The following is a 72089-nucleotide window of genomic DNA, read 5'->3' on the forward strand; positions in this document are numbered from 1 at the left end:
ATACAGACCAAATTCTCACAATCTGTTTCTGTTTAGTTTATAAACTGCGATCGACTCTGGCAGCTTTCGTGCCTTGTGGGACTTGAAGTCCAGAGGGGAGAAGTGATCAGGACTGTTGAAGCTGGGAAGCCGGCGGCCCCTGCAGGTCTGCGCAGTAAGGACTACAACTCCCGACACATACCGCGAGGCCGCGCCGTAATTACCGGCAACCAACCGGATCCGAGCAGGACAAGCCCCAGCCCCAGGCTCGGAGGACTGCCTCCACCAATGGCAGAGCTCCCACCGCAAAGCCTGTGGGTTAGGTTGTGAGGCTCCGGCGGGGGCGGGGAGGAGCCGAGGGGGTTCAGAAAAAGCTCAGCCGCCGGGTGGGTCGGGGCGTTCGGCGCGCCCTTCACTGAAGCGGCGGTGGCCGGGCTGGGCGCCGGGAGTGGGAAGCGACGGCGCGGCTGGAAAATGCCAGTCCATTCCCGAGGGGATAAGAAGGAGACGAACCATCACGATGAGATGGAGGTGGACTACGCCGAAAACGAGGGGAGCAGCTCCGAGGACGAGGACACCGAGAGCTCGTCGGTCTCCGAGGATGGAGATAGCTCAGGTACGCGACCCAGCGGGCTGGGACCCCGAGTCCTCGCGCCAGGCTAGCGACAGGCCGCTCTCCACACGCCGGGCAGCTGCGTCCTGCTGGGAGAGCGGGGAGGGGAGAGAGGGAAGGGGCGGAGACTGGCTCCCAGCTCTTCGTGGCACCCGGACTGTTCGCTGGGCGCTGCCCGGCTCCTGGCGGGTCCCGGTTGGCGGGGCGGGGCGGGGCAGGGCGCGGGCCTGGACTCGCGCAGCTCCCGTACGCTGCGCGGTCCTGCTCGCGGTCCGCCCCGCCCTTGGGACCTCCGGGTAGTGCCCGGGGCTATCCGGAGCGAGGAATGTGCCGCATCTTGTCTGGGAGACCCTGCAAATGCCTCCTCTCCTCAGACCACCGACTTCTTATTTTGCACCTTTGCAACCGTTACTTGTCAACGTGGGTGGGTTGTCGGAGCCGAGGGTAGATTTGTATTGGCTCTTGGCTGGTTTAGAATTTATTAATCTCAGCTTACAAGTCAGCGTGTCAGTCAGCACTTGATATTAGTGCTCTTTCGAGGGGCTGACGTGGGAGCTGGACGGTTTACAGCATCTCTCTGCACTTGTCAAGACTAAGAAGAGCCTAACATCAGGGGTGGTTGGGGACCTTCATATGCTTATAAATTGGCTGATTTTTGGCAACTTTGAAATTCTCCAAATCCTTTTCTTTCCTGCAATCTTTTCTTACTTTGGGCTATTTTAGGTTTGTTTTTTGTTTTTTCGGATTTTTGGGGGGGGGAGGTGGGGTGAGGTAGAGGAGGGCAGGTTAACACCACAAGTGAATTTTTGCAAACTTTTAGTAATGGTTATTTTGAAAAAAATGGAATTTGTGATTACCTGGATTCTTTTCCTTTTATCCATATGATGAAGATGAGACTTATTTCTTTGTCTTGTCTTGATTTTGGCCATGTGAAGCAAGGATCGATGACAGGTTGATGACAGTCTGTCAGCACCCTGACACCCTCTTTTCAGGTTTCCCTTTCAAAGGAAACCTCCATGGAAGTATGTAATTTCAGTCAATAAATCAACCACCCCAAAATAATTATTTCTGAGTGACTTCCTTGTGCAGTACTGGGTTCTACTCATTGTGAGCTATAAATAGTTATAATCTAACTGCAATTAAAGAGCTGTCATAGGTCACCACTTGATTAAATTGCCAAACAAATGCTTAACTATAAACAATACTGTAGGAATTGAGCAGAGGAAACCTTTTCAGTATAGGGTGGTCAGCAAAGGCTAGATGAAGAAGGTGGGGTTAACTAAATTACCTCGAAGAATGGGTAGAATTTGGATTGGAGTGGTAATGTTCAGGTGTTTGTATAGAACAGCGGTCCCCAACCTTTTTGGAACCAGGGACTAGTTTCGTGGAAGATAATTTTTCCACGGACCGGGGAGTGGGGGATGGTTTAGGGATGATTCAAGCGCATTACATTTATTGTGCACTTTATTTCTATTATTATTACATTGTAATATATAATGAAATAATTATGCAACTCACCATAATGCAGAGTCACTGGGAGCCCTGAGCTTGTTTTCCTGCAACTAGATGGTCCCATCTGGGGGTGATGGGAGACAGTGACACCAGAAGTGTGTTGCTTATGTCCAGTCTACTCCGTGATCTCGTTTTGGCTTCTGTCACTGCAGAAAACCCTGCTTCATGAAGATAGGATGTTGGAAATGGAAACAGGCTTTTCAGTGCTTTTGTGGCAATTTCAGGATATTCCGCCTTGACTTTAATCCAGACCGTATGGAGATTTGAAGTTGTCTCAAACATACTTTTAAGGCCACCGTCATTTGCGATCTCAAGCAGTTGATCCTCTTCTAGCATGGACAAAGTCGATTTCACCTGGCTTATTCACAAATGGGTCGCGGATCCATTTCTTCCCAGTTTGGGGGTCTTTTGTGGTTGGGAAGTAATGCTCAACTCTTTAGAAAGCTGAGATAGGTGATCATGCACCAGCTGGGAGAAAGAAGGCCCTGGTTCAGTCTCTTTCAAAATCTCTGCTAATGTTTGAAACATGTCAGAAATCCCATTGTTCACTCGTCGCCCCCATAATTCCAGTTTGGCTCTGAATGCAGCCACTTTATCTGCCGACTTGAACACAGTTGTCGTTCTCCCCTAAAGTGACAGATTGAGTTTGTTGAGCAGGTTGAATATGTCACACAAGTAAGTAAGTTTTGCGACTCATTCTGTGTCACTGAAATGTGCTGCCATTGGTGAATGTTTTTCTAAAAGAAATCTCTGGAGCGGCTCTCATAACTCAAAAACTCTGGCCAGTGATCTACCTTTAGAAAGCCATCTCACTTCTGTGTATAAGAGAAGACGTGTGTCCATCTCCTCGCAGAGCTGCACGAACAGACATGAGTTAAGGGCATGTACTTTAATGTGGTTGATAATTTTAATCACATCCTGCAAAACGTTGTTAAGTTCAGGTGACATTTTTCGGCTAGCCAGCATTTCTCTATGGATGACACAGTGCGTAGACTCACATTCAAAAGCAACCTCTTTGACCCGAGTAGTGAAACCAGAAAGACGTCCAGTCATGGCAGCCGCTCCGTCCATGCGTATACTGGCACAAAATGACCAATTCAGTTTTCCTGTTATGTAATCATTCAAAGACTTGAATAGTGCTGCAGCTGTGGTGTTGGTTGGCAACAAAAGTGCACATAACATACCCTCATGCACATCCTCCTGAAAAATATATCGCACAAAAACAAGCATTGTTGCCCTGTTGTCAATATTGGTAGATTCATCAACCTGGATTGTGTACCACGGTGACTCATTAATCCTCTCTAACAATTGTGCCTTGATATCCTGTGCTATTTCATCAATTCATCTAGTTACGGTGCTAGCCGGAAGAGGAACACATGCCACCTTTTGAACTGCATCCTCTCCTAAAAGTTCACGACAAACGTCCTTAGCAGCAGGCAAGATCAACTCTTCACCAATAGTAAAAGGCTTCTTAGCTTTAGCAATGCGTTTAGCCACTAAGAATGATGCTCTCAGTGCAGGCACATTTGATGAAGTGGTGGCCTTCAGTAATTGCTTCTGTTCTTTGTGTTTACGTTTTTTTCTTTTGAAAAACTCCAAAGGCTTGTCTTTTAATGCAGGGTGCTTGGTGTCCATGTGGCGAAGCAGTTTTGAAGGTTTTATGGCTTCGTTGGATAGCCGGTCGCCACATATTATACAAAGTGGGCTTGGAAAATGTAAATCATCTGTTGCAACGAACCTGTAATTTAAGTAGAACTCTTGGTATTTTTTTTAAACCCAGCTTTCTTTTTGTTGGTAGTCTTAGAGTCTTCTGCTGTCTCATCATTGGGTCTTTCCCCCTTTTCAAAGAAGCTCTCCAGCGATATTTGTTTTTACTCACTTTGGCTAAGGTTAGCTTGTGGGCATACCAAAACTGTGACTGAGACAAGTGCACAGTGCGGGAAAGAGGCACGGACGGAAGTGGTAAATAAAATAATGGGTGGGCCATGCGCGGACTAAAATAAGTGTTGGATTCTGACTTAAAGCCTGCCACAAGATGCAGCTGTACAATTGAAGTACATCAACTCACTTGCCACTATAAAGCCTGCCATCAGATGCAGCTTAATTGTCACTTGCCACTCACTGATAGGGTTTTTTTAAAAAATTTTTAAAATTTTACTTATTTTTTGGCTGTGTTGGGTCTTCGTTGCTGCACGCAGGCTTTCTCTAGTTGTGGCAAGTGGGGGCTATTCTTCATTGCAGTGCACGGGCTTCTTATTGTGGTGGCTTCTCTTGTTGCTGAGCACGGGCTCCAGGCGTGCGGGCTTCAGTAGTTGCAGCACTCAGGCTCAGTAGTTGTGGCATGTGGGCCCTAGAGCATGCGGGCTTCAGTAGTTGTGGCGTGCAGGCTCAGTAGTTGTGGCGCATGGGCTTAGTTGCTCTGCAGCATGTGGGATCTTCCTGGACCAGGGATAGAATCCATGTCCCCTGCATTGACAGGTGGGTTCTTAACCACTGTGCCACCAGGGAAGTCCCACTGACAGGGTTTTGATATGAGTCTGCAAGCAATTGATTTATTATGGTCTCTGTGCAAACTTATCTGCTAATGATAATCCGTATTTGCAGCTGCTCCCCAGTGCTGGCATCACCACCTCAGCTCCACCTCAGATCATCAGGCATTAGATTCTCATAAGGAGCACACAACCTAGATCCCTTGCATGTGCAGTTCACAGTAGGGTTTGTGGTCCTATGAGAATCTAATGCTGCTGCTGATCTGACAGGAGGTGGAGCTCAGGCGGTAATGCGAGTGATGGGGAGGGGTTGTAAATACAGATGAAGTTTTGCTTGCTCACCGCTCACCTCCTGCTGTGGGGACCGGTTCCTAATGTGGTACCAGTCTATGGCCCGGGGGTTGGGGACCCCTGCTATAGAAGGAGGAATATAAGAAAAAGTGCAAAGGCCAGAGCTTAAGGCTTATTCAAAAAAGTGAGAAAACCAGTTTGGTTGGGAGAAGGATTTGAGCTAGAAAAGGAAAAAATACAGATGTGAAAGATTTCAAAAAAAGCAGAAAGTGGGATTGATGACTACAATTTTAAGAGTCAAGGTAAGAAGAAAAACCCAGATACAAGGAGAATGGTGGTAGCATGAACAGAAATAGAAAAGGAAAAGATTTGAGATGAAGGTGGAAGATAGAGTATTACAGACATGTTGTTTTTGAGGTCCTGATGGTATATTTAAGTCAGAGTGCCCAACTGACAGGTAGAAATGTGGCGTTGGGACCTGCCTGGTATGGGAAGCATAATTTGGAAGTCATCTGCCTAGTCATGAAAATAGGTGAGATTTCAAAAGTGAGGAATACAGAGAAAGAACGTCTATACTATATGTGAATACATTTCCTAGATCTGTAAAACATTTTATCTTCAAGTGTTCTTTGTTTTTTTTTTTTTTTAATTTTAATTTTTATGGGAGATAGGATCTCACAAAATGACATCTATTTACTAAAATTCTGCCTCTCTAATTTTTATGTTGACCCTTGTGATTTTTCACTGTTTTTTATTCTATCCCAGAAAGTAATGAACAACTTAATTTGTGAAAAATGTAATAATAATTTGAACTACAAGTCAAATTTTTTAAGTGCAAAGAAATTATTTAAATCAATTTTGCAGTTTTGCATGTTGTGAAAGCATTTCTTTTCTACCATATGTCTTGCATGTTAAACTTCCACAGTTTTATTCTTCTCCAGCCTTGGTACTGGGCCAGTCCTAAGGCTACAGAAAAACTATCCAGAGATATTGGGGAGTGAGTCATCTTGAGGGACCACGTTTTAAATAGGCAAGGAATAAGCTATTAGGAGCCAGAAATAATTTTAATCTGTTTCAGAAAAGTTAAAAAAAAATTGTATGCTTCCTCACTATTCAAAGATAACTGAATATAATTTAACTCTTTCTCATAGTTTGACCTTTATTTGATGATGATCAATATGCACATCATTTTGAGCTTCAATTATTCTGATGTTGTCAACTGTATGTGATGTAAAAATAGAAGATATGAAATATAGGACAGAGCTGGTAACTAACAGTTGCTTTCCTTGAAACGTTTGCTTGTTTTTCTCATTTTCCTCTTTCTCACTGACTGACAGTAATTTGGGGAGAGGGATCAATGGGAATATAAGAGTAGGAGACCAAGATATTCTGTGGTAAACATAATGAGATTAGTCTTCTTTTTTATTTGACTGGCAAATCATCTATGTGAACAGTGCTGAAAGAAGAATTCCGTAAGTGTTTTTGAGCAATATTAACCTTTAAAGGACATAAACATCTTGGTGCTTAAGTTTTCGTGATTTGGTGGAAAACAGACCAAAAGTGGGTTAATTACTTCATAGTCACAGTTTAATGTCAGCCCTTTAAAATGATTTAAAAATGAATAAAAATAAGAAGGTCTAGAGACTGTTATAGTTTTAATTCATCTGTATTTTAGGTTAAAATCTAAAGTGGAAATTATTTTTGGTAAATATGTATTTTAAGGCTGAATATAGGCCTTGCATATCTAACTTCATATTTCAGTTTTTTCTTTTTTTTTTTACCATTTGAGTTAACATTCAGATATATTTGGAACATAAAATTAATTTTATCTTTGATATTTGCCTTTTACTAACAGAAATGGATGATGAAGACTGTGAAAGAAGAAGAATGGAATGTTTAGATGAAATGTCCAATCTTGAAAAACAGTTTACCGATCTCAAGGATCAGTAAGTAGTGACTTCAGAAGGTCATTGTCACCGAATCTCAACCTTGTCACGTGTACACTAGCATGAGAGAAATTATATTCACTCTAGACTATTTTCCTTTTCGTATTTTATGGGACCGACTGATCTGAAAAAGGCTTCGACTGTTGTTTGCCTGCTGAAGACCTCATTAACTAATCAAGGGTTTTGAGGCTGTTTTTTGGGGGGATATAATAAGATTTTTATGTGGGGTTGGTAATGAAAATGTTTTCCTGGGTTGTTGCACCCTTGATTCTAATCTGCTTCATTCATTCCTTTGTTAAATAATTGGATAAAGATAGCATTTTAAAATTGTGAGAATAAGAGAGATATTTCCCAAAGATGGCATAGTGATTTTTGTTTATATCTTAACATTGGGTAATATATACATTATGTGTTTTCACATGCATTATTTAGTTTGCTTCTCTGTAAGGTTGGGAGATAGTCTTATCTCTAATTTACACGTGAGAAGATTGATGCTCAGAGAGGTTAAGTGATTTGTTCATAGTTCTTCAGAAAGTGATAAATTAAGCCAGGCTTTCTGCCTCCTAGTGCAGAAAGTGCTATGGTGTCCCTTCCACTAAGGCACATTACTTTGGAGGAACTGTAGTGGAATAGAAAGAGCATAGGCTCTGAATCCAGGCTTTCTTGACAGATTTCAAAGGTATAATAAGAGATTCTTTATTATCTACTGTAAAGATTGAATGAGCAGTATGTAAAATTCTCAGCCATTTGCCTGGCATGTAGTGTGTGTTTATTAGATACTATTTTTTTCCCCCTCCTTATAATGCCAGAACTCTTATGTAAAGTTGGTAACGCAAGAATGGGCCCCAGTGATTTGAGAGAACAGAATAGATGCAGATGCGGATTAAAAAAAATCTTAAAGGTGAGCTTTCAGTTTGGAACTTGCTGGCAAGGTTATGGGACATGCTACATTTTAGGAATTGTAAATGGAAGTGAGAAACTTCTGAGACTATAGACACCTTAACTTATTCAGAAGCTGGCTCTTCAGTTTATGAATCCTTCGTGATTTTGCTGCTTATTCCTTTTCTCCTACTTCTTCCCTAGAGAGGCCCAAAGAAGAGATGAAAGCCCATTTAATATCTGGAATTGCCAGACTTAAATAAGACAGATTTGGTTACCATATGAATCCTGCTGGATTTATGCCATTTCTGGTCTTAACTTTCATTGGTATTAGAGATGAATATATAGATAACGTTCCATGCTAGTGCAACAAATTAATATAAGCAATCCAAAATAATCCAAGGTTTAAAATTTTGGCTTTAAAAAACATGATATTTTCTTATTCTAAAGATTTATATTATTAATTTGAAATTAAAATAGTTTGGATCCCCAAGAATCCATTATTTGGGCAACATGGAGAGTTCATTCAGTTCATTTGGGATCATTCTGGAAAAGAGGAAGCAAATTTGTATTTTTGTATTTTAGCACAAGTAATCCGTGAATGAATAATTCTTAAACAATTATTTAAGATATACCTATTGAGCTTTTAAAGTGCCTTTTATGGTTATCCAAGAAATGAAAATTGTTGTAAAGCTCTAGTATAATATATTACGTAGGAGAACTTTGCGTCTAGTGAGTAATTTTGTCTAATCTTGTTCACCTTGGGGCAGGCAATTGTCTTGATTTTTACTTTCTCATGGCTCACTATGACCACCAGCCAGTTCCCCCTACCAGCTTTATTCATTTCTGAAAGTGTTAAAAGTAGACCCATTACCACTATTTAATAGGATTCTTTCTCAAGGAATTGGAATCTAGAAATATGTTTTAGAAAAGAAAAATCTTGGCACCAGGTTTATAATTATTTTTTTGTGTTGCCCCATTGCTTGTTTTTTATTTTTATCTTGTCATACTGTGTATCTCTGTAAGCTGTCTCAAATCCTCTTTGGAAGAGGTGGGTAATATAATAAAAATAATAGTAATAGTAAAAAATATCCTGCTTTGCCTGTTCTGCTACTACAGGGCACAGTAGCAGTCCTTTCCTAAGGTAGGAAATCCACAATTTGCAGTTTGTAAAGTGGTGGAAGGTGAGTTCTTCCACTTCCTTAAAAAGATAGAGGAACTTGTGCCATCCAAGTTTCCATTCATTTCAGTGTTCAACATCCAACAAACATTAATTGAGCTTCTATTCTGTGAATAGTGTTGTGGTTGCTGCTGAGGGACTCATGATCCTTGCCTTTGATGAGTTTATACTTGGATTCCAAGGCTGTAGAAATTATACTGATTTTGAGGAATCTACTCTTTTAAAAGTGAGCTAATGGAATATTGTTAATTCACATATCCTCTTCCTTCAAGATGTTCACCTATTCAGGATACCTTATCAATATTTTGTATGAGTTTGATGTTTTTCAGGGACAGTCATCTCTTTTATCAGATTTTTAGCATTTTGCCTAAAGTTGTATTTATAAGTTCAAAAACTATAAGTATCATGTTGTACTTTTCTGACTTTACACATTGTATGTTGAATTTTAGAAAAATTTAACCCAGATGTGATAATGTATTATTTTGACAGTTAATTCAGATAATTTTTCCCTTTTTGTTTAAAAAAAAGAATAGTTATTGTATTAACACTCAAATTTGCTTTATTCCTTTAGAATCATTGTATAAATCTCTATGCTAATTATAATGACCAATAATAGACAATTAATATTAGTTGCCTTAATTGTGTTAGTTTATATTTTCAAGAGGAAAGAGTGGAATTTTATATGAAAGCCAGGTAGCATCATGTTTTCAATAGCCAACTGCTATTTATACTAACACCTACAAGCATAAGCAGTGGTTTCTTTTGGAAGTTACTAGATGCCATCCTTGTGATGTATATGACATATTCTTCACCTATGATGAGTAATAAATGGCCAAAAAAATTTTACAAAATAATCTTAAATTGTTTGTCTGCTTTGAAATTTTAGGATATCCTTGAAATGCCACAAAACCAGGGTTAGAAGTGCCTTTCATAAAGAACGACAATTTAAACATTTTCCTGTTAAAAAAGAGTTAGTTCTGTCCTGCAGGATTATTGCTAAAAATAAACATTGAGTTGTCTCACATACTGTCTTTGATAATCAAGCTAAAGGTATTGGGATGACAGCTGGTAAATTAGGAGTATTTGTATGTGGACTCATAAATAGAGCAACAGGGATTCCTTGCCCCACTTTTCACTTCCCCATCTGTTGAGCAACTCATATTGTTATAGCTTCTTCATTTGCAGTCTAGAAGAACTGAGTATGCCAGATCACAAGTTCTCTAGCCATTGGTTTTACCTTCATCACTCTACTTCCTCTTTGTTCTTTTAAAAATCAAGTAGGCTGAATATTGTAATACTGACTGCTTTTCAGGAAACTTGGAGAGGAGACAGGGAATTATTTATTTTTGACAGCTAGTAATGCCTGTATCTAAATTATTCAAAATGATTTTTTTTTAAACTCAGTGTCTCTTAGAATTGATTTATTCTGCAGTTAAAACAAAAACATCTAGAGTGACCAAAAGTGGTTATTTCAGTTGTATTTTTTGTATTGTAAGTTAACCATTAAAGAGTGATATATCTAAAAAATAGAAAGACATTTCTTTGTGATTATGTGCATAAAGTCAAGTAATGTAACTGCGTTCTTCTCTTCACTTGAGATCAAGGCAAAAATACATTTGGTAGGCTATTAGAATATGAATGATATTAAGAAGAGAATGTATAGAAGTGGTAAATTGTTAGCCTTTGTTGGGCTTTTAAAATTAATATCTTAATTTTTGCTTTGTTAAGACTTTATAAAGAACGATTAAGTCAGGTGGATGCAAAACTACAAGAAGTCATAGCTGGAAAAGCACCAGAATATTTGGAACCACTGGCAACTTTACAAGAAAATATGCAAATTCGTACAAAGGTAGCAGGTAGGAAAGTGAAACATCTTTTCCATATAGTAGAATATGAACTCTTCAATAGACTTAAAAGGTGTTTATCAAGTGAGCGGTTGTTGTTAATGGAAGTACAACTGTATTTACATTGACCAGAGTATTTCACTGTCAGTCAGCCCACAGTTATTTATTAAATGCCTCATGCTTTTCTCTGCTACTGTAGGGGCTTGAAAAAAGAAAAAAAGCCCTCAAATTGCTCACAGTGTTGTTGAGAGGGTACTTCCACATGTGAAACAATTAGAAACCATGATACTTTCATTAAGAGATACTGTTACTATCGCAGTTTAATTTCCTATTAAGGTTCAATTTAAGTCCTCTTAGTATTTTTCATCTGTAAGAGTGATAAGGATTTTTTATTTGTAAAAACATTTTTTAAATGTTTGATCAGGATGTTAAAGAACAGGGAATTAGCCTTCAAACCTACAATTTAGTCATGAGTTTGTTATTTTGATAAGTTTGGTGACTCATTTGTGGCTATGAGTAAATGAAGATGTACTATATTTGTGTGGTTAAATTTCAGTCTTCTGTTTGTAACTGGGATCTGGCCTCAGAATTGTGTCCTACCACGCATAACAAGGGGTATATCTATTTGAAGGTCACTTAATGATTTTTCATAGTCAAACTAAAAACTGAAATTTAATTACTGGAGATGCTGATTGTTTTCTTTTTGAGGGACACTAATTGATCCTCATGTACCTGTTATGTAATACCTAAGGCATTGTTGATAATAGGTTCTTTTTGGACTAAATCCACCTTAAACCAAATTTTATTCTTGAGTGCTTAATATTAAGTATGTAGATGACGTGATGCTTAATCTGCTGTCTTTGCATATTGGCTTAGCACACCCTTAAAAGTAAACATGTCCTTAATTTTCCTGGACATTCTAAAAGCACTAAGTGAGACTTAGTGGATGTTTAGGAAATATTACTTCAGTCAATTATTCACTTTTCTACTAGGCAGCCTCCTTTACTTTTTGATTGTACAAAAAGTAGTGTGTGTGAATGTGTTGCTGATGGCATAGTTCCAGATATCTGTCCCTTGCCTTTTCTATACAAGAAACAGAATTACATTTCTAGGGGCAACTATGGCACAGAGTTAAGCATATACATCTAGACCTCTTTGTTTGCCATTTTTGTGATGGCATGTTTGCATGACCATGGTGCCTATTTTATGCTGTTGTCTTGGTACCTCTAAGTTAAACTCACTTGAGCATCCATTCTCTAGGTAAAGCCCTGTTAGGAGCACGCAAACCTCATATCAGTTTATAAATTTTGTTATATTAGTTTCTACATTTAATCCTCTTGGAAACTTTGGACTCTGAAAATAAATAATAGTTAAAAACTAGTGGTTTTGATGGTTATGGTATCCAGTTGTTACTTTGAGTATATATGATTAAGAAACCAGAGCTTATTGACTCTGTTTCCCTTATGAATCCCAAGAGATTGTTTTTCATAGGTGAAGAGTTTTATTTTCATTTTAATCATTCTCTATCAAACATTTAGGAGTATTCCTTAGAAAAATGGGTAAGAACTAAAAATTGCAGTGTAGTTTTTTTCTAGCACTTAAACTCTTAGTTTTCTAGTCTTCTTTGATATATATTTTAACTGAGCCTTTTATTTTTAGTTTTTAAAGGTAAAGTTAGACTCACTTGCCAATTTCTTCTTGATTCATCTTATAAAATAGTTAGGACAGAATTCGTGTAGGGAAGTGATATTGAAACTCCTTATTGCTAACATAATCAGAGTAATTGTGTTTGGTTGCAGGAATCTATAGAGAGCTCTGCTTAGAATCTGTAAAGAACAAATATGAATGTGAAATTCAAGCTTCTCGCCAGCATTGTGAGGTACTGTTATTTTGCTTAACTTTTAAGCTGATTTCAACTCTTCAACTCTTCTTATGAGTACAGCAGTTAAAATAGTAAATAAACTAAATGAAACAAAATTAAATAGTACTTTAGCTCAGCACTTGTATGTTTTTTGTTTTTTTTTAAATACAGTTGCACTGGAAGCTGTATTGGAAATAGGACACAAAGAAAGGACCATAGGAAAGAGCTAAGTGATATAATTTTAGAAGTTTTTCAACTGTTACCTTAAAAAGACTTTGTAATGATTATGTCATCTGGCATCACTGAAAATAGTATAATTAGTATAATATTCAAGGCTCAAAAGATGTATATCCAGTAGTACAGTTAGAAAGTTGGGCTATATTAATTTCTCAATTTCTAGATCTGTTTCCACATCTTAGGGCAAAATTCTCTATGGGGAAAAAATAAATTCTGTATGTTCCATTTATTTTGAATAACGTTTGAAAACATAGTGCTGATTTTGCAGATAACTTTTCATAAAACCTAGATAAGATCATAAGTATACTAGTGAAAATAAGAGGACGCGTTCTATGATGATTCTTATCTTACTTTAATGTACCATATCTTTATAAATCATTAAAATACTAAGAGTATATAGGTATAAAAATGATGGAGCTTGTTTCATTTTCTTGGTTATAATTGAGGTGAAACATCTTTTGGTGTTTACTGGCTGCTTGGATTTTCTTTCCTAAGAAGTGCCTGTTCATATCTTTTGCCTTTACTTTGGGCTTTTAGTCTTTTCCTCATTGACTGTAGAGGTTCTTTATATATTCTGGATACAAATGGATTGCTGGTTATATGCTTTGCAAATATTTTTACCCAGACAATGGAATATCTTTTCACTTTTTCTGATGACCTTATGAACAAAATTTTACATTTTAATGTAGTTGAATTTATCATCTTTCCTTTATGATAGATGCTTTTTGTGTCTTCCCCACTTTGAGGTAAAATGATGTATTTTCTTTTAAAAGTTGAAATTTTGTTTTTAACAGTTAGATTGCTAAACTGCCTTTAATTAATTTTTATGTGTGGTTAAAGTATGGCTCTAATTTTACTTTTTTGCATATGGATAGGTAATTCTCAACTCTATTATATTCTTCATTATTTTCCACTAATCAGCAATCCCATCTCTTTTTTATAGAAAATATCCACATACGTGCTGGCTTGTTTTTAGCTTTTTTTCCTTTGTTCCATTGGTCTGTTTGGCTCTTTCTGAACCAGTATCACAGTATCATTTTTTACAACTTTCAGTCTAGTAAGTCTTAGTCACTCAATACCCTAATAATTTTATCTTGCTCTTTTCCTTCTTACAGTTGTTATTGTTAATTTTTTTTGTTTTTTAGTAAAAACTTTTTAAAAATTGCTTTTTTATTTTCTGCTGCTGCATAGAAAAGTAATTTTGTATATTGATATTATATCCAATCTTATCTACCTCTCTTAATTTTAATAATTTAATTACAGATTCTTAGATTGTCCATGTAGATAATAATGTCATTTGTGAATAATGGCAACTTTTTTCTTTTTTCTTCTTTTCTGATCTCTCTTTTTTTTTTTTTAATTTTATTTATTTTTGGCTGTGTTGGGTCTTCGTTGTTGCGCGCGGGCTTTCGCTAGTTGCGGCAAGCGGGGGCTACTCTTTGTTGTGGTGTGCGGGCTTCTCATTGTGGTGGCCTCTCTTGTTGTGGAGCACGGGCTATAGGCACGCAGGCTTCAGTAGTTGCAGCACGGTGGGCGCAGTAGTTGTGGCTCTCGGGCTCTAGAGCGCAGGGTCAGTAGTTGTGGCACACGGGCTTAGTTGCTCTGGGTCTGGGATCTTCCCGGACCAGGGATCAAACCCATGTCCCCTGCAATGGCAGGCAGATTCTTAACCACTGCGCCACCAGGGAAGTCCTCTGATCTTTTCTTATTTGTTTTACTTGTCTTAATGGCACTGATAGAACCTCTAGTACATGTTGGAATAGAAGCAGTGAAAGCCGGTCATTATTGTGTTCTTGATTTTAAGGGAATGCTTCTAATGGTTTCCCAATTAGTATGATACTTGCTGTTTGGTTTTTTTTTTTTTTTTAAGTTTTATTTATTTATTTATTTATTTATTTATTTATTTATTTATTTATTTATGGCTGTGTTGGGTCTTCGTTTCTGTGTGAGGGCTTTCTCTAGTTGCGGCAAGCGGGGGCCACTCTTCATCGTGGTGCGCGGGCCTCTCACTATCGCGGCCTCTCTAGTTGCGGAGCACAGGCTCCAGACGCGCAGGCTCAGTAATTGTGGCTCACGGGCCTAGTTGCTCCGCGGCATGTGGGATCTTCCCAGACCAGGGCTCGAACCCGTGTCCCCTGCATTGGCAGGCAGATTCTCAACCACTGCGCCACCAGGGAAGCCCCTTGCTGTTTGGTTTTAATAAATACTCTTTTTATCAAGTTAAGGGAACTTATTTCTTTTTTTCTAAGAATTTTCCATAAATATTGTTAGACTTTATTAAATACTTTGCGTCTGTTGAATTAGTCATATTTTTTGCACTTAAATTATTAATGTGTTTTCTAATGTTAAACTGTCCTTTGATTCCTGGAATGATTATTTTTCTTGTGCATTACCAGATTCATTTTGATGATATTTTGTTTAGAAGCTTCATTTCTATGGTAATAAGTGAGATTTAATTTTTAATTCTTATACTGTCTTTGATTCCAAGATTCATAAAATAAGTTAGGAATATTCCATATTTTTCTCTTCTATAGAAGTATATATTTAACATTACAATCTTCCGTTCCATTAGTGCTTAGTACATCTTGTCTTTATGCTGCATTTTTGAGAACAATCTCATAGTAGGGTTGCAAGAAGGTACAAAAGAACTTTTTTGGTGAACGTGAGAATGAGTTGGCAACATGATGCTCCATAACCCCTGAATACTGTAATGAATATTTCAAAGAAATGAGGGATGTTCTCTTACATAACCACACTAAAATCATCAAAATCAGGAAATGTACATTGATATTGTTACTACCATCTAATCTTCAGACTCCATTTAAGTTTTAGCAGTTTTCCCTATAGCAGTCTTTATAGCAAAGAGATCCAGTTCAGAATCACATGTTATCTTTGTCATTGCATTTAATTGTCCTGTCTTTTCAGTCTCCTTCAATGTGGAACAATACCTCAGTCTTCCCTTGGTTTTTTTAATGATCTTTACATTTTTGAAAATTTCAGGCCAGTTATATTATAGAATGTTCCTCAATTTTGAGTTGGTCTGCTGTTTCTTCATGATTAGAACCAGGTTTTGTATCTTTGGTAGGAGTATCACAGCAATGATGCTGTGTTCTTCTCATTGAATTCTAACAGGCAGTGCACAATTTTGATATGTACCATGATAGGTTATGTACACTCTGATCACTTGGTTTAAGTGATGTCTTCTAGGTTTTTCTAAGTATACTTACTTTTTCTCATTGTGATTAGTAAGTATTTAGTGGAGAAGTACTTTGAAACTGCAAATATCTCATTCCTCATAACACTTTCAATTTATTCATTTATTTATTTATATAAGTATGTGCATTGTTTCCTCACTCTTTTTTTTTTTGTCTGCTTCATCTTTCAGTTACTGAGGGAGGTGAGCAGAATTTCTCTCTGTGATGGTGGATTTGTTAATACCTCCTTGTATTTATTTCTTTTATTTTCTTTTTGATATTAGTTTTCTTTCATTTCCTAAGAAAATTCACATACTATTCTTTTCAATATAGTAAAGTCATTCATAATTTGAAATCTGGAGGCCAAAGGTGCTAATGATGAGATGCCTCACAATGCATGCCCACTGTTTCAGGTTCCTTTGGTCAAAAAGGATTGTACAGTCCCAGAGACACTGAATGCTCATGATTCCAGAGCACCCAGTTGAAACTTATCTCCCATGGAATTTCTTTCATCTTTTTCTTTGTTTTGTTTTATTTTTTTCCTTTTTTCCTCTGTCTTCTGTCCTCCCTTCCTTCTTTCCTTCCTTCTTCCCTTCTTCCTTCCCCCCTTTCTTCCTTCCCAACCCCCAACCCTCTCTCTCTCTTTCTCTCTTTTTTAAATTGGGGTAAGAACACTTAACGTGAGATCTACCTTCTTAACAAATTTTAATGTGTAATATAGTATTGTTAGCTCTAGGCACATTGTTTTACAGCAGATCTCTAGAACTTAACCATCACAGATAACTGAAACTTTATACCCGTTGAACAGCAACTCCCTGTTTCCCCTTCCCCATAGCCCCTGGCAACCACCATTCTACTCTCTGCTTCTATGTGTTTGACTAGTTTATATATCTCATATAATTGGTATCATGCAATCTTTGTCCTTAAGTGACTGGCTTATTTCACTTAGCATAATGTCCTCAAGGTTCATCCATGTTGTAGCATATGGCAGGGTTTCCTTCTTTTTTTTAAAGAATGAATAATACTTCATTGTGTGTATATATCACATTTTCTTTATCCATTCATCCTTCAGTGTACATTTAGGTTGTTTTTCACATTTTGGTTATTGTGAATAATGCTGCAATGAACACAGGAGTGCAAATATCTTTTCAAGACCCTGATTTCAGTTCTTTTAGGTATATACTCAGAAGTAGGATTGCTGGACCATATGGTAGTTATGTTTTTAGTGTTTTGGGGGAACCTCCATACTGTTTTTCACAGTGACCACACCATTTTACATTCCCACGAACTGTGCACAAGGGTTCCAATTTTTCCATATCCTCACGAACACTTATTGTCTTTTGTTTTTTGAATATAGGCATCCTAACAGGTATTCAGTGATATCTCATTGTCATTTTGATTTGCATTTTCTTATGATTAGTAATGTTGAGCATCTTTTCACGTACCTATCAGCCACTTGTATGTTTTTTTTGCAGAAATGTCTACGCAAATCCTTTGCCCATTCTTTAAATCGAGTTCCTTACATATTTTGGATATTAACCCGCTATTAGATACATGATTTGCAAATATTTTCTCCATTCTGTTAGGTTGCTTTTTCACTCTAGTTGTTTCTTTGCTGTGCAGAAGCTTTTTTTTTTTTTTTTTGATATAGTCCCACTTATCTTTTTGTTTTTGTTGTCTTGTTTGTGCTTTTGGTGTCATATCCAATAAATCATTGCCAAGACCAATGTTGTAAAGCTTATCCTTCTTATTTTCTTCTAGTGGTTTTACAGTTTCAGGTCCTACATTTAAATCTTTAATCCATTTTGAGTTGATTTTTGTGTAGGATGTAAGATAAGGGTCAAGTTTTATTCTTTTGCATGTGGTTTTCCAGTTTTCCCAACACCATTTGTTGAAGATCTATCCTTTCCCCATTATGGAGTCTTGGTACCGTTATTGAAGTTCAGTTGACCATGTATGCATGGATTTATTTCACGGCTCTTTATTCTGTTCCATTTGTCTAAATGTTTATGCCAGTACCGTATTTTTTAAATTACAATAGCTTTGTAATATATTTTAAAATTAGGAAATGTGAGGCCTCCAGCTTTGTTCTTCTCTCTCAAGATTGTTTTGGGTCTTTGGGGTCCTTTGTGTTTCCATATGAATTTTAAGATTGTTTTTTCTATTTCTGTAAAAAAAAAAGTCATTGGAATTTTGATAGAGGTTACATTGAATTTGTAAATTGCTTTGGGTAGTATGGACATTTTAACAATATTAAGTCTTAATAACAATATTATATCTTAATAACAATATTAAGTCTTAATAACAATATTAAGTTTTTCAATCCATAAACATGGGCTTTCCACTTATTTGTGTTTTCTTTAATTTCTTTCATCAACATTTTACGTTGTCAGTATACAGGTCTTTCACTTTAGTTTATTCCTAAGTATTCTATTATTTTTGATACTCTTGTAAATGGGATTTTTAATTTTCCATATCTCTTTCATTCTATCAGTTTTTGCTTTATATATATATATATAGAGAGAGAGAGAGAGCCTGTATTAGCAGACTCACATATTTTAGAATTTTTATATTTTTAATAAATGTAACATTTTATCCTTTTTTTTTATACCCTTCTATCTCTGTAACAGTGATTTTTGCCTTAATGTCTATTTTGTCTGATAGTTAAAACAGCTACCCTAGTTTTATTTGGCTTGGAATTTTCCTGATAAAAGGTTTTTTCACCCTTTTTTTTTTTCTTCTCACTTTTTTCTGGCCTTGTATTTTGGGTGTATTACTCGTAAATAGCATAAGCCTTGATTTAAAATAAAATCTCTTTTAACAATCTCTGTCTTTTAACTGATAAATTTAGTCTAATTATATTGATGGTGATTATTTTGATATTTAATTCCAGCCTATTTTGTGTTTTCAGTTTGTTCTGCTTTATCCTTTTTTATTCTTTCCTGATCTTTTTTGGGAGGTATGTGTGATTTATTGAGTTTTAAAATTACATCATAAAGTTATACCCTCTATTTCTATTTTAATGATTACCTCCATACCTTCCATTTCTATATTTTAATGATTACCTTAAATTTTTAGCATGCATACCTACATTAGTAGAATCTAAATATTAATAACTCTGTCCTCCTCCTTAGAACTCCTATAAAGGACCTTAGAACTCTAACTCCAGTTACTCCCTCTCAAATTATAAGGTATAGTTGTTTACTATTTTAGTTCCTTCTTGTTTTTCATACTTTAGATGAGACGTTATTTTGATCTCGTAAATTTAGTTCTTTTTAGGTTTATCCACATTTTACTAGTTTCTTGTTCACTGTTTTCGAGTTGCAACCCTTCCTTGCAGATCTGTTTTCTGCTTCTTGAAGAACATCCTAGGCATTCCTTCACTGAGAGTCTGTTAGTGGTAAGCTCAGTTTTTATTTGTTCAAAAATAGTTTTATTTGTAAAAATTGTGGAAGGACAGTTTAGGGGGTTATAACATTCCAGGATGACAGATATTTCCTGTTAACGTTTTTAGGATCTTACTTTCCATAGTCTGTGCTAGAAGGCTACAGTCATTTGTAGATAACTTTTTTCCTTCCCTTCACTGGCTGCAAAAGCTCTTCTCTTTGCTGTTCTTCAATTTCTCTACTGTGTGTCTCCATAGAGATTATTTTTCTCTCCTGACTTGGATTTGTTGTGCTTTCCGAATCTCAGAATTTGTTCTCTGTTAATTCTGGAAATTTCTCAGCTGTTAACTTTTCTGGTATTGTCTGTCTTCCATTTTCTTTCCTTCTGTCTTCTGGAACTGTGATTAGTCATCTGTAAGGCCTTATTCGGTTTTTCATATTGCAATAATTAATTCATATTTTTATTCAATAAGTCATTATCTGACATTCTTCAGAGCCTAATTCTGTTTTTTTATTTCTGCCAAACCTCACACCTTATTTCCTTATTTCATGATTCTGGAGGTTTTATTGGTAGTAATTCTGTGAGCCCTGGACAGAGGCTGTAGCTCTTCAAATAGTATTTGCTTTTATTTCTGCTGAGTTGTTTCAGCCAGGCATCCTGGTATGCCAGCAGCACATGACTGCCTTTTGGCTTTGGATTTTCTGGAAGATGCAGGGTCTATATTTGAATCCCAAAGATGTAGAAATCAGGCCCAAGATGACATATTTTCAGGGAAAACTTTTTTCCCCACTTATTGCCTAGGCTGAGACAGATTTCCCTCAGGTGAATTTCTTCAGTCGCCCTTTTCACTAAAGATAGTAACCCTTCAGGACCATGCAGGGATCCCAGTTCCCCCCAAGATCTTTCTCTTTTAACCAAATAGCCACTAAAAGTCATGCCTCTCTGTTCAATAACCAGCAAATACACTCAAGGAAACCCCAGCTTTATTTTTTTATTTTTTATCATCTTTATTGGAGTATAATTGCTTTACAATGGTGTGTTAGTTTCTGCTTTATAACAAAGTGAATCAGTTATACATATACATATGTCCCCATATCTCTTCCCTCTTGCGTCTACCTCCCTCCCACCCTCCCTATCCCACCCCTCTAGGTGGTCACAAAGCACCGAGCTAATCTCCCTGTGCTATGCGGCTGCTTTCCGCTAGCTATCTATTTTACGTTTGGTAGTGTATATATGTCCATGCCACTCTCTCACTTTTTCACAGCTTACCCTTCCCCCTCTCCATATCCTCAAGTCCATTCTCTAGTAGGTCTGTGTCTTTATTCCCATCTTACCCCTAGGTTCCCTAGGTTCTTCATGACCTTTTTTTTTTTCTTAGATTCCATATATATGTGTTAGCATACGGTATTTGTTTTTCTCTTTCTGACTTACTTCACTCTGTATGACAGACTCTAGGTCCATCCACCTCACTACAAATAACTCAATTTCTTTTTTTTTTTTATGCCTGAGTAATATTCCATTGTATATATGTGCCACATCTTCTTTATCCATTCATCTGTTGATGGACACTTAGGTTGCTTCCATGTCCTGGCTATTGTAAATAGAGCTGCAATGAACATTTTGGTATATGACTCTTTTTGAATTATGGTTTTCTCAGGGTATATGCCCAGTAGTGGGATTGCTGGGTCATATGGCAGTTCTATTTTTAGTTTTTTAAGGAACCTCCATACTGTTCTCCATAGTGACTGTATCAATTTACATTCCCACCAACAGTGCAAGAGGGTTCCCTTTTCTCCACACCCTCTCCAGAATTTATTGTTTGTAGATTTTTTGATGATGGCCATTCTGACTAGTGTGAGATGATATCTCATTGTAGTTTTGATTTGCATTTCTCTAATGATTAATGATGTTAAGCATTCTTTCATGTGTTTGTTGGCAATCTGTATATCTTCTTTGGAGAAATGTGTATTTAGGTCTTCTGCCCATTTTTAGATTGGGTTGTTTGTTTTTTTGATATTGAGCTGCATGAGCTGCTTGTAAATTTTGGAGATTAATCCTTTGTCAGTTGCTTCATTTGCAAATATTTTCTCCCATTCTGAGGGTTGTCTTTTCATCTTGTTTATGGTTTCCTTTGCTGTGCAAAAGCTTTTAAGTTTCATTAGGTCCCATTTGTTTATTTTTGTTTTTATTTCCATTTCTCTATGACGTGGGTCAGAAAGGATCTTGCTGTGATTTATGTCATAGAGTGTTCTGCCTATGTTTTCCTCTAAGACTTTGATAGTGTCTAGCCTTACATTTAGGTCTTTAATCCATTTTGAGTTTATTTTTGTGTATGGTGTTAGGGAGTGTTCTAATTTCATACTTTTACATGTACCTGTCCAGTTTTCCCAGCACCACTTATTGAAGAGGCTGTCTTTTCTCCATTGCATATTCTTGCCTCCTTTATCAAAGATAAGGTGACCATATGTGCATGGTTTATCTCTGGGCTTTCTATCCTGTTCCATTGTTCTATATTTCTGTTTTTGTGGTAGTACCATATTCTTGATTACTGTAGCTTTGTAGTATAGTCTGAAGTCAGGGAGCCTGATTCCTCCAGCTCCGTTTTTCGTTCTCAAGATTGCTTTGGCTATTCGGGGTCTTTTGTGTTTCCATAGAAATTGTGAATTTTTTTGTTCTAGTTCTGTGAAAAATTCCGGTGTTAGTTTGATAGGGATTGCATTGAATCTGTAGATTGCTTTGGGTAGTGGAGACATTTTCACGATGTTGATTCATCTAATCCAAGAACATGGTATATCTCTCCATCTATTTGTATCATCTTTAATTTCTTTCATCAGTGTCTTATAATTTTCTGCATACAGGTATTTTGTCTCCTTAGGTAGGTTTATTCCTAGATATTTTATTCTTTTTGTTGCAATGGTAAATGGGAGTGTTTTCTTAATTTCACTTTCAGATTTTTCATCATTAGTGTATAGGGATGGAAGAGATTTCTGTGCATTAATTTTGTATCCTGCTACTTTACCAAATTCATTGATTAGCTCTAGTAGTTTTCTGGTAGCATCTTTAGGATTCTGTATGTATAGTATCATGTCATCTGCAAACAGTGACAGCTTTACTTCTTTTCTGATTTGGATTCCTTTTATTTCTTTTTCTTCTCTGATTACTGTGACTAAAACTTCCAAAGCTATGTTGAATAATAGTGATGAGAGTGGGCAGCCTTGTCTTGTTCCTGATCTTAGTGGAAATGGTTTCAGTTTTTCACCATTGAGGACGATGTTGGCTGTGGGTTTGTCATATATGGCCTTTATTATGTTGCGGAAAGTTCCCTCTATGCCTACTTTCTGAGGGTTTTTATCATAAATGGGTGTTGAATTTTGTTGAAAGCTTTCTCTGCATCTGTTAAGATGGTCATATGGTTTTTCTCCTTCAATTTGTTAATATGGTGTATCACATTGATTGATTTGCGTATCTTGAAGAATCCTTGCATTCCTGGGATAAACCCCACTTGATCATGGTGTATGATCCTTTTAATGTGCTGTTGGATTCTGTTTGCTAGTATTTTGTTGAGGATTTTTGCATCTATATTCATCAGTGATATTGGCCTGTAGTTTTCTTTCTTTGTGATGTTTTTGTCTGGTTTTGGTATCAGGGTGATTGTGGCCTCGTAGAATGAGTTTGGGAGTGTTCCTCCCTCTGCTATATTTTGGGAAACCCCAGCTTTAATATCAGGTTAGCATGCTGGTTTCTAGCTCCTTGTTTATATTTGGTCCTTGGGGATAGTCTCTTATTTTCTTAAGGGATTAGCTATACCTTTAAAAAAGAGTTTTTTGGTATTTTATCTAGAATGTCTGTCTAGGTGTGGTGGGAGTTTTATTTTGTTATGTTTTTTGTGGATATCTAGTCTACTATATTGCCATAAATAAAAGTCAATAAGATATCTTCAAGTAATGTTTGTTACTTAGACAATTATATTGATATTCTTTCTCTTCCATCATTTTTCAGCTTTGAAAGTCCTCCCTCCTCCATAGAGATGCTAAATATTTACCTAAATTTCTTGTGGTTTAGTTATGGCTTGCTGTTTTGTATGTTTAATATATAATTAATATTATAATTACTCTGTTTAATTATATAATTAATCTGAAAATACTCACGAGTAGTTCAAGGGCATTTTAGATAGGAAATAAAGGGTGAATGGGAACTTACTTTTAGAGTGTTATGTGTTTTACATTCATTCTCTCATTTTAATACTTATAACAACTTTATAGCATAGGAATTATCTTGAGTTTTATGAATGGGTTAACTAAGGCTCAGAGAGGTTAAATAGTTTGCTTGAGGGTCACACAATTAATAAGCAGCAGAACAGGATTGAAATCCTTTGATCTTTCTAGTCATTCAGTCATTCATGCAGTTTACCATTAAATCTGAACTTGTTGTTCAGGGCTTTGTATCTGCTTGTTCCTTAGTTCTACATTTGACTCATATAGAAATAACCTGAGAGGCAAGGGAAGCAGGAAGAAGGAAGACACACTGACAGTTGTCAGAATAAAAGTTTGATTAGCAGCAGATAGAAAAGAGGGGCGGGGACCAGAGACTAGACAGGTTCACACAGGTATGCACATAGAGAGTGTGCCCAAAACCACAGAGACAATCAGGCAGCAGATGGTTTGTGTCAAATTAAGGGAGAAAATTGTATTTATAGAATACTACGATGTGCCAGGCACTAAGATGGATGGAGATGCTTTATTTAGGTTATCTCATTTAAGCCTCCCCACAGAGCTGCAAATGAGTTTTCAGATGTGACAGCAGGTGGTAGCAAGGTCTCAGCCAGGCCCTTAGGGTTCAGGGTTAGGATTCCAGTTCTTGAGAAGATTGGTGAGAGCTCTTCAGAGCTCTGATTTTTTGGTTGTCTATTCATTTAATTATTTTTTGTTTCTGATTATAACATTAATAACTGTCTATTGAGAAAACTTGAGAAATAAGTCTAAAGAAGAAAATAAAAGCAACCATAATCTACCAAGCAGAGGTAATTACTGTTAATAAGTATGTGTGTTTGTATAATTGTTTTTCACATAGCTAATATGACTCTATGTATACTATTTTGTATCATAACTTTTTTATAAGCAGCATTTCATGAGCATTTCCTTATGGCTCTAAATACTTTGGTTTTTTTGGGGGGGGGTCATTTTGTGTTTTATTTTTTATTTTGAAAAATTAAAAATTTTTCTTCTAGTTTTATTGAGATATAATTGACATATAGCACTGTGTAAGTTTAAAGTGTACAGCATAATGATTTAATTTACATACATCGTGAAATGATCATCATAATAAGTTTAATGGACATTCATCATCTCATATAGATACAAAATTAAAGAAAGAGAAAAAAATATTTTTCCTCGAGATGAGAACTCTTAGGATTTGCTCTCTTAACAGCTTTCATATATAACATACAGCAGTGTTTATTATATTAATCATGTTGTACATCACATCCCTAGTACTTGTTTATCTTATAACTGGAAGTTTGTACCTTTTGATTGTCTTCATCCAATTCCCCCTCCCTAAATACCTTTTAAAAATCAGTTTTTACTGGGTAATGTGTGTACATATTTCTGAAGGCACAGGCTTGTAATGAAAAACAGCAGTCCCTCTGCCATCTCCGTATTTTACATCCCAGCAGCAATTGTCTATCAAAAATCTTTTATCTACTGCTTCTGGAGTTTACCCTCATATTTCTAAATAATATCAGTTTCAGATATTACCTTTTGGTTTCCTATTATGGAAGCTGAGGATTCCATAATAGTTCCCCTCATCTCATTCTTCTAATATTGTTGTGTCACAATTTTTGTTTTACTGTAACTATAAATATTGTTTACTGATCCAGGAGTTACACTTTGGTTAAACTTCCCTTTTTGTATTGCTGTACACTTTAAACTTACACTTTTTTTAACCTTGGGATTAATTGCTTCATTTATTGTTTGTTAGTTTTCTCTTATTTACCATTTCTTCCCAGAGACTCCAGCAGATTTATGAAAACCCCCAGTGCCATTTTCCATGTGATCAAATGCATCAGGTAATCCATGAGACCCATTTCCTTCTGGAGTCCTGCCTCCTGGGAGCAACTTCTCCACCCCTGGACACCTTGTTCACCTGTTCCTTCCTGCTACATCCTTCAGATGCTTTCTAGGCCAGCTGCATCTCTGTCTACAGGGGTATCTCTTTACCATCACCCTGGAAATTCCCTTTACATCTTTCCTGCTAGATCTTGTTTTCTTTTTTCAGTTTCATAGAGTAGCTTCTTGGGAAAAAGTGTACAGAAGTTAGTTGTTTGAGACCTCTTGTATTGGTTATCTATTGCTTTGTAATAAATTACTCCAAAATTTAGTCGCTTAAAACAATAATCAACATTTATTATTTCGCAGTCTCTATTGTCAGGAGTTGGGGAGCAACTTAGCTGGGTGGTTCAGGCTCAGGGAATCACATGAAGTTGCAGTGAAGAGGTCGGCCAGGGAAGCAGTTGTCTGAAGGCTTGAGGGGGGGCTGTAGGATCTGCTTCCCAAGTGACTGACTTCCAAGGCTGGCAAGCTGTTGCTGGTTGTTGGTTGGAAGCCTTAGTCCCATGGGCCTCTCCACAGGCTGACTGAGGGCCCCCATGACCTGGTGACTGGCTTCTCCCAGAGTGAATGGGTCGCAAGAGCAAGACAGAAGTGACAGGATTTTTAATAACTTAGATTTCTGCCACATTCTGTTCATTAGAGATGAGTCACTAAGTCCTACCCACATTCAAAGGGAGAGGAATTAGACTCTACCTTTTGAAGGGAGGCATGTCAAACATTTATTGGACATGTTTTAAAACCCCTACATCTTTCATGTCCAAAAACATCTTAACTCACAATTCAGAGTGTGGAATTCTAGATGGTAAGTAATCATGTTTCCTCAGAATTTTGAAGGCATTTTTCCATTGTCTTCTAGCTTCCAGTATTGCTTATGAGAAGCCTCTTATCATTTTGATTCCTGATCCTTTGTTCATGACCTGTTTTCTTCCTGAATATCTATTTTTCTTTATCCTTGATGCTGTGGAACAGCAAGATGATGTGCCTTGGTGTGTGTCTCTTTTCATTTGTTATGGATACTCAAAGGAACCTTTAAATCAGGAAACTCATATCTTTAGTTCTGGGAAGTTTCTTATATTGTTCTTCTCCATTATTTTCTGTTTTCTCTTTTTGAAACTCTTATTGGTTGGCTGCAGGACCTCCAAGATTGATCTTTGAATTTTCTCTTATTTCATATAATTATTACATATTATATAGATCTTATATATTTTTATTGTACCTCCCTCCCTCCACCCCTCCCTCCCTTCATTTTTTTTTTTTAATTTATTTATTTTTGGCTGCATTGGATCTTCATTGCTGTGTGTGGGCTTTCTCTAGTTGAGGCGAGTGGGGGCTACTCTTCGTTGCAGTGCACGAGCTGCTCACTGCGGTGGCTTATCTTGTTGCGGAGCACGGGCTCTAGGTGCGCAGGCTTCAGTAGTTGTGGCACGTGAGCTCAGTAGTTGTGGCACATGGGCTTAGTTGCTCCACGGCATGTGGGATCTTCCCAGACCAGGGCTTGAACCTGTGTCCCCTGCATTGGCAGGCAGACTCTCAACCACTGCGCCACCAGGGAAGTCCCTACCCCTCCCTGCCTTCATTCTTATTTTATTCTTTTTAAGAGTGTATTCAACTTTCTCATCCACTCCTTTTACTAAATATTTTATTTCTATTATGTATTTAATTTCCAAGAGCACTTATGCCCTCTGATTACTCATTTTTAAATATTTTTTCTAAGTCCTGTTCTTTCCTTATGGGTGTAATCGCTTTCCTCTATGGGTATTAAATGTAGTTGCTTTGAAATTTTTTTCTGTGTCTTGACTTATGTCTGTTTCTTTATACTTCTTTATTGTTTGTTTGTCTCTATGTCTTTCATTTTGATGCTTTTCACAAATAACTCGTCACCTTTGGCCATCATTCATATTTAAGAGTGAGTCAATACAATCTGCCTGTGTGCAGAGTTTGTCAGCTGCTGAGCTGTGGAAGTTTTCTTCTCACTGGTGAGCCTACCATGAAGAGGGCTTTCTCTCTCTAGGGCTTTTCATGTATTTTCCCCCATCCAGACCCTCCTTCATTTCTTTCTAGATTTGGAAGTATAACTCAGACTTTTCAGAATATTCCCCCTTCTCTCATATTCTTTCTTTATGAAGTGCACGCATGTGTGTAGTGTACATAATGCAGGTCCTGGGGTTCTGTCTCAGTTTAGTCACCACGTTCAGAGATTATGGCATGACATTGTGCCCCTTCCTTTGTTTGATAACTACAAGTGTGGTTTGTTGATTTATTTTGTACGTATTTTTGTTTATTTCATTATGTCTTAGGGAAGAGAGAGTTTATGATCTGGGTTCATTTGTAATCTTACTCTAGCAGTTTCTCCCTACTTTTTGAATTCTGAATTTTTGGTGTCTGCAGGGTAGTAGTATGGATGTACAATAATTTATGTAGCCAATACTCTATTATTGGATTTTACTTTGTTCCTAGTTTTAGGCATTACAAGTATTGCTGTTGTGAGCATCCTTTTCCATACAGCATTGGTCGAGGTGGTTATTTCCTTAGGATGGAATCCTCAGTGTAATTACTAGATCAAAGGATACAATCAGTAAAGTCCTCAATACTTGTTTCTAAATTACTTTCCAAATTGTTGAGTTGGTTTATATTCTCAGTATCAGTTGGCATTGTTTATTATACTTGAAAAGAATGAAACAACTTTGCCAAGTGAAAAATAATATCACATCATGCACATTTTAATTTGCAGTTGTGTTTTTCTGTCTCTCTTTTTGGCCGATTTTGGCAGTGAGTATGGATAGTATTTAGATTTTTTCTTACTGATTTATCCATGCTTGTTTAATTCCATCTTATGGTTATTAGGCCTTTGTCATGTTGTAAATATTTTTTTATTGCCTTCCTCTTACTTTTGTTTGCTTTTTAATGTGTTTTTAATTTCTGTGTGCATAGTTTAAAAAAAAATAACTTGTCCTAATTTTTGTGCTTTGAAAGACTTCCTTCACCCCAACATCAAATAAAGAGTCACCATCTTTCCTTTAGTTCTTTTGAAGTTGATTTTTTTTCTTTCTTTCTTTGTTTATTTTTTGGCTGCATCAGGCCTTAGTTGCGGCACACGGGATCTTCATTGAGGCACGTGGAATCTTTTGTTGTGCTGCGCGGGCTCTTCGTTGCAGCGTACGGGCTTCTCTCTTGTTGTGGCGGGTGGGTCTTTTCTCTATAGTTGTGGTGCGTGGGTTCCAGAGTGCGTGGGCTCTGTAGTTTGCGGCAGGCGGGCTCTCTCATCGAGGCATGGGAGCTAAGTCGTTGTGGCCCGTGGGCTTAGTTGCCCCGTGGCATGTGGGATCTCAGTTCCCCGACCAGGGCTTGAACCCGCGTCCCCTGCATTAGAAGACGGATTCTTTACCCTTGGACCACCAGGGAAGTCCCTTTCCTTTAGTTCTTTTGGATTTCATTTCGTAAATTTAACTCTTTAGTCCATTAATTTTTTTGTATAACATGAGGCAAAGAACCTGAGTTTTTCTCTATATAGTTAAACTTATTTTTCTGTTGTCATTTATTGTCATCAGGTTTCCAAATGATTTGAAAAGTCACCTTTTTCATAAAATTTCCCATAACCAATGGGTCTATTTCTTGGCTTTTAAATTCTGTTCTGCTTATCATTTTATTCCAGTGCATCCCACTTTAAAAAAAAATGATTGTAGCTTTTTAATATGGTTTGCTCTCTGGTAATGCTAGTCTTTGAAAATCTCTGAGGACTCCGTTCCAGGTTGGGAACTGTGAGATGCCTAAATCAGGGAACTACCAAAAGGGAGTTGGTTCTGAACCCAGGCTAGGGGGGAGATGAGTACAAACACGGAACCTTGGAGCCACTTTCCTGGGGCTCCCTGGCATTGCCCTGATGAGAAGGAGCATAGGTGTCAGCCTGTGAAAGGGCTCAGTGAGCAGGTTCACTAAGTATAGGTGTGGAGATTGGAGGGTTTTGGGATTTTGAAGCCAAACATGTAATTATAATTAGTAATACTTTAAAAAAGCTAAGTTATCTATTGACTATAGAAGCCTCTACAGGCACCAAAGCAAGGGAGTTTGGATGCCTCTTTCTTTTCTAGGTGTCTTTTAGCTGCTTCATTATGACTTTCCTTCTCAGGGAAAGTTGTTGAGGGGTTGGGGATAAGGGAGAGAAGATCAAAGAAATAACAGTGAGGAAAGATTCAAGGCACTTCTATTTGTATACTTTAAAATATACCTATTATATTTTTAGAGATGCCTTAAAAGCTTCAAACATTTTAGTCCCATTGTGGCTTTTTTTTAAATTGTAAAGAATGATTGGTAGATTTATTTTAGAATTTCTGCTTGGCCTAGGGCAAATTTATCAATGGAAAGCAAAGAGAATGTAGCAGTTAAACTTCCATATTCTTTTTTTTAATGTTAATTTTTATTTTTACTTAAAAGTTTTTTTAAAATTGAAATATTCTTAAAAACAAAAGCTTTATCACTCCTGCTTAGCATTCAGAGTCATCTTTGGTTGGAGAATCCGGCTCTATTTATAGCTGTCACACGATCTTGACTGTGGCCACAGCCTGCTCTCCCTTTTTCTCTGCTACATAACATTTCCCAATTCTTGTAATACAATGTAGATAAGGCTAGAATATCTGTAAGACTTTACCAAAGGCAGAGGGGTAAGTAAAAGGAAGTAAACATAGAGAGTAGCATGTAATGAGGTAATTTTTCATATGAGATCTAGTTTTAGTCTTCTTCAGCTTTGCTTTCTCTGTAGCTCCTGGATTGCTTCAACTTGACAAAAGCCATCTTTTCTCTACCACTCAGGAGAACCTTCAAGCATGTGTAGACTCTAAATTTCAAACCCCAAAGAGAGGACTTCATAACTGACACTGGGAATGCTGAAAATGGGCATGGCTTATGCCATCCACAAGAAATCATAACTAACTGCATTCCAGTGACCTCTACGAGACAGTCATATCTAGCTATATCTGGCCCAATAAGCTAATATCCTTACTAGAGATAAGCGTGTGGTGGGTGGGTGGGAATCTGTCATAGCTTTTTATATAATAAATCTATATATTATACTGATGTGCATTCTATGGCTTTTAAAATAAGGGATACAGTGGGCTAGAACTAGTAGACCTGGATTCTAGTCTGATTTACTAGTGAACAGTCTTGTCTCTTAGCAAGTGACTCAATCTTTCTATAGTTTTGTTGAAAGATTTGGATATAATTAATCTGTAATTTTAGGATTTTGACTATAATTGAATTGTTTAAAATAATTATAAAATTTAGATTTGAATTTTTCTCCTGGTGATATATTAGTCTATTTTAATATGATTCTGCGATATTAACGAGGAATTGTTCTGATGACAAAAAGTGATCCATTTTATAATGATATACTTTATAGGACAAGGTCTCCATTGTGGTACAGGTGAGACCTGCTTATATTTAAAAGGGACCATGGGAGCTTACTATGAGTTTTTTTATAAAGTAAATATTTGCCTCTTTATTTATCACATATAAATTTAGATGTTCTTAAACAATTTAATTGTATATAGTTCTCCCTATATTTAGATTCTATATTTTCTAGTGTTAGTTTATTCATATATTTGACATTTTATCATTAAAATTTTTAAGTTGAAATTAAACAAAAGCGCCCTATGTTAAAATACTTTAAGAGTGAGTTATTTGGTACTCTTAGTTAAGATAGACCGATTTGTTCTTTCTACTTATGTGTGATCTGCTTTTTTTTTTTCAGAGTGAAAAGCTTTTGTTATATGATACAGTGCAGAGTGAACTAGAGGAGAAGATAAGAAGGCTTGAAGAGGACAGGCACAGCATTGATATTACCTCAGGTGAGGGGAATGCTGTGACTGTCATGTTTAAGTGACACTAAACCTTTGGTTTACTGAGGTGTCTTGCCGTATGTAGTCTCCTATACATATGTTATGTAAATGAAGTGTCCTAATGAGAGGGGAAGGGGCAAGACTGCTAAAGAATTTGATATGATTGTGATCGTTGCTTTGATTTGGACTCACACTTCAGAAAGACGTAGAAAATGGAGCACATGAAAGGGAACAAAATAGAAGTGAGACAGGAACTATAGGCATAAGATAGTATACTACAAGAGTAGTAAGAATATTATTATAACATAAGCATAGTATTGGAAGACAGCTATAGTACATGTTCTTTCCTCTAAGCCTTGAAAGATTGTCATGTGGAAGAAGGAATAAAACCCTTTTCTCTTTGGTCCCACACAAACTAGGACAAATGGATGGACTTTCCAGGGAGGCAGATTTTTGTCTCAGAAAAAGGAAATACTTACTACTAATTAGATCAGTCCAAAGTGAAATGGCTTTTTCAGAGGTACTGTGGAAAGGATTTCTACACTGGATGGAAGATTTACTGGGTTATCCTATTGTTCTCGCATATGTATTATTTTACTTGTTACAAATTCTATTTCTCTGGTATGGAGTAGGCAGAGAGGACGAGCTGAGCTCTAATGCCACTGCTGCATTACTTGTAGTTGGGTGACCATGGGTGACAGTTACTTTAGCTTTTCTAAATCAGTCTCCTCCTATAATTGAAGTAATGAGACTATCTGCCTCAGAGGTAGCTTTGAGGATTAGTCGAGACCATTCATGCGATGTATATTTAACAAAGTGCCTGACATATGTTTATCAGTTATTAGTCACTAAGTGCCAAGTTGAATTTTGCTCTAATAAAAGCAGAGGAAAATTCAAAATATATAACTGCTCATGAAATTATATATAGTCATATATATATGTAGAGTGTACACACATATACAGTATATAAACACAGACACCAATGAAATTTTGCGACTATGAAATTATATAGTCTTTTTTTCCTCCTTTGATCTCCAGAAATCAGCTAATACTTAATTTTTATTTACTTGCCAGAGCTGTGGAACGATGAGCTTCAGTCAAGAAAAAAGAGGAAGGACCCTTTCAGTCCTGACAAAAAGAAGCCAGTTGTGGTTTCAGATATCCTTTTTCAAATTTTCTGGGTTTTTTTGTTTTGTTTTGTTTTAATGTACATTTTTGCATTGTGCATATCTTTGTAACTTTTGTTAGTATACATTGTCTTTATTTGCATGATCCTGTAATAAGCAAAAGATGATTTATAAAACCGATTGAAGGCAGAAGGGTATAGTTTAGATTAAGAGGAGTGGGGAAGGAGTAGAAATTTAGTCACGATCCCAACTTTGAAAATTAATATGGCTTTGTAGATCACAAGGGCTTTGATATGAAGCAGCTGTTTAGTATGTAGCATGATTGCTTAATTCTCATGTGTACTTTTTAACATTTTTAATGTCTCTGAAACTGGAGTGTCTTTAAATTAAATTAATATGTGCATTCAATCTTGGCATTCCCTTTGGTACCCTCCCCTCGCTCCTGCCTTTTTCCCCCCGCCTCAAACCAGTGATTAGGTTGATGGTGTATCTTGCTATCAGTGATAACATAGGACTAAGGGAATATGGTTATAACATCTGAAGTACTGGAACATATTTATCCTGGTACTAAGTTTTTTGAAGAATAATTTGAAGTCAGAATTCAGCATGCTGAAGGTTTTTGTCTGGAAGTCATTGTTCCATTCTCTGAGAAACAGAAGTTTGGAAGTATAATTCAAAATGTGAAATTCTTACAGCTAAATTGACCTTGACTTTTCAACGGCCGTATATAGTTTATATGCTACAAGATCTTGATATTCTTGAAGACTGGACAACAATAAGGAAGGTATGATTAAAGAGCAATGGAATACAAGTATATTTTTTATAGTCTACTTTTTAAGATTCTATGATTTTTCACTAATACATCAAAATATTATTGTAAATATGCTTTACTTTGCAACAGTCTCTCTAAGACAGTTAATACTAATACAGATAATAGTGGATTGCAAGAGTTTTAAAAACATAATTTATTTATTTATTTGTTTATATTTATTTTTGGCTGCATTGGGTGCTCGTTGCTGCGCGTGGGCTTTCCCTAGTTATAGCGAGCAGGGGGCTACTCTTTGTTGCGGTGCGCGGGCTTCTCACTGCAGTGGCTTCTCTTGTTCCGGAGCATGGGCTCTAGGCGCACAGGCTTCAGTAGTTGTGGCATGCGGGCTCAGTAGTTGTGGTGCATGGGCTTAGTTGCTCCGCGGCATGTGGGATCTTCCCGGACCAGGGCTCAAACCTGTGTCCCCTGCATTGGCAGGAGGATTCTTAACCACTGAGCCACCAGGGAAGTCCCTGCAAGAGTATTTTAAGAGATGCATGTCAGCTGTTTGACTGTTTTTTCCTGTGATAATGTAATTAATAATTTATGCAAAAGTGCAGAAAAGCGTTTATTTAGGTTACCCCAAAATAATAATAAATTACCATTCTGTGCCTAGTTCTTAGCCTGATAATGGCTCATGGAAGACCCTCAATAAATATTTGTTGAATAAACGAAAGTGAATATTTGAACCCTCATTATATGTCTTACATCCTGTCTTTAAACATTCAAGCATTATAGGATTTTCTGTGCTTGTTTGAAAGTGGAGACTTGTTTTCTTATTAAATTTTTCTATTTTCAGAAGCTTCTTAGTTGAGAATTTGAGATTATTTCGGATATTGATAACACCTCTAGGAGAAATTGTTATTCTTTTTATATATTCCTATGGTCTTAGACATTACCAATTTATTCAAGCAGCTAAAGATCGTATTTCACTGTGTTTGTCATTGAGCTTATCAGTTGTGTTGTATATATTAAATAGAAACTAAAATATACTTTGCCTATGAACTCAGACATCTTTCTTCTTCTTCTTTTTTTTTTTTTTTTAATTAAGGCAATGGCTACACTGGGTCCACACAGAGTGAAAACAGAACGTAAGTCATTTAGTCTGAGTTCAGAAATCTTCGCTATGGAGACTTTTTAAGTCAGTCCCCTATCACTGGTTTCATTTCATCAGTGAACACTATCCCCAGAATTATGAGGAATTCTTCTGGAGTCTTTGCCTCATGTAAAAGTTTCAAGATTTCTGAATGGAATGTATTTCTTCTTTTAGTGTTTCAACTACATTTCAATTGCTAATAATGGATCAGTAATTTTAAAAGTATGTACTTAGTGTTTTTTATGGGTTCAGTAGTTCTGTAGGGGAGGTTTTAGGAGTCCGTGGATGGCCTTCAGGGAGGCTGTGAATCCTCTGGAATTGTGGGCAAAATTTCTTCTGTGCCTGTGTTTTCTAGGTGAGAGATTAGAGTGCTGGCAGTGCGGTTCATCAAGAAAATTTACACACCACTAAGATTTACACATTCTGATATGCCTTAGTAAAATTTACATCAGATTATACTTTCACAATTTTTTGGAAAGTCTGAAACCACTGCCAAAGTAGTGATGGGCATTATTGTCTAGGATAACTTTCTCTGTTTCTGCCTACTTTCACTATATATGAGATTTCCTAATCCTAAGAACAATGAAGCTAGAATTTTAAATAAAACAAGTTTTAAATACGAAGAGTCATATCCCAACAGATAATCTATAAGAGATCAATTTCTATTTTATATTTAACCCAAGGATTCTTTTAAACTTTATATGATGTCAGGAAATTGTTAGCAATATTGTACTAAACTGCTTCCGTTGGGAATTAAGTGGAAGGGTAACTACCTATATTCTGAACATTTTTGAGTCATGGATTCCTTTAAGAGTCTCACTACACTGTGGAGTGGGTCTCCTCCCCGACCCCTGTTATGTTATCTTTAGCGTGTGTACTATTTGTTTTCTTCATGGCACTTAGCACAATTTGTAATTTTTTATTGATTGTTTACATGTTTACCTGTCTCCTGAGAGAATCGTAAGCTCCACAAAGGTCAGAAACATCTCTCTTCTAGTCGCAGTTCTCAGAAAACATTTGTTGAACGAATGAATGAGTGAATACTTATTGAACACCTTCTATATAGGAGGCACTATTTGAGGTTCTGGGAATACAATGGTGCAACAGATGGACCTCCTGGAACTTCCTTGGGGGGAGGCAGAATAATAATGTATATGTAAATAGATAACTAACAGATACTGACAAATTGTAATAATTGCTATGAAGGAAATATAAAGCTGTGATGAAGATTAACTGAGGAGTGGGTAGAGTGGTTGGGGAAGACCTTTCTGAGGTGGTGACATTTGAATGATGCAGAGGTGTGTATTTCATGGTATGCTTTTGACAGTGTGCTTCTATAAAGAACATTTTTTTTCTCTGCATGAGTTTATCTGGTGAATCTCAAACCATTTCTAGGATTTCAAAATGGAAGTTCTACTTGAGGACATTTGCTTTTTAGAATCAAAGTCCTGGGGAACTTTTGGAATATATATTAAACTTTGCTTTTTTGAAGTGTCAGCTGCAGGGGAGCAAATATGAAAAAATATAATTTTCAGTAGAAATATGACAATTCAGATTTTAAATCTTACTTAAAGTTGGCACTAGTAATTGATAATGTATCTGCTTCTCCTTCTTACACTTGTCTAGTTAATTGATTTATTGTATATTGTTTAGCTTTATTAAATAGCTAAATTAAAAACTTAGTGAATTATAAAAAAATGTAAGAAATGAAATTCTCTTGTTTTTATTAGATTTAGGTTTGTTATCTAAGAAATATTTTTAGTGTTTTTCACATATATGCATGGGTTGGTGTTAATATTTAATGTTCTGCACTTTTCTTCTGACAATGTCTTATTAATATAACAGTTTTTGAACTGATCCCTTTAGCACCTGTGAAACTGGAAAAACACCTGCACAGTGCTAGATCTGAAGAGGGAAGATTGTATTATGATGGTGAATGGTATATACGTGGACAGACAATATGTATTGACAAAAAAGATGAATGTCCTACAAGGTAAAAAGCCTTTATCATTTCAGGGCTACTCAGTATTAGAGTTTACCACATTGTTGTCAGTAAATATTTGCTGCTTCCATAGTGCATTCATAATACATTATTAATTCCCTATGGATTCTTTTTTTCTCTTGACATATGATTTGATTAGCATGTTTACACACCAGTATTAATTTTATACACCAGAGTTACATATTAAGTTCATGGACACAAGCATTAACACAAATGGAAATGTTGGAATTATTTAGCCAGGTAAGAGATCCCATTTATTAATTCTTATAATAGATGACTTGCTATGATCCTAGTATTATGACCTTTAAACCAGACTGTTATGAATTTGACAGTATGCTGCCACAGTGTGGCTCTATTAATCCTTAACTTTTTGGGGTATATTACAGTATTTTAGATTAAAAATTTGCTTCAATTAGAATGGGAAAGGAATTGAAAATTAACAAAAACTTAGAGTAGTGGGAATTAAAGTATAACTTGAAAACTGAAAATTGCATTTTAAAAAACTCAATCTGTCTAGGCTTAAATAAAGTTTATATAATTACTTATAGAGCCTTCTAAGTTTTATCTGGTGTGGCCTTTGGAAAATATTATTGCCCATCGTGGCTTTAATTCCTTTAGTAGTTTAGGATTTAATTCTCAGAGTATTAACCTTCTACAGTAAGAAACTATCTTTTTCTAGGCATCAGTAGTAAATAAAGTGTTTGTGTTTAGTATAGAATACTCATTTCAGGAGCAGTGTGTATAGTAACTTTTCTCATAGAAGCTCATTGAGCTAATTAATTACTAGTTATACATGATACCCATGGATTCTTTGCTTTATCTTATTGCTTTTGAGACATTTAACTACTACTACTTAGCATAAATGTGGTTAAAAAGGAGATTAAATAACATAAAAGAGGATTAAACACATATATTTTTAGAAAGATTTCTATATAAAGATTAGTAGTGTTAAAAAAAATCTGTACAAGTACCATAGATGCTTGACACTGGGAGTTAAGTTTGGTATTTGAAAGATTTCCTACCGCCAAGGCTGATATGAGTTGGAGGTGTAATACTACATAAGGAGTGGTGTTAGCTCCACTTTTTCTTCTTTTGGAGGTAGGGTGGGAATGGAGTTAGGGACAGTGTGCTTTTAATAGTTCTAGTAGTAAGTTTTACCAACTCTATTAAGAAAAGAAAGGAGATTATCTATTAAGTGTTACTGAATGTGATATTTTTGACAGCAGGCCCTGCTGATAGCATTCCGGTAAATGACAATTACATACCTGCATCTCCTCTTATAGTCCAGCTATTTTGGTTTTATAGTTTGTGCTCTAAAATGAGTGGAGAAGGCATATTGTAATTCATTCATTCATATTTTTTTTCTTTTTAGTGCTGTAATTACAACAATTAACCATGATGAAGTTTGGTTTAAGAGGCCTGATGGAAGCAAATCTAAGCTTTACATTTCACAGCTACAGAAAGGAAAATATTCAATTAAACATTCGTAATCATGATTTAAGTGTTATCTAAATCTACCTTATTAGTGTTACCAAGTATGATGTGCCATGGGAATAAAAAAAATGTATTCAGTAACTTAATATTCTCATCGAATCATGAGAGACTGTGTATTTGTAGGTAGTACTCTAAGTAGACCTCATGTTGATATGTTATTAAAAGAGACAGTGATAAAAGTTTAATCATTATCATTACATTTATTAGCCTTTTTGGCCCAGTGACCAATAGGTATATATGGTAGGGGTTTCTTACTAAACTTTTTTCTTTGGTTTTTATGTAAATCTGTCTTACCTTTAGTGAACTATGTTAGCAATGGCTACATTTATCTGCAGTTTTCTTGATTTTCAGTATCTTTGTCACTGATCATGTATTTGTAAATAAGCCCGATAAAATGTTTCCTATAAATGGTTTGTAATAGTACATTTGTGTTAAATCAGAATTGAAATTTAAACATATATACGTGAGTATGTATAGATGGCATCATCAGCTTATTTAGAACTGATGGCCTTACTTTGCAATCTTGTGTTACCCCAAATTAAGCTATTGGGTTTGAAAGCTAAAAGGAGCACTTTTGTAGACTAGCAGCTTTCCTTCTCCTTTTCCTTGATTGTATGGAGGTGACCTATTTTTACAAATTATACTTCATGTTGATTAGTAAAATTAGTGTCAAGTAATAACATGCTTCTACCTGTATTTCTTGTGAACCTTTAGAGGGCAGGTATATATGCCTGGTATTTATGATGCAGTATGTAAGTGGTGTACAGTAACTGACAGTATTGTGGTGCTTGCTGTACATGTCTGATCTTTTGAAGCAGATTTTTAGTAAGCATTTTCCAGTGGTAAAACTAGGTTTGTATCCTAGTTTTATTCCTAGGGCAAAATAGACAGGGATGATCTCCTTGAATCTATTCCCAAATTAATATTTTTATCTTTGGTGTTTCTACACTAAGGCCACTTGGTGCAATTTAGAAAGTATTGGCCTCTCTTCCCCTAGTCACATTCAAAATTAACTTCTAAAACCTCAGGAACAGTACAGGGAATTGAAACCCTCAATATGGCAGCACAATTGGCTGTAGTATATATTAGGGTACAACCACATCAGGTATTCCTGGTGGTCTTGTGCACTTTAACTTCTGTTATACGGAGACTTAAGAGGATGAGGAAGAGATCTACTTATTAACACTTAGGGCAGGAATATCTGCATTTTTCCATTTGTTTTCTCACTATTTTACCTCTGCAAACATCTTCCTGTGCAGATCACTACTTCACAGTTGCCAAATGTTAAAATATTTGACTTCTGAAATTCATTATCAGCAGTTATGTACGTTGTTCTGTTTCTAATTAACCTTAGTAAATGTACATAATGTCATAATCTGATAGTATTTGACAGTACTTATGTATACAATGTTTCATAAGCATTTTTAATAATATTTGGATTTTTAAATTTAGTATATAATAAAAAGATGTGTTTGTGTGTCATTCGTAGTGTCTTGAATGACTTGTGCACTTTTATTATTTATAACCTGTCTACTTCTAAGAAGGATTTAAGACAATTTACATTAATAGATATGGAGTGTTGGGGTGTTGAACAAATGTTTCTACTTCCCTAAACCACAATTCAACCTCTATTGGGGTATATTTAGCTATTTAAGACAGCTAAGTTATATTTAATTTAAATATATGCATATATGTTCTACTTTAATAAAAATGTACTGTGTAAGTTCTGAAATTTTAAGTAGAAAGTCTTTATTTTAAAAACTGACTATGATTTAGTACATTTACTTTCAGAACTTCAATGTTTATATCATATGTAACTATTCCATAATATTGATACTGATTCAGGTAAGTGTATGCTTGTCTATGATTGAAATACTATAAAATATATTTCGTTGTTGGCAGTTTGCCATTTGACTTCTCGTCAGAAATGGTCTAGTTTAGGGGAACTGTTAGAATCTGCAAAATGTGATCTAGCAGCTGCTGGTACTTTGTTTATGATCAGACTCTGTCTTAGTATCAATATATGGACCTTTCCTGTCACAGCTTCCAGGATTTCATGTTTGGTCTATCCCTTCTCGACATTTCCCATTAAAAGAATCTAATCATCACTAATCCAATTCATCACTAATAATTATTAGCAAACACTTATGTACATTCCTCATTCTGTCCCTTCTTCTCACTGGACACTGAGTACTTTTCATTGCGAACTTCTTCACGTAAAAGTTGTTTTGATATGTGTATTGTTACTCAGAACTCAAACACCACTGACAGAACCATGTACAATCTTAAATACTTGATAATTATTTAAAAAGAAGAACAGGGACGTTGGTTATTTCTGATATTGTTTTCGGATCCAGTAAGTCCAGTACACTAAAACTGAACTAAAATGAATTGATAAGGAAAATGGTTGTAGGATGAATGAATACACTAGTTAGGATTTGTGTAGTCTCTTGCCAAGTTGGAATATAAATGATTTTAATTGCTAAATGTAAGGAAATGTAAAATATTTTTCAAAGAACACAAAAGCTCAGAATGGGGTTAGGGAAAATGTATGTTCCTTGTATTGTCTTCATGGATGAACTACAGGAAGTGTGCCTGGTATGTCAGGTGGGATTAATTGAGGCGGTTTCCCTCCTTGGTCACTGTGGCCCAGAGTCTTGCCCCTTACTTCATAGGCCCAGAAACTTAAACTTTATTCCTATGCCCTGTTATGGGCTGAATTGTGTCTCCCCCACACCCCTCCAATTCTTATTTTGAAGCCATCACACCCATTACCTCAGAATGTGACTGTATTTGGAGATGGGGCATTTAAAGAGGTGATTAAGTTAAAATGGGTGTTAGGTTGGGCCCTCATCCAGTCTGACTGATGTCCTTATAAAAGGAAATTTGGACACAGAGAAATTTGGACAGCAGATGTGTGAACACAGAGGAAAGACCATGTGAAGACAGTGAGAAGTCCACCAAACTGCAAGCCAAGGAGAGAGGCTTCAGGAGAAACTGAACCTGCCAACACCTCAATCTTGGACTTTTAACCTCCAGAACTGTGAGAAAATACATTTCTGTTGTTTAAGCCACCCAGTCTGTGGTATTTTGTTATGGCAGCTCTATCAAACTAATAACATGCCTGAGTTGACAGCTCTGGGGGAGTTAGGCCGACCCACTCACAGTGGATTGAAGTGACAGCCGAGTGTCACTTTAATAATTTTCACTGAGAAGGAGACCAGACTCCTCAAGTCAACTACTTGGCATATTTTTTCCTTCTAGGAAAATCTGCGTGAAAGCAAACTTGGAATCAAAAGATGGTTTTGTCGAAACGTGAAGGAGTCACCTGTCCTCTTGTGAGATAGCCCCTTCCTGGTATTGTGCCGGACACATTGTTACAATCTTATTTTTAAAAAAATTTTATTGAAGGATAGTTGATTTACAATGTCATGTTAATTTCTGATGTACAGCAAAGTGATTGTTATACATATATATATTCTTTTCCATTATGGTTTATCACAGGATATTGTATATAGTTCCCTGTACTATACAGTAGGACCTTGTTGTTTATCCATTCTATATATAATAGTTTGCACCTGCTAGTCCCAAACTCTGAACCCATGCTTCTCCAGCCCCACTTCCCCCTTGGCAACCACAAGTCTGTTTTCTGTGTCTGTGAGTCTGTTTCTGGTTTGTAGATATGTTCATTTGTGTCGTATTTTAGATTTCTTTCACGTATAAGTGATATCATATGGTATCTGTCTTTCCCTCTCTGACTTACTTCGCTTAGTATATTAATCTCTAGGTCCATCCACATTGCTACAAATGGCATTATTTCATTCTTTTTTATGGTTAATATTCCATTGTATACATATACCATATCTTCTTTACCCATTCATCTGTCGATGGACATTTAGGTTGTTTCCGTGCCTTGGCTATTGTGAATAGTGCTGCTGTGAACATAGGGGTGCATGTATCTTTTTGAATTATAGTTTTGTCTGGATATATGCCCAGGAGTGGGATTGCTGGATCATGGCAACTCTATTTTTAGTATCTTATTTTTGATTTTATTTTTTCCTGGTGCTCTGCTGACCAGGATCTCGCTGTGCAGGCCTGGTCCACAGCCCCCCTGTAAGTTCTTTCTATATTACGTACTTTGCTACTCTGCCCAGTTTATTGGACCAGTGTGGCCCCTGGCTCATGGGCAGCCAGTGATAATAGTACTTGTAATTCGAATGCCTGCCATGTGCCAGGAACTATGTTTAGTATATAAACAGAAAGTCATTATTTAATATTTTTCATGTTCGAAACAAAATGAACATAAATGTCAGAATTCTGATATGCTTACTTTATAAATTTACCATATATTAGGAATTTCTGGGGTTTTTTTCCGCAAAGTATGCAAGGCAAAAGATTGTGGCAGAACTTATATTTTGAATGTTCTTAAACTTAGTTGATTATCTCAAGTTGCTAATCTTTCTGAAAAATGTATATATGTTATATACGTTATCTATCATCTCTTCTTTCTATCTATCTATCATCTATCTATAACTAGAAAGCAACTATAAGTCTAAAATTTCTTTGCTCTTAACTTGAAGTTAATATATTCCCTTTCAAAGACACAATTTATTAAAGAAGGTCAAGGGGAAAAGTTATGTTAACAGTCTTGAGAGTTCATTTTTCCTTTCCTTTTCCATTTTTCTGTATCTAATAGAAGTTTGAAGTGGGTGAACTTGCCAGGAGACTGTCGCATTCTCTTGAAGAGAGAAGTGCCATAATTCTAGTCCAGAAGCAGACCACATGGTAGCATTTCATCTCTGCTAGTAAAGATTATAATTTATGTTAAACTGCGTAGAAAACCAGATCCTCAGGCAGAGGCTAAATGATACCTGCTATTAGTGGGATGTTGAAAGAAATATACTTCGCTTATTATTGAGCAAATATGAAAATGTTATTGGTAATGGCAAAGATAGTAAAGTGTTTTCACTTCTTTGAAGAAAATTTATGATTTCAGTATATTATGTTTAAGTACATTTATGGGTAATTGCACTTATTAAGGAAAGCCGATTTAAAAAAAACTTCAGGCACTGTTTAAATTATTCATTGGCTACAGCAGTTTTTTTTTTAATTTATTTTTTTTTGGGGGTATAGTTGTTTTGCAATGTTGTGTTAGTTTCTACTGTACAACGAAGTGGAGTTCCCTGTGCTATACAGCAGGTTCTTACTAGTTATCTATTTTATACATAGTAGTGTGTATATGTCCATCCCAATCTCCCAGTTCTTCCCCCCTGACTCCCCCACCACTACAGCAGTTTTTGATTTGAAGCTTACCCTCCATGGTGTTAACCTATACGTATTTTATCAATATACTTATATATGTATAAATAATAACAGTACCCACTACGTCAGGGCCAAATTGGTTTGGGCCTTTCCTACACACCCTTGAGCTGTACCGCCCCTCATGCCCAAGGGTCTGTTGGGAGGTTTCAGGCTTCTTATAGTCAGGGGAGCCCAAGAGTTGTGTCTGCTCGTTCCCCTTCCCCTCCTGTAGAGCTCTCCTCTCCCTCCTCCTGGTGTGGCTGCTCAAGGGAGCTCTTAGCACCAGTCATGGTCATGGCCCAAGTCCACTCTCTGCAAGGCTGCCGAGGTGAAGGGAGACCAAAGAAGGAGAGGATGCTGGCCTGTCCACTGCCTGCAAGATGCCTCCTGTGTCCTCTCCTAGTTCTCTGGTCTTCCTCTTTTTCTCCCTTCACTTTGAGCTTTAAAAGATTCCATGACTTAATATTGGTTGTTTTTCTGCCAGGTAAATAAAATAGGGCAAAGCAGGACCCATTATTTACATTAAAGGAATATTATATGTACTCTTCTGTGCTTCTCTTTTTCTTTTTTTTTTAATGTCAAGAGTTTTTATTAATCACCTTTAAAAATTTTTTAAATATATATATATATACTTTTTCAGATTCTTTTCCATTACAGGTTATTACAAGATACTGAGTATTGTTCTCTGTGCTATACAGTAGGTCCTTGTTGTTTATTTTATACATAGTAGTGTGTATCTGTTAATCCCAAACTCCTAATTTATCCCTCTCCCCCCATTTTCCCCTTTGGTAACCATAAGTTTATTTTCTACGTCTGTGAGTCTATTTCTGTTTTGTAAATGAGTTCATTTGTATCATTTTTTTTAAGATTTCACATATAAGTGATATCATATGATATTTGTCTTTCTCTGTCTGACTTACTTCACTTAGTATGATACTCTCTGGGTCCATCCATGTTGCTGCAAATGGCGTTATTTTGTTCTTTTTCATGGCTGAGTAATATTCCATTGTATATATGTACCACATCTTCTTTATTCAGTCATCTGTTGGATATTTAGGTTGCTTCCATGTCTTGACTATTGTAAAGAGTGCTGCCTATAGCAGGTATTTTATTTCTAAAACCCAGAACTGATTTTTTCACTCCTGGCTGAACTTCAGTTCTTTTGCCCAGCACTCCAGTTCTGCTTTTTCCAGAAACTGCTTCTTTCCCAACCATGTGGTTCCAATGGGAGCATCCATCTCTCTCATGCTCTGCCATTCTTGGTCACAGTTGTTTAGATTAGGTGGGTCTGTAACTCAGGCTACCCCAGCTGGAACCCTCCCCTGGGATCTTTCAAATTATATCTGTAGAAAGAGAGTCAGTCTCCCTTTTTTAATGTAACTGGGAAGACAATTAAGCAATAGGCAATTAAGTTTCCTGCCCTTTGGAGAAAGATGACATGGAGAGCTGAAGAGATGAGAGACAGTTAGTTAGTTCTTGGCATTTAACTTCCTGCTTCCAGCTGACCCACAGTCCTCCTGCACCCAATCTTCCTCATGTTACAGGAGTCTTCTAATAAATACCCTCCTAATTTTTTTTTTTTTTAGCTTACAACATTTATCATGAACACCAGGGCTTCAAATTCTATTGATTTCCATCTTAAAAAAACATAATAAACTTCTATGATTTCAGCACAAATTCAAGGAATAACACTAAAGGTATTGGTAGAATTGCAAACGTTCCTCTGAGAAAGAAAAGCAGTCCCTGACAACTGGGAACTGTCTGGCACTTGCCTTTGTGTTCTGTTGAGCATAAACAATCTCATAGAATATCAACATCAAACAAGGCCACTCTGTGCCCGCGATGAAGGGAGACGGAAAAACCAAGACCCTGCTCCCCCTCATAATCTTGTGTAAGTATAGACAAAACCAAGGTCAGCCTGCCAACCACAAAAATCTGAAAGCTTCCCCTACCTTGGCTAATATGAAGAGCTGCTGCTGTTTTATCCATGATGGCTTTGGCCTTGTTTCATTCCTCCTGCCTTATAAATAAGATTTAGTAAAATGCCCAGTCATAGAAGTGTGCCCCCACTTCCTGACAGTATCCCATCCAGAGCAAAGCCCCACTTCCATGAACACAACCCCAAATCTCCCACTATAAGTCCCAATCTTCTAAGTCCTTTCTCACACCTTCTTTCTCAGACATCCACAGCTCCCCATGGTGTGTGCGCTCCCTCGTTGCAGTGAGCAAGAAACCCGACTTGTTTAACTATAGATGTGTTCCTGTTCGTCTTTGGCTGGAGGGCATTGACACATGGAACCTTTAAAACTGTTTTGCTTGAAGAGCTTTTTAAATTAGATTTAGTCTGAAGATACTTAGGTATATTCTGGACAGTGTTCTGGGAGCTCCCTGTATGTATAGTGACTGATAAAATACTGTAGGCTTTGATTTTCAATTACATTGTAGAAGAATCATGAAAAACAAGGTGAAAGGGTATTTCATGAAAGACATTTGTACTGCAGTCTAACTTAGCACTTTGCTTCCCAAACCAGAAAATAATGTTAATATTTTAACTACATTAACCAGGGACTGTCTCCTGGAAATATAAAAGCTGTACTATGATTGCATTTTGATTAAAACCTGAAGGTGGCAGTAAATTCCTACAAGACTTAGGTGCTTAGTTTGGAATTTGTATTTTTTCTTCTAATTATTCAAAATCGTATAGTGAGACTGCAGTCGCATTTAATTCTATTGCGTACTAATTAAGGGATATTCAGGAAGAAGATAAAGTTCAAAACAAGCATTATATTGTTATTACTGTTTATTGACTGAAAAGAATTCACCATGTAAAAGGCTTAGGAACATTGCAACGGATTATATGCTTTAGAGTTACTACAGAAACAGAGTGTGGAATTAAAAAAAGGAAACATTAGAACTTTTTGTACAGATTGAAGTGCTCTGAAGGGATGTGGCAGTAAATAGTTTAATTTGTCTATTAAATCAATAACCCTGTTGTAAGCTTTGTTCCCCGCTTATCCAATTTTATCCTCAACGTTCTTAAAATAGTTTTGTATGGTTGTGTTTTACCCAATAATCTACTTATAATCAATAGAATCTGTAGACTGTTATTAATCAGGAATGGCCTAGCTGATAATTTAATAAAGGATATTTATAAATAGCAAATTAATAAATATTAATTCACACTGGAAAATGAATTACTTCACTGATCTTTTATATAAAGATCTAGAACTAGATTGTTTCATAGTTCCTTCTCTTAGGGTATAAACATTGTCATTGGTACATTGAGTTATACCCAAAGTTAGGGTGATGTTTTAGTGACCTCAGTATATAGGCATACGATTATTAGAGCTTTGAAAATTGGGAAGCATAGACTTTCTATGATCTTTCTAGATTAAAGTTAAACAGGTACTGTATGTATTAGTGGGTAAATACACAAAATAGTTAATTTTTTGAGCAAGATAAATGATGATATTTTAAATATCTTCCAATACCATGCTGACACAGGAGTAATTATCAGTTTAGAAATTATTAATAAGGATGATCTGAATTTTAAGATATCATTTTATCTCTCCACTTAATTTTATTAACTCTATTTTAAACTATTCAACTCTTTTTAAGATTGTAGTGTACTAATAAATGACTTTATTAACCACAGTAAATACAACTTTAATTTTCATAATTCCGTAGAATTTATTTTTATCATTTTTTATGGCCATCTCTCTTAGGCAGTCAGAAATTTTACATGAAGAATGAAAGAGGTTAGTCATGGGTGTTTATTTTTGACCAGGGAAAAATGTAAAGTTAGAAGCACAGCTTTCTGACATATACATTTATTCCTGAAATATTGATAACTGTTCATAATAGAGAATTTCCAAAATAGTCATTTTTAACTAACAATTATTCTCAATAATTATAAATGGCTAGTTCATTTCATTTTCAAGTAGCATTTAGATTTGTTTGTAATACTTGAAAACTTGTGAAGAAAAAAAATCTTTTTTGCACTTTCATTATAGAATATATCTAACTTAGTGAGATACCTGTAACCTTACCCCTCAGAGAGAGGCACTAATTGTGCTGTGTGTGTGTGTGTGTGTATTCTTTAAGGACATTATTTTTAAGGATCTATCTGTGTCAAAAAGAATGTCTTTTAACTGTAGATTCTGTATAAGTTAGAGCTATTTTAGCTTATGTGCTTGAATTCATTTTGTCAGTTGGAGAACATAATAGTAAATATAAATATAACTCCCTATATGTGATCACGAGCTTAAAATGTAGTTATGTACAAATAAAGTCTGCATTAGTAATTATTTGTAATTGTTGACTCTAGCGGTGATTAATACTGGCTGCCAGCAGAGGGCGCTTTGAGGTTTCCCTGTTAGAATTCCAAGACTGGCGGCCCAAGAGGCTAGACTGTTTGTCTTCTGTTTTCCTAAGAGTAAAGACATTACTAACATTTCTTTATTTCCTATGATTTCCTGTCTCAATTTAAAAACTCCCAGACTGTCTGGCAAGGGATAAGAAGGCCATCAACACCTAATGGAAAAGTGGAAGCCTGAGAGGGAACCAGTGCCAAGGTAACCTTCTGGATGACCCAGGGCAGTGGCTTTCCTTTTGACAGGGACACATGTCCTAATACATACACGTGTATGCACACACATACCACACACACACATCTAAAACAAAAGTATCTTGAAACAACATTTACCCTTATAATGTATGAAAGAGGCATATAAATTTTTAAATACTTAAATGAAATGTAGAAAATAACAAGGTTTTTCAAGGAACCTGACAAACTTGATTTGGAAATGTATATGGAAGAACAAAGGCCAATAGCACCCAAAAGACTTCCAAAGAGGAATAAGTTGAGATATCTTCTCACCAGATACTAGAATTTTAATAAAGATGTTGTCATTAAACAGTGAGGTATCAGCCCAGGAATAGACGATGAGATCAGTGGAAAGAAACGGAGAGTGCAGAAGCACACTCCCCCACTTGGACATCTATGGATGCTTAAAGCATGACTGAGGGAGGATTGCAGAGCCATGAAGAGAGTGCACTTTGCAATAGTGGCTGTGGAAAAGTAGTTACCCATATGGGAAAATATGGAAGTTGAACTTCTACATTAATACAAAAATTAATTTTAGATGGAAAATTCTGGAGAGATGATGACAGCAGCATGGTTTTTCAATGTCTTTTATTCTCCACATAAAAGCAGTCAGAGGAACTAGATAGCAAAACTAAAAACTCACGGACTCCATTTACGACAAAACTAAATGGAGAAGTTATCTTACGGACCCCAAACTATAGGCAGGTGAGGCCAAACCACCATCAGCCACAAAACACAAACAGCATCTGTGTAGGAGGAAGAAGGAAGCAACAGGGAAGAGGAGACCCTTAAAGTAGCCAACAGGTATTCACTGGAAAGCAACGTGGGCCACTTTGAGGAGAGCAGCTGACACTTGCCGAGGTTTTGCTCTCTCCAATCCCAAGGGCCCTGAAGGAAGACGGACTGAAGGAGCTGAAGAAGCCCCGGCCCATGAACTCTCCAAACAGACCTGACAGGAGCCCTTTTGGGTCAGGGATCCCACTGAGGAGAAACTTCTGGGAATATAATCAAAGCTGAGCAGCATGGAAACAATAGAGATGAAGGAAAGAAAAGGTTCAGACCGAAGCAGTGTGTGGTAACAAAACCAAGAAAATCTCAGAAAACAAGCCACCATATTTTTGAGCATCACACAGAAACAACTCAAGAGGGAACTCTGTAAAATTTTATATTAAGGAGTAAGACAAATGTGAAACAGTGAAGATGTGTATCATGAGTTCAGTCATTTGTCAATGATGCAAGTGACCTCTTCGATGAACTGGATAATAGTTTTCAAGTATTTTCTCATTTTTGGGGTGCTATTCAAAAACGTAATGGCTGTAGACACAATACACTTTTAAGTTTAATTTGCATTATTACCATTTCCTCCTTCACTTTCTTAAGTCTAGGCAATTGTAAAAAACAATAAAGCCCTAGTTTATAGGATTTGTCAATTTCTGTGACGTACATACTCCCACCATGGTCGATTTCAGGCTACCAAATGTGATGTCACTGAAGGCGGGGTTGAGAAGAGTTGTGCAGCCTCTCGCCATGATAGAGTAATACGGTGTTTCCACCATGCAGATGTAATCCATGTAAATAACCTTAAAAGCATAGGTAGTAATGACGTGTAGTAAAATAATTAGGAGATGATGAGTTTTGTTTATTTTCTCCCTTTTCTTTCAGTATGATTTAATTGTAAGTTTATATAATTTAATTTTTAATAATGGATGTGTTTAACAACCAGCTTACAAAGTTCCTGAAAATTTAACAACTGGCTCTCCTGAGCTGATATGAGGTGGCCCCAGCACTGGATAAGAGGGAGAGAGTGTGTGTAGTATGTAATGGCCTGACAAAGTAGAGTATAACTGTTTTAAGAATAGGAAGAGTATATGAATTTTTAAAATGTTTTCAATAGTTATATTGGTGGTAATATTAATATTATTATTCTGAGACTGTTGTGTGTGTAGTATGAGATAAACTGAGTAATTGTGGAATATATTAATTCTATCATCCTCTGCATTCTTGAGAACCAGAATTCTCATCTGGAAGAAAGAAGATATAATAGGAAAGAGGTTACATAAAACCTTGAGGTGGAATTGGAATTATCAATATGGATGCAACAAATATTTCACATATATTTCCTAGTTTTGTCCACTGAACAGCCTAAAAACAATGATCAACCCAGAAACAGGGTGCATCCTTTGTGCTTAGATTGTGATACAATGTATAATTCTCATTACAATTTCTCATTAAAAGAAACCAGGGCTTTTGGGAGAAATGGTCAAATCGAGGACTTGGGCAAGAAATAAACAAGAGAAGCCTAGAACATCCTATATTACCAGTGAGAAAGAAAACTATCAAATACTGCTAGAGTCATATCAAAAGGATTCAGGGGCTGGCTTTAAAGGGCTCCTAGTGGTAAAAGATGGGACAATTTGAGCTCAAATATGATAAAAATTACAATGGATCGAAGCCCATAAAAATGTTTAAATTGAAAAGCTCATAATGATTTTGTGTGTGCATGTGTGTGTTTAACCTTTGGAGAATGATAAGGAAACAATTCATTATCTTGAAGACTGGTGAATAAAGAGAAAGACACCAACATTTACCTTGCCTTTCCTATATGAACTGCACTACTTGGTAACAACAGAGTAGATTATTATAAAGGTAATCTAACAAATAAATGAAAATAAAGTAATAGAATTTGAATATTGCCATTTGGCAATTTCTAATGAATGGCTATAAGCGTTAAACATCATTGGCTGCTAAGATCACAAAATAAAGAGATAATCAGAAATTACATGCCTCTTATAGTCTTGAACCTGAGTCTGATCCAGTTTCTGGATGCAACTGACAATTTGCAGAAATTCAGAGAACAGAAGAAAATTTTGGATTGTACCAAGAATATGCAATCAGCAAAATCCAGTCTGTGGGAGACTCTCCAGCCAAATGGCCCAGTTTCTTCAACTGAAGAAGTGTAAGTAAATGAAAGGGATAGAGGGAGAACTTATAGAATAAGACATACTTAAAAGGCATATAATTTTATTAAAACTAGGCAAGAATAACTGATAGTGTGTTGACAAAACTATATTTAAAAAGCAAAGAAGTGATTATTATAAAAGCTAAATGGTCGTTATTCATGTGGGATGAAGAAGAGTGGTGACTGGGATGGGACATGTGGAAGAAACTTCTGGAGCTGCTGGAAAGATTCTACTTCTCGACCAAGGTATGTTTGCCTTATAATAATTTCTTGAGTTGTATATGTGTATTGTATGCTTTTTCTGTCTTCACATTTTACTTTACAATAAAAAGATTTTAAATGATTAATTCCAGATGGATTTTTGACTTGTGCCAACATGTTCATGGATCTCACCTGTGAACCAGGCCTTGATTTTTTTCCCCCTGTCAATCAATTGTAGGGAACCTCTACTGGGCCACAGATGTGAGCTGAAGGAGAGGTGTCGGTTCACAGAGGCAGGTGAGTGGAGGACTGGGCAACGTGTATGGGTTACTTATCTGTGCCCTCTCCATCTGCTCAGTCCTCCCTGACCCCCAACTTATGTACACCTGTATGCAACTCGTGATGAACAGCTCTGGTCACATAGTCCCTTGATGTCTCATGGTCAGGTACTCAGTCTCTGCTAAGGGCCAGTAGCAAGTCAGAAGCTGCTTTACAAATGATGTCTAACTCTGCTGTTTTTTCTGAACCCTGGTGGTCTGCAGCCCAGCTCTCCTCTGTGAGACTTGCCAGAGACTGCAGATCATCCTTATCTACCACAGACACCTGTAACTCACAAGATTTGATGGATCCTAACCTATGTGGCAGGACTGCTTGGAGCACAGCCTACATCTGCCGCAGACCCCTGTCTTACTCTGGGTGCCATTCAAAACTGGCAGTGTTTGGAGTCATCTGACCAATGGGTTGGATTCCCAAATATGCACACTGTCTCCAAAATCTGTAGAGGACTACTGTTTGGTGTACATTTTCCTTAGCAGTAGGTGGTACAAGGTGCAGTAAATTGTTCTTTCCTTGGATGGTATTGCTTCAGCAGGACCCAGGCCACCCAGTCTTACTCAGTATAGCTTCGTTTATGGGGCAGGTCCTTGAATCATCGTGTGGTCTTCTTCCACTTTCTGATGCATATTTTTCTTATCACAGCATTTATTTATCTAAAGTTTGTTTTTTAACAGGCTTCATTTTTAAAATTTTTAACTTTTTATTTCTAGCTGGGTTGAGTCTTCATTGCTGCGTGTGGGCTTTCTCTAGTTGTGGCGAGCAGGGGCTACTCTTTGTTGCGGTGCGTGGGCTTCGCATTGCGGTGCCTTCTCTTGTTGCGGAGCACGGGCTCTAGGTGTGCGGGCTTCAGCAGCTGTGCCGCTCGGACTCAGTAGTTGTGGCTCGTGGGCTCTAGAGCGCAGGCCCAGTAGTTGTGGTGCATTGGCTTAGTTGCCTCGCAGCATGTGGGATCTTCCCAGACCAGGGATTAAACCCATGTCCCCTGCATTAGCAGGTGGATTCTTAACCACTGCACCACCAGGGAAGTCCTATCACAGCATTTAGGTTACTTGTCCTCCATCCCTCCCACCCTATCCCCCAGCCCTCCAAGTAGTTTAACAAAATGTCATTAATATAACTGACCAGCATAATATTATTCCATGGAATGCCCAGACAATAAAAGTCCCTTTGGACTATATTGTAACAGAGAGCAGGAGAATTAATGTAACCCCAGGACAAGACGATGAATGCATATGGATGTCTGTTGCAAATGAATGTGACTTGATTCTGATCTTTTTTCCTCACAAGGATTTAAAAGACTGCATTTGCCAGATTAATAGCTGGATACCATATGCCAGAGTTTGTCAATCTGTTCCATTAAACATAGCACATCAAAATCATAGCACAGCAACTGTGATTGGGGCTATCACCTGGTTAAGTTTATAGCAGTGCAGTGTTCTGCCCTGATCTGTATGAATTTTGCTGGGCCCGGATCTGCACATTAAAAAGAGATGTGATGAGGACTACCATCCTGCTTCCTTTGCATTTTTAAGAATGTCACTACTCTGACATTCACCCCATGATATAATATTCTTCTTATTTACTAATAATTTACTGATAAATTACTCTGAAGCTTAATTTTCAAGTCATATGTATACTCTATTAGTGTTACTATGAACAAAATCAATATCAGACGTTAACCACCAATAAGCATCTAAAATTTCTTCAATACTGCAATAATTTAATGAGATTTTGTAAAACTAAAGCTATAGTTTAAATTTATTGGTTGATTTGCTATAAATAATTGAACAAACCATATTCCACAGTTTTAGAAAAAAAATTTTTTGGCACTGTGAACAATTCTCTCTTTTGCCACATATTTTGATGTAACTGTGTATTAGTCAGGGTTCTCCAGAGAACCAGAACCAATAGGATTTATATAGGAAGAGATTTATTATGAGGAATTGGCTCATGCAACTATGGGAGCTGAAAAGTCCCATGATCTGTTGTCTGCAAACTGAAGACCCAGGAAGGCCGGTGGTGTAATTCCAGTCCAAGACCAAAGTCCTGAGAACCAGGGGAACGGACGATGTAAATCCTAGTCCAAGGACAGGAGAAGACTGATGTCTCAGGTCAACAGGCAGGCAGGAAGTAAAAAGGGTGGAATTCCTTCTTCCTTTGCCTTTTTGTTCTATTCAAGCCCTAAAGGGATTGGATGATGCCCACCCACATTGGGGAGGTCCATCTGCTTTTCTGAGTCTATGGATTCAAATGCCAATTTTACTTGGACACGGCCTCACAGACACACCCAGAAATTATGTCTACTCTGGGCACCCCTTGGCCCAGTCAATAATATTTGAATTGTTTCCAAGTGACTTTTTAAATTTGGAAGTTTTTAAGCTTTCATTTGTAAGTCTATTATTAGAAAATGAGATCTGTTAGTTTATTTGGGTTTTGCACAGTTGTTAAAATCATATTTTTTAAAACATTTATTACTAGGTCTTGCACATAATTTTTTCTTTTTTAAAATAAAGTAGTTTAAATAAAGTCTAAGATTACTTTTTACAGTGAATGTTATTCTTAATATGATTACTATTTAAATCTCCACATCCAGCACTTGGACTTGAATACACTGCTATAATTTTTTTACTTTATCATTTTTTTCTTTTAACAATAAAACCATTCATTTAAGAAAAAATGTGTACTAATTGATAGCTCAGATTCCCTTAGCTAAACTTATTTGTGTCCCAACCTGAGGCTTACTCAAGACCAAGAATCTGTGGACTCCCTAGTGTCTGATTCTTAGACTCTGGATTATTTTTGACTGTCCACCCAAATTACCAGCTCTTGGACCCTTAACTTGTTTCTGATCTTCACCATTCCTCACACAATCACACGTGGCAACTTTGTGAAATGTAAATGTCTTCTTGCCAGACTTGGACCTAGAACCCTATTCAACACTCTCAAGGCCTATATTTATGCATGGAAATTTTGACTTTCCACATCCAAGTGACCATAAAACCCTGTCAATTTTGTGTCCTAGAAATTTCTACAACCTATTCCCTCAGCATTAGACAAGGCTGCTTCAGTTGCAAATTACAGAAACACAATTCAAGCTAGCTTTGCCAAAAAGAGAATTTATTCTTCTTCATTACTACAGAAGTCCAGGGGTTGAGTCAATTAGACCCATGTATTCAAACAACGTCACCAGGAACCAGCCTCTCTCCATCACTCAGCTCTGTTCCTTCTGTGCAGCCTTCACTCTTTGGCAAGCAGAGTTTTTTTATGGTGGGAAGGACATTCCTCGGCAGCTCCGGGCTCACACAGGCTTACAGACGTGATCTCTGGGTAAGGAAACTGGGGGACTGGAGTGCAGGGGTGGGAGGAGACTTTATCAGGATTTGAACTTTCACCTTGTCCTATTGATTAAATAACTGCACCAATACATCATTACAAATTGTACAAAGTAGAAATTCAAGCCATAGAGATATTAATCAAGTAGAAAATAACTGGGTTAATTAGGCAGTAGGTGAGAAGGGTATGGACAGCAGTAACAAATACTGTTGGGGGGGGTGGAGTCAAGATGGTGGAGTGGGAGGATGTGGAGTTTGCATCTTCCCACAACTAGGGCACCTACCAGATGCTGGTGGGGGACCTCGACACCCAAGGGGATGGGAGGAACACCCAAGCAACCAGGTAGGACGTTGGGGGGGGGCAAGGTGGGAGAAGTGGAGGTGGGATGGGACTGGCACCCTGAGGGGTGGCTAGGGGAGGGGAGGGGATCCCATGCCTGGAGGGACCCTTAGGGGTTTGGAGGATCAGTGGGGAATGTGGCTGGTGTTTCTCCTGCCTGCTTGGGCCCCGGAAAACCTGCTGGGGTCCTGGACTGGGTTCTCTGCCCTCCAGGGCCCCTCTGGTGGCATGGGTCCTGGGGTCGTGGAGGGGGGGGGAAGAAGAAGAGAGGAGAACAGGGAGGGCCCCTCCAGGATTGGAGGATGGGAGGGGAAATGCCACTAGTGTTTCCCCCACCCACTTGGGCCCCAGGGAGCCTGCTGGGATCCTGGGCCTGGTCCTCCGCCCTCCGAGGCCCCCTGCACCGCTGTGTGGGTCCTAGGTAGGGGTGTGGGAGGGAGGGAGGGGGGAATGGAGAGTAGAGGCGAATGGGGAACCTGCTGGGGTCCTCAGCCTGATTGTCCCTGCTCCGAAGCTGGAGGCACTCTGTGGCCCCTCTGGCCACGCTGAGCCTAAGCCCTGCCCCCCACCCCCAGGACCTTTTCCAGCTGCATGGGTCCTAAGCACAGGCCCCACCCGCACCTAAGCCCTGCCCTCACAGCCGAGGCCTTTTCATTTCTTTTTCCTCTTTTTTGCTATTGTGGTTCTGTTTTACCTTCTGGTTGTTGTTTCATTTATATTTTATTTTTTCTAACATATCTGTTAGTTTTCTAATCTTATTTTATTTTTTACTCTTGGTTATTGTTCTGCTCCTTTCTTTTTGTTTTTTGTCTTTTTTGCAGCCCTGTGTGGCTTGCAGGACCTTGGTTCATGGGCTGGGGGTCAGGCCTGAGCTTCTGTGGTGGGAGCACCAAGTCTGAACCACTGGACTAACAGAGAACCTCAGATCCCAGGAAATATTAATCAGAGTGAGATCTCCCAGAGTACCTCATCTTGGCACAAAGGCCTGGCTCTACCCAACAGCCTACAAACTCCAGTGCTGGAAGCCTCAGGCCAAACAACCAGTAAGACAGGAACACAATCCCACACATCAAAAAAAAAAAAAAAAAAGAGATGACAAAAAAATATGTTACAGTTGAAGGAGCAAGGTAAAACCTGTAAGACCAAATAAAAGAAGAGGAAATAGGCAACCTACCTGAAAAAGTATTCAGAGTAATGATAATAAAGATGATCCAAAATCTCAGAAAGAGCATGGAGGCACGGATCGAGAAAATACAAGAAATGTTTAGTAAAGACCTAGAAGAACTAAAGAATAAACAAACAGAGATGAACAACGCAATAACTGAAATGAAAAATACACTAGAAGCAATCAGTAGCAGAATAACCGAGGCAGAAGAACAAATAAGTAGCTGGAAGATAGAATGGTGGAAATAACTGTAGAGGAGCAGAATAAAGAAAAAAAAATGAAAAGAATTGAGGGCAGTCTCAGAGACCTCTGGGACAACACTAAACACACCAACATTCAAATTATAGGAGTCTTAGAAGAAAAAGAGAAAAAGAAAGGGTCTGAGAAAATATCCGAAGAGACTGTAGTCAAAACCTTCCCTAACATGGGAAAGGAAATAGCTACCCAAGTCCAGGAAGCACTGAGAGTCCCATACAAGATAAACCCTAGGAGAAACACACCACGACACATATTAATCAAACTAACAAAAATTAAATTTAAAGAAAAATATTAAAAGCAGCAAGGGAAAAGCAAAAAATTACATACAAGGGAATCCCCATAAGGTTATCAGCTGATTTTGCAGCAGAAACTCTGCAGGCCAGAAGGGAGTGGTAGGACATATTTAAAGTGAAGAAAGGGAAAAACCTACAAGCAAGATTACTCTACCCAGCAAGGATCTCATTCAGATTCGAAGGAGAAATCAAAAGCTTTACAGACAAGCAAAAGTTAAGAGAATTCAGCACCACCAAACCAGCTTTACAGCAAATGCTAAAGGAACTTTTCTAGGCAGGAAACACAAGAGAAGAAGAAGACCACAAAAACAAACCTAAAATAATTAAGAAAATGGTAATAGTAACATACATATCGATAATTACCTTAATTGTAAATGTATTAAATGCCCCAACCAAAAGACACAGACTGGCTGAATGGATAAAAAAATAAGACCTGTATATATGCTGTCTCCAAGAGACCCACTTCAGACCTAGGGACGCATACAGACTGAAAGTGAGGGGATGGACAAAGATATTCCATACCAATGGAAATCAAAAGCTGGAGTAGCAATACTCATATCAGATAAAATAGACTTTAAAAAGAAGACTGTTATAAGAGATAAGGAAGGACAGTACATAATGATCAAGGAATCAATCCAAGAAGAAGATATAACAATTGTAAATATTTATGCACCCAACATAGGAGCACCTCAATACATAAGGCAAATGCTAACAACCATAAAAGGGGAAATTGACAGTAATACAATAATAGTGGGGGACTTTAACACGCCACTTACACCAATGGACAGATCATCCAAACAGAAAATAAATAAGGAAACACAAGCTTTAAATGGCACAGTAGACCAGATAGATTTAATTGCTATTTACAGGACATTCCACCCGAAAGTGGCAGAATACAATTTCTTCTCAAGTGCACATGGAACATTCTCCAAGATAGATCACATCTTGGGTCACAAATGAAGCCTTGAAAAATTTAAGGAAATTGAAATCATATCAAGCATGTTTTCTGACCACAATGCTATGAGATTAGAAATCAGTTACGGGGAAAAAACTGTAAAAAACACAAACACATGGAGGCTAAACATTGTGCTACTAAATAACCAAGAGATCACTGAAGAAATCAAAGAGGAAATAAAAAAATACCTAGAAACAAATGACAATGAAAATAGGATGGCCCAAAACCTATGGGATGCAGCAAAAGCAGTTCTAAGAGGGAAGTTTATAGCAATAAAATCCTACCTCAAGAAACAAGAAAAATCTCAAATAAACAATCTAACCTTACACCTAAAGCAACTAGAGGAAGAACAAAGAAAACCCAAAGTCAGTAGAAGGAAAGAAATCATAAAGATCAGAGCAGAAATAAATGAAATAGAAACGAAGAAAACAATAGCAAAGATCAATAAAACTAAAAGTTGGCTCTTTGAGAAGATATACAAAATTGATAAACCTTTAGCCAGACTCATCCAGAAAAAAAGGGAGTAGACGCAAATCAAAATTAGAAATGAAAAAGGAGAAATTACAACTGACTCTGTGGAAATACAAAAGATTATAAGAGACTACTACAAGCAACTATATGACAATAAAATGGACAACCTCGAAGAAATGGACAAATTCTTGGAAAGGTACAACTTTCCAAGACTGAATCAAGAAGAATTAGAAAATATAAACAGACCTATCACAAGTAATGAAATTGCAACTGTGATTAAAAATCTTCCAGCAAACAAAAGTCCAGGACCAGATGGCTTCACAGGTGGATTCTACCAAACATTTAGAGAAGAGCTAACACCTATACTTCTCAAACTCTTCCAAAAAATTGCAGAGAGAGAAACACTCCCAAATTCGTTCTACGAGGCCACCACCACCCTGATACCAAAACCAGACAAAGATATCACAAAAAAAGAAAATTACAGGCCAATATCACTGAAGAACATAGACACAAAAATCCTCAAGAAAATACTAGCAAATAGAATCCAACAACACATTAAAAGGATCATATACCATGATCAAGTGGGATTTGTCCCAGGAATGCAAGGATTCTTCAATATACACAAATCAATCAATGTGATACAACATATTAACAAATTAAGGAATAAAAACCATATGATCATCTCAATAGATACAGAAAAATCTTTTGACAAAATTCAACACCCACTTATGATAAAAACTCTCCAGAAAATGGGCATAGAGGGAACCTACCTCAACATAATAAAGGCCATATATGACAAACCCACAGCAAACATCATTCTCAAAGGTGAAAAACTGAAAGCATTTCCACTAAGATCAGGAACAAGACAAGGATGTCCACTCTCACCACTCTTATTCAACATAGTTTTGGAAGTCCTAGGCACAGCAACCAGAGAAGAAAAAGAAATAAAAGGAATACAAATTGGAAAAGGAGAAATAAAACTGTCACTGTTTGCAGATATGATACTTTACATAGAAAATCCTAAAGATGCCACCAGAAAACTACTAGAGCTAATCAATGAATTTGGTAAAGTGGCAGGATACAAAATTAATGCACAGAAATCTCTTGCATTCCTGTACACTAACAAGGAAAAATCTGAAACAGAAATTAAGAAAACAATCCCATTTACCATCACAACAAAAAGAATAAAATACCTAGTAATAAACCTACCTAAGGAGGCAAAAGACCTGTACTCAGAAAACCACAAAACACTGATGAAAGAAATCAAAGATGACATAAACAGATGGAGAAATATACCATGTTCTTGGACTGGAAGAATCAATGTTGTAAAATGACTATACTACCCAGAGCAATCTACAGATCCAATGCAATCCCTATCAAATTACCAATGGCATTCTGCACAGAATTAGAACAAAAAATTTTACAATTTGTATTGAGACACAAAAGACCCCGAATAGCCAAAGCAATCTTGAGAAAGAAAAACGGAGCTGGAGGAATCAGGCTCCCTGACTTCAAACTATACTACAAAGCTACAGCAATCAAGACAGTATGGTACTGGCACAAAACCAAATATAGATCAATGGAACAGAATAGAAAGCCCAGAGATAAACCCACGCACATACGGTCACCTTATTTTTGATAAAGGAGGCAAGAACATACAATAGAGAAAAGACAGCCCCTTCAATAAGTGGTGCTGGGAAAACTGGACAGCTACATGTAAATGAATGAAATTAGAACACTCCCTAACACCATACACAAAAATAAACTCAAAATGGATTAAAGATCTAAATATAAGACCGGACACTATAGAATTCTTAGAGGAAAACATAGGAAGAAACACTCTTTGACATAAACCACAGCAAGATCTTTCTGACCCACCTCCTAGAGTAATGAAAATAAAAACAAAAATAAACAAATGGGGCCTAAATAAACTTAAAAGCTTTTTCACAGCAAAGGAAACCATAAACAAGATGAAAAGCCAACCCACAGAATGGGAGAAAATATTTGCAAATGAAGCAACAGACAAAGGATTAATCTCCAAAATAAACAGGTTGTGGAGCTCAATATCAAAAAAATCCCAAACAACCCAATCACAAATGCGTGGAAAACCTAAACAGACATCTCTCTAAGGATGCTCAACATCACTAATTATTCGAGAAATTCAAATCAAAACTACAATGAGATATCACCTCACACAGGTCAGAATGGGCATCATCAAAAAATCTACAAACAATAAATGCTGGAGATGGTGTGGAGAAAAGGGAACCCTCTTGCACTGTTGGTGGGAATGTAAATTGATACAGCCACTATGGAGAACAGTATGGAGGTTCCTTAAAAAACCAAAAATAGAACTACCATGTGACCCAGCAATCCCACTACTGGGCATATACCCTGAGCAAACCGTAATTCAAAAAGAGACATGTACCACAATGTTCATTGCAGCTCTATTTACAATAGCCAGGACATGGAAAAAACCTAAATGTCCAATGACAGGTGAATGGATAAAGAAGATGTGGTACATATATACAATGGAATATTACTCAGCCATAAAAAGGGGCGAAATTGGGTCATTTGTAGAGATGTGGATGGGTCTAGAATCTGTCACACAGAATGAAGTAAGCCAGAAAGAGAAAAACAAATATTGAATATTAACACATATATGTAGAATCTAGAAAAATGGTACAGATTAATCTATTTGCAGGGCAGGAATAGAGATACAGATGTAGAGAATGGACATGTGGATACAGTGGGGGAAGGAGAGGGTGAGACGAGTTGGGAGATTAGGATTGACATATATACACTACCATGAGTAAAATAGATAGCTAGTGGGAACATGCTATAAAGCACAGGAAGCTCAGCTTGGTGCTCTGTGATGACCTAGATGGGTGGGATGGGAGTGGGTGGGAGGGAGGTTCCAAGAGGGAGGGGATATATGTATACGTATAGCTGACTCACTTCACTGTACAGCAGAAACTGACACAACATTGTAAAGCAATTATACTGCAATAAAAAAAATTAATAGGGGACAAGCAGGCAAAGAACTGAAGAGTGATTGCACAGCATAGAGGTCAGTGATGGATTTGGCAAGGGAAATTTGTTGGGACTAATGGCCAGAATGCGGTAAATTGTGAAACGGAAGGGAGATGAGGAAATGAAGGGGAGCAGAAAGGGAGGACCTCGTAGGAGGTGAGACGTGGAAGGCTGAGGAGAAGGAGCCAGTACAGAGAGGCAGTTTGAAGATACAGGACAGAGTAAGGTACCTGAGAAGTCATAAGAGGTAGGTCACTCCTTCCTCTGAAGCAGGAGGGAAGAAAAGATTCATCCATGGATAGGATTGTGTTATTATCCTGGTGGCAGGAATTTGAGGGGGTCCTTCTGACGGCTTTTGTAATGGAAGTCTGTCTCAGATTGCCTGCTGAGGGACTCTGCAGGGCTGTGGGGAGAGGGGTATGTGGGGAGCAGAATTCAGAAGCCTGAGAAGAATAGAGAAGATTTTATCTATGTTATAGAGATGTAAAGAACAGAAATGTAACACAACTAGGAAAACAGAATTCTGTACTTTCTTTTCAGTGCTGAGAGCCCATGTGAGGTTGATGACCATAAAACTATAATAGATTCCATCTACTTGACTTTTCTCCAGCAAAGCTCAGAGGACAATTGGAGGAGTCAGAGAGTTGGATCGCCCAGGGTTAGAAGGACAACAGGACAATGGGATCTAAGGCTGTGCTTCTTTTTGGCCGCACCACACGGCTTGTTGGAGTTCAGTTTCCCAACCCGGGCCCTCGGCAGTGAGAGCTTGGAGTCCTAACCACTGGGCGGCCAGGCAACCCCCCAAAGCTGTGCTCTTAATATGTTGTCTATTCGGCCTTCTTTGACAACATTTTCTGTTTCTTCCGTGGATGTGGATCTGATTAAATGATGCCTGCCATTTTTATTTTCTTAGAAAAGTCTGCATTTCATACATACTTTTAAAGTTTTAACATACAGTTGTGGGTAGTATTTTGTTAAGAAAAAACCCTTCCATATCTATGGTTAGAGCCCCCATTTCATTTCTGCCTTCCTGTATATATTTCTTCCTTTTTCTTGTTTAGCTAGAGGTTGGTTTGTTTTCCTTTTTCCTCCTCAGGGAAGCTGTTCTTAGATTTATTTTTCAATTGCACTGGTTTTAAGCCCCCTTTAGGGTTGTTCACACCTGGCTCTGTTTCCTGCATTAGACAGTAGGCTGTGAGTGGAGAGAGACATATTCCCCCATCCTCAGACCCCCAGGAACCCTTGACTCCCGATGTCTTCCACAACCCCAGGATTCAGTTCATTTTGGTAAGATTGACTTCAGTCATCATGTGTGATAATTTGCTTCAGACTCTAAAAGAAACTAGGAATTTTATTAAATCTGACCCAGTGTTTTTAGTTTAGGACTTATCAGTATGGGTTTTTGCACTCCCAACAAGTCAATGGAAAATTTTTACACATTCTATATTATGGGTTAAAAGGCTCTAGGCAAACAATTATACATACAATAGAATGGATAAACAATGAGGTCCTACTGTATAGCACAGGGAACTATATTCAATATCCTGTGGCAAATCATAATGGAAAAGAATATGAAAAAGAATGTATATATATACACACATATATATATACATATATATGTACAGAAGAAATGTACAGAAGAAATTAACACAACATTGTAAATCAACTATACTTCAATAAAATTTAAAAGAAAAAAGGCTCTACTTACCTGGGTGGCGGAGGGCATGCAGGAAAAAGAGGAGAAGTCAGAAAACACTATTTTATGATTTCTGAAATTAGAATTTAGAGCCGATGTTTGAATTGTTATCCAGCTAGCAACTTGGTGGCTTTGGGTATAGCTTCATCGCACAGTACTAAGTGGTATGAATACAATAAAATTGAAGAGGTTAATTTTCTTTCTGCAAGAATGTTTTGGTAGAGTGTTAGTGAGTGGGTGAGATAATGGGCATTTGGGCTTCTTGTATGCTGCATGGGCAGGTGAATATCATTACGGCCTGCATGATGGACTATTTGGTAATATCAAAAGCCTTAAATATGCACATACCCTTTGTCCCAGAAATACTGCTGCTAAGAATGTATCCTAGTATAACAAAGGGCCAAGATATATGCAAGTACATAGATATTTATTGCATCAATGTTTAGAATAGAAAAATGGAAACAATGTAAAATTTGAATAATAGTAATTCATATAGATTTTGATAGAGCTATACAGTCACTGGCGAATTATGCAGGTATTTTATAAAAACATGAAGGTGTATTTGTATGTGTGTGTTTGTATATAACTGACACCTAAAAATCTGGACAGGGGTTTTAGTTAAGGTAGCAGCAGGACACAGATGGCACACTGAATTTGAGTAATTTGAGCAGAGTTCAATATAGGGGTTATTTACAAAGTGTAGACAGAACATAGAGAAGCAATGAACAATAGTACAGAACCTGTAACTGATAAGGGTGTGGAGGGTGAGATGTTCTTACCACCTCCAGGCCTGCCTGAAGGAGCCAGAGGAAGGGGGTATTCGGTGGAGATGGCCTTTTGACAGGATTTGTGAATTTTCCTGTAGGGATGTAGTCTTCCCATAGCAACTTGACAGTGTGGTTGCTGGAAAATGAATATCTTGGCCTCTCTTTCCTTCCTCCCTCTACTCTCTTACTAGTGTCCTTCATTCATTGAACTCAACCAGAAGTCCGACTGCAAAGGGGTCCTTTGATGCAGTCCATGTAGATCAACCTATACAGCACAGAGCAGGGTGGGCAGGATTGAGAATGGATCCAGAGGGGCAATCAGAAAATACCCAGATCAACAGGTGTACAGCAACATGTTAACAGAAGTTATCCTGGACAGTGGGATTATGGGTTCATATTCTTGTCTTTTTCTTCTAAATTTTTGAAGATGAACACATATGACATGTGAGTTTTTAAAAGTTTAAAAAGTTGTGTGTGTTTTTTGTGGAAATAGTTTACCTTAAATTACCTGAAAATTATGAACTTCCTTTGCCAAACTTCAGTTTTATATCTACACAGCTGAATACCCTCTCTTAACCCTTAAACCTTATTTACTTAAAAAATATCCATAGGGTTTCTTTAGTTGCAAAACAAGGAGTTTGCCTAATTCCAGCAGATGTTAACATTTGGGGGGTAGGGTGGGGAATTGGCTTTATTTGGGAATACTTACTGTCTTTTGATGAAATTTTTGGGATCATTGTGACATTTAAAGCCATTACATATAAAAGCAGTCTGAGGTGACTTCCCAGGTGGTGCAGTGGTTAAGAATCTGCCTGCCAATGCAGGGGACATGGGTTGGAGCCCTGGTCCGGGAAGATCCCACATGCCACGGAGCAACTAAGCCCACGTGCCACAACTACCGAGCCTGTGCTCTAGAGCCTGCGAGCCACAACTACTGAGCCCACGCGCCACAATTACTGAAGTCTGCATGCCTAGAGACCGTGCTCTGCAACAAAAGAAGCCACCGCAACGTGAAGCTCGCACACCGCAACGAAGAGTAGCCCCTGTTCGGCGCAACTAGGGAAGCCCATGCGCAGCAACGAAGAGCCAACGCAGCCAAAAATAAATAATAAATAAATAAATAAATAAATTTATTAGGAAAAAGAAAGCAGTCTGAGTTTCTCAGAAGAAAGGAGCTTTAAAAGCCCAGTATAATTCTTTAAGCCTGATAGACTATAGAATTTAGTTGATTAGTAGGTAGCATTATTCTTTTTTTTTAACATCTTTATTGGAGTATAATTGCTTTACAATTGTGTGTTAGTTTCTGCTTTATATCAAAGTGAATCAGTTATACATATACATATATCCCCAAATCTCCTCCCTCTTGCGTCTCCCTCCCACCCTCCCTATCCTACCGCTGTAGATGGACACAAAGCACAGAGCTGATCTCCCTGTGCTATGCGGCTGCTTCCCACTAGCTATCTATTTTACATTCAGTAGTGTATATATGTCCATGCCACTCTCTCACTTCGTCCCAGCTTACCCTTCCCACTCCTTGTGTCCTCAAGTCCATTCTCTACGTCTGCATCTTTATTCCTGTCCTGCCCCTAGGTTCTTCAGAACCTTTTTTTTTTTTTTTTTAGATTCTATATATATGTATTAGCATCCATTATTTGTTTTTCTCTTTCTGACTTCACTCTGTATGACAGACTCTAGGTCCATCCACCTCACTACAAATAACTCAATTTCATTCCTTTTATGGCTGAGTAATATTCCATTGTATATATGTGCCACATCTTCTTTATCCATCCATCTGTCGATGGACACTTAGGTTGTTTCCATGTCCTGGTTATTGTAAATAGAGCTGCAATGAACATTGTGGTACATGACTCTTTTTGAATTATGGTTTTCTCAGGATATATGCTCAATAGTGGGATTGCTGGGTCGTATGGTAGTTCTATTTTTAGTTTTTTAAGGAACCTCCATACTGTTCTCCATAGTGGCTGTATCAATTGACATTCCCACCAACAGTGCAAGAGGGTTCCTTTTCTACACACCCTCTCCAGCATTTATTGTTCATAGATTTTTTGATGATGGCCATTCTGACTGGTGTGAGGTGATACCTCATTGTAGTTTTGATTTGCATTTCTCTAATGATTAGTGATGTTGAGCATCCTTTCGTGTGTTTGTTGGCAATCTGTATATCTTCTTTGGAGAAATGTCTATTTAGGTCTTCTGCCCATTTTTCGATTGGGTTGTTTGTTTTTTGATATTGAGCTGCATGAGCTGCTTGTATATTTTGGAGATTAATCCTTTGTCAGTTGCTTCATTTGCAAATATTTTCTCCCATTCTGAGGGTTTTCTTTTCATCTTGTTTATGTTTTCCTTTGCTGTGCAAAAGCTTTTAAGTTTCATTAGGTCCCATTTGTTTATTTTTGTTTTTATTTCCATTTCTCTAGGAGTGGGTCAAAAACGATCTTGCTCTGATTTATGTCAAAGAGTGTTCTGCCTATGTTTTCCTCTAAGAGTTTGATAGTGTCTGGCCATACATTTAGGTCTTTAATCCGTTTTGAGTTTATTTTTGTGTATGGTGTTAGGGAGTGTTCTAATTTCATTCTTTTACATGTAGCTGTCCAGTTTTCCCAGTACCACTTATTGAAGAGGTTGTCTTTTCTCCATTGCATATTCTTGCCTCCTTTATCAAAAATAGGGTGAGCATATGTGTGTGGGTTTATCTCTGGGCTTTCTATCCTGTTGCATTGATCAATATTTCTGTTTTTGTGCCAGTACCATACTGCCATGGTTACTGTAGCTTTGTAGTATAGTTTGAAGTCAGGGAGCCTGATTCCTCCAGCTCCGTTTTTCTTTCTCAAGATTGCTTTGGCTATTTGGGGTCTTTGGTGTTTCCGTACAAATTGTGAAATTTTTTATTCTAGTTCTGTGAAAAATGCCATTGGTAGTTTGATAGGGATTGCATTGAATCTGTAGATTGCTTTGGGTAGTAGAGTCATTTTCACAATGTTGACTCTTCCAGTCCACAAGCATGGTATATCTCTCCATCTGTTTGTATCATCTTTAATTTCTTTCATCAGTGTCTTATAGTTTTCTGCATACAGGTCTTTTTTCTCCTTAGGTAGGTTTATTCCTAAGTATTTTATTCTTTTTGTTGCAATGGTAAATGGGAGTGTTTCCTTAATTTCTCTTTCAGATTTTTCATCATTAGTGTATAGGAATGCAAGAGATTTCTGGGCTTTCCTGGTGGCACAGTGGTTAAGAATGCGCCTGCCAATGTGGGGGACATGGGTTCGAGCCCTGGTCCGGGAAGATCCCACATGCCTTGGAGCAACTGGGCCCATGCACCACAACTACTGAGCCTGTGCTCTTGAGCCCGTGAGCCACAACTACTGAAACTGTGTGCCACAACTACTGAAGCCTATGCGCCTAGAGCCGGTGCTCCACAACAGGAGAGACCACTGCAATGTGAAGCCCGTGCACCGCAATGAAAAGTAGACCCCGCTTGCCACAACTAGAGGAAGCCCGCATGCAGAAACAACCCAACACAGCCAAAAATAAATAAATTAAATTAAAAAAATTTTTGTATCCTGCAACTTTACCAAATGCATTGATTAGCTCTAGTAGTTTTCTAGTAGCATCTTTAGGATCCTGTATGTATAGTATCATGTCATCTGCAAACAGTGACAGCTTTACTTCTTCTTTTCTGATTTGGATTCCTTTTATTTCTTTTTCTTCTCTGATTGCTGTGGTTAAAACTTCCAAAACTATGTTGAATAATAGTGGTGAGAGTGGGCAACCTTGTCTTGTTCCTGATCTTAGGGGAAATGGTTTCAGTTTTTCACCATTGAGAACGATGTTTGCTGTGGGTTTGTCATATATGGCCTTTATTATGTTGAGGTAAGTTCCCTCTATGCCTACTTTGTGGAGGGTTTTTATCATAAATGGTGTTGAATTTTGTCAAAAGCTTTTTCTGCATCTATTGAGATGATCATATGGTTTTTCTCTTTCAATTTGTTATATGGTTTATCACATTGATTGATTTATGTATATTGAAGAATGCTTGCATTCCTGGGATAAACCCCCCTTTATCACGGTGTATGATCCTTTTAATGTGCTGTTGGATTCTGTTTGGTAGTATTTTGTTGAGGATTTTTGCATCTATGTTCATCAGTGATATTGGCCTGTAGTTTTCTTTCTTTGTGACATCTTTGTCTGCTTTTGGTATCAGGGTGAAGGTGGTCTTGTAGAATGAGTTTGGGAGTGTTCCTCCCTCTGCTATATTTTGGAAGAGTATGAGAAGGATAGGTGTTAGCTCTTCTCTAAATGTTTAATAGAATTTGCCTGTGAAGTCATCTGGTCCTGGGCTTTTGTTTGTTGGAATAATTTTAATCACAGTCTCAATTTCAGTGCTTGTGATTGGTCTGTTCATATTTTCTATTTCTTCCTGGTTCAGTCTTGGAAGATTGTGCTTTTCTAAGAATGTGTCCATTTCTACCAGGTTGTCCCTTTTATTGGCATATAATTGCTTGTAGTAATCTCTCTTGATCCTTTGTATTTCTGCAGTGTCAGCTGTTACTTCTTCTTTTTCATTTCTAATTCTATTGATTTGAGTCTTCTCCCTTTTTTTCTTGATGAGTCTGGCTAATGGTTTATTAATTTTGTTAACCTTCTCAAAGAACCATCTTTTAGTTTTATTGATCTTTGCTATTGTTTCCTTCCTTTCTTTTGCATTTATTTCTGATCTGATCTTTATGATTTCTTTCATTCTGCTAACTGTGGGTTTTTTTTGTTCTTCTTTCTCTAATTGCTTTAGGTGTAAGTTTAGGTTGTTTATTTTAGCTGTTTCTTGTTTCTTGAGGTAGGATTGTATTGCTAAAAACTTCCCTCTTAGAACTGTAAAGGATTATTCTTGAAATGAATTTAATAGACCAGATTAGGATAAAATAGCCTACTTTATGTCCTTCAGTGGTACATATAGAAACATTTATATTATTGATTTTTGAGCACTGCTCCCCCCATGGAGGAGCCTTCATGTATACTTCTTTTTCTTTCTTTATTTTGAGGTCTTAGGACTTTGATCATAATGTATAATCATTCTAAAAATGTTGTTGATATCACCTGCATTTAACTAAGATAGGAGTAATTTTTTTTAAGGTAAACTTTCAATAGAAAATTTTGTATAAGTAACACAATCATACATTGTTCAATTTTCTCTTCCTCTTTTTCTAAGCTATTGCTTTTTGCTTTAACAGCACACAAACATTTTTAAAATTGCATTTTCTATTAATGTCTTATCTGGGGGAAAAATGGGAATATGGGTATGGTATGTAACAATGCTATCTATCAAACCAGTGATAAAAAGAAAATCTTAAAGGCAGCCAGAAAAGAAAAAGGATATTATATTAGTTTCCTATAGCTGATGTAACAAATTACCTCAAGCTAAGAGACTTAAAACAACCCAAATTTGCTATCTTACAGTACTGTGGTCAGCAGTCTGACATGAGTCTCACTGGGCTAAAATCAAGTTATCAACAAGGCTGCCTTCCTTTCTAGAAGTTCTAAGAAAGAATGCTTCCTTGTGTCTTCTAGCTTCTAGAGGTCACCCACATTTCTTGGCTCGTGGCCTCTTCCACCATCTTCAAAACCAGCAAATAGCATCTCTTTGATTCTGCTTCCACAATTATGTTTCTTTTTCTTACTCTGTTCTACTTCTCTCTTTCACTTTTAGAGACCCTTGTGATTAAATTGGATCCATCCAGATAATCTAGGGTAATCTCCCTATTATACTGTCTGCAACCTTAATTACCCTTTGATGTAATATAACGTATTCATAGGTTCCAGGAATTAGAACATGAACATGTCTGGGAGTCATTATTAGGCCTAGCATAGTCTATATCCTGGACCCTAAGTATACATGGGTCCCATGACTATATATGTCCCACATGTAAAATACATTCACCTCATCCCAAGAGCTCCAATTATGTCATCAACACAAAATAAAAAAATTCATCTAAATCTCATTAGCCCAAAAATCCCAATCTCATCCATCATCTAAATCAGTGATTTTTCTGCCTACCACATACCTGTTACATACAGAGGAATAAAGATAAGTAGATTAATATAAATAAATGACAGTAGATTTCTCATCTGAAACAACACAAGTGAGAAAACAGTCAAGCAACCTCTTTCAAGTACTGAGGGAAAAATCTGTTAATCTAGAATTCTATACCCATCAAAAAATATATGTATTTTACTCAATCTAAAAGAAGGCAGAAAAAGAGAAGAAAAAAGAGCAGATAGGATATACAGAAAACATATTAATATGATAGACTTTAAACTAACTATACCAATGATGGCATGAAATGTAAATGGTTTGAACACCCTAATTAGAAGGCACAGATTACCAGATTGGAATAAAAAAGCAAAACTCAATTATATGCTGCTTATAAGAAACACAATTTAAATATAAAGACACAAATAGGTTAAAAAGTAACAAATGGGAAAAGGTATTCCGTGCTAATACTAACCATATAAAAGCTGGAGTGGTTATTAATAGCAAACAAAGTTTTCAGAACAATCACTATCAACAGGGATGAAGAATGCGATTTTGTAATGATGAGTCAATTCATCAGGAGGACACAACAATCCAAAACATTTTTGCACCTAACAAAAATTCAAAATACACAAACATCAAAGAGTACAGAAATCCACAATTACAGTCAGAAATTTAAAAATCTTTCTCTCAATAATTGATAGACTACTAGACAGAAAATAAGCAAGGATATAAAAGACTTGAACAATAAATACCATTAACAAACTAGAACTAATTGACATTTTAAGAAAACTATCCAACAACCACAGAATGCACATTCTTTTCACATGCACAGAGAACATTTAACAAGATTGATCATATCTTGGGGCACAGAACATGTCTCAGTAAGTTTAAAGGTATTCACATCATCAAAACACATTTTCTCTGGTCACTATGGAATTAAATTAGAAATCAATAAAAAAAAGATTGCTGAAAATTCCCAAATATTTGGAAACTAAAGAACACACTTCTAAATTCTAAATAGCCCATGGGACAAAGAAAAAATCAAAAGAAAAATTACAAAGTATTTTGAACTGAATTAAAAAGAAAACAACACATCAAAACTTATAGGATATTGCTACTAAAGCAGTACTTAGTGGGACATTTATCGCGCTAAAGTGCATATATTAGAAAAGAAGAAAAGTTTCAAATAAATTATTTCAGCTTCCATCTTAGGAAACTAGAAAAAGAAGAGCAGATGATACCTACTGTAAACAGGAGAAAAGAAATAATAAAGAGAAGTGTAGAAATCAATGAAATTAAAAAACAGGAACAATGAAGTCAATGAAATACAAATCCGGAAATACAGACATTAAAAGATACTCAACATCATTATTCATTAAAGAAATGAAAATTTAAAACCTTAATGAATACCACCAAACAATTTAGAATGGTAAAACGAAAAAGTCTGACCATATCAAAAATTGATAATGATGTGGAGGATTTCTTACACACAAAATGGGAATGTAAATCAGTTGTTAGTTTCTGAAAATGTTAAACATACTCTTACCATAAGACCTGGTCATTTTGCTCCTAGAGAAAGGAAGGCTTATCTCTATACAGAAACTTGTACATCACAGGGATGTTCTTAGCAGCTTTATCTATAACAGCCAAAACCGAAAATAACCTAGATATCCCTCAACAGGTGAATAAAGAAATTGTGTTATATCTATGCAGTGGAATACTACTCGGAAATAAAAAGGAATGATACATACAACAACACAGGTGAACCTCAAAATAATTATGCTGAGTGAAAGAAGCAAGACACCAATAGCAGCACTTAACGTAAAATTCTAGGAAATGCAAATTAATTAAAGTGATGCAATGCAGGTCCATGGTTGCCTAGAGGAGGGGGAGAGAGTGCTGGGGAGGGACAGGAGACAGGAATACAAACAGGAATGATGAAAGATTGTGGTGGTGATTGCATAGCTATAAACATATGTTAAAACTTGCCAAATTGTACACTTATGTATAATCTGTTTATTGCATGTCAATTCTACCTCAATAAAATTTTTTAAAGATGCTATATTCATTCTTCATTGTTTAGCTAGTAATGGGTTGTGATTGTGCTGAAAAATTCTATATACAAAAAAATACATTTTTATAACCTTTATTTTGTCTTAGTCTACCAGAAAAATACATATTTACTATGCATGACTAAATCCTTACACTGATGTCTTCAGGTTCTTCTGGTTATCTGAAGCTTGCTCTCTTCTAGATATTTTTCTCTCCTTTCCCCCACCCTTGTCTCTCTCTCTCTCTCTCTCTCTCTCTCTCTCCTCTCTTTAGTATTTGGTTTGGCTAAATTCTTAGAATATATCTTTGAGCTAAATTTTATATGTAAAATGTTACTTTGGGAGACACAAAAGTTCATGAAGCCATTCTTTTTCAATGATTCCTTTTAGGAATCAGTGTTA

At 37.0% G+C, this 72089-nt stretch overlaps 1 protein-coding gene across 1 annotated transcript; it reads left to right on the top strand.

Annotated features, from left to right (window-relative positions):
* The first annotated feature begins 284 nt into the window (after positions 1-284).
* On the top strand, positions 285-37890 carry BRMS1L (BRMS1 like transcriptional repressor). The gene is made up of 10 exons (XM_059914113.1): positions 285-595; positions 6740-6830; positions 10618-10745; positions 12533-12612; positions 31263-31359; positions 32425-32508; positions 33197-33261; positions 34337-34376; positions 36248-36374; positions 37756-37890. Exons 1-10 carry the CDS (start codon positions 454-456, stop codon positions 37871-37873), a joined length of 972 nt encoding a protein of 323 aa, XP_059770096.1. The 5' UTR covers positions 285-453; the 3' UTR covers positions 37874-37890.
* The last annotated feature ends 34199 nt before the right edge of the window (positions 37891-72089 follow it).

The sequence above is a fragment of the Balaenoptera ricei genome, chromosome 2 (assembly GCF_028023285.1).
Source record: "Balaenoptera ricei isolate mBalRic1 chromosome 2, mBalRic1.hap2, whole genome shotgun sequence".
NCBI classification, from domain to species: Eukaryota; Metazoa; Chordata; class Mammalia; order Artiodactyla; family Balaenopteridae; genus Balaenoptera; species Balaenoptera ricei.

What these genes read in the sequence shown, in the direction of transcription:
- BRMS1L (XM_059914113.1), top strand. Translation starts at nt 454, where the DNA reads ATGCCAGTCCATTCCCGAGGGGATAAGAAGGAGACGAACCATCACGAT. An exon ending in ACACAGAGTGAAAACAGAAC is followed by an intron (nt 34,377 to 36,247) that starts GTAAGTCATTTA and finishes TGATCCCTTTAG; the next exon opens with CACCTGTGAAACTGGAAAAA. An exon ending in AAAGATGAATGTCCTACAAG is followed by an intron (nt 36,375 to 37,755) that starts GTAAAAAGCCTT and finishes TTTTCTTTTTAG; the next exon opens with TGCTGTAATTACAACAATTA.